The following is a 72,089-nucleotide window of genomic DNA, read 5'->3' on the forward strand; positions in this document are numbered from 1 at the left end:
TTCAGTGCTGGTAATACTCGCTATTCTTTGGAAAGTGGACTTTCATTGTTTATATTGCGGTGAACTCTGGGATAATGGCCGCAGGGGGCGGCGCCTGCGCAGATGGAGATCTTGGCGCCGAGATCTTGGGAGATGAGATCTCAGTGCAGAGATCTCCATTTGCGCATGAACTGCCCCCGGCGACCGTTATCCTGGAGTCCACCATAATATAAACCATGGAAGTGTGGGGGCTCCCACAAAATATCGGTGGAGCCCCCACACCATCGAACACCCGCAGCATCGCACCACTGAACACCCTCAGCATCGCACCTCCACTCTGAACACCCTTTCCTACCAACCTGGGATCCGCAGCATCGCCCCACTCCTGCCACTGCCAGCAGTGGCCCTTGGATCCCACTCCACTGCAGCTGCCACCCCCTGTAAGCAATAAAACGTGCGAATTATAAGAAGCATCGCCATTTTACTAAAAAAAAGTTTTTTTCCTATTTTTCCCCCTAAAATTTGGGGTGCGTCTATAATATGATGCATCTTATAAACCACAAAATACAGTACTTTATTTAAAAAAAAGCAATTGACAAGAGCTTTTCCATGTAGTGGATAACCTCTTTAATACTTAAGAATTTTGGAAAAAAATATGAAATGACAACAATCATCCGATTCTTAGTAAGGTAGACATGTCTATTATGATCTTCTCAACTTGGGTAAATATCAAAAAAGTGCAACAGTGCAGGTGCAGGAGTTTCAACAAAGGTGACAAACAGACATCGTGGACAATGACCGTTTCGCACCTCACATGTACTTCTACAGGACCATGGTCTTCGATAATGCACCACCCTGAAGCCATCCAAAATAGAGGATGATAAAAAAAGTAAAAAGACAAATGGGATCTATCGACACTTTTAAGGCTAGAGAATTGGTGCCCCTACATCTTACCATCTGTGTTATATATTTAATACTTAAGGTACTTGTCAGAAATTAACACATTGTGTAAACATTAATTTTAATTTTCCACTAATGTGTGTATTTAACCCAAATTTTTCATTTTTTCCATAGAAGAATTAGGAAAATAAACAGTTCAGAAGACAAAGTGCGGCTATGCTCAATATATGCTAATGCGGTTTTAGTACACGGCAGGGTTCAGAAGGGAAGGAGCGCTATACAGAGCACAGATTTTGATGAAATAGCTAGCAGGTGTTATGTTCTATTTGCAGGGCCCCTGGGCTGTAAGAAAAGCACAAAGCCCAATAGTGATCACAGTTTGTAAATTACCCTTAAAATAATTGGTGTGCAGTGAGCACTTCATGGAGTTTTCTAATTTTGGACTGTGAAAATAAAAATTATTCTTTGAAACATATTTTGTTTGCTTTTTTTGTAATAGATAATAAAGGTGCTTCTCACAAAATTAGAATATCATCAAAAAGATCATTTCAGTTCTTCAATACAAAAAGTGAAACTCATATTATATAGAGTCATTACAAACAAAGTGATCTATTTCAAGTGTTTATTTCTGTTAATGATGATGATTATGGGTTACAGCCAATGAAAACACAAAAGTCATTATCTCAATAAAATAGAATAATTAACAAAAAACACCTGTAAAGGCTTCCTAAACGTTTATAAAGGTCCCTTAGTCTATTTCAATAGGCTCCACAAGCATGGTGAAGATTGCTGACTTGACAGATGTCCAGAAGGCAGTCATTGACACACTCCACAAGGAGGGTAAGCCACAAAAGGTCATTGCTAAAGAAGCTGGCTGTTCACAGAGTGCTGTATCCAAGCATATTAATGGAAAGTTGAGTGGAAGGAAAAAGTGTGGTAGGAAAAGGTGCACAAGCAATCGGGATAACTGCATCATTGAAATGATTGTTAAGAAAACGTAATTCAAAAATTTGGGGGAGATTCACAGGGAGTGGACTGCTGCTGGAGTCATTGCTTAAAGAGCCACCACACACAGATGTATCCAGGACATGGGCTACATGTGTCACATTCCTTGTGTCAAGCCACACATGACCAATAGACAACACCAGAAGCGTCTGAACTGGGCCAAGGAGAAAAAGAACTGGACATTTACACAGTGGTCCAAGGTGTTGTTTTAAGATGAAAGTAAATTTTGCATTTCGCTTGGGAATCAACATCCCAGAGTCTTGAGGAAGAGTGGAGAGGCACGCAATTCAAGATGCTAGAGGTGTTGTGTGAAGTTTCCACAATCAGTGATGGTTTGGGGAGCCATGTCATCTGCTGGTGTAGGTCCACTGTGTTTTATCAAGACCACAGTCAGCGCAGCTGTCTTTCAGGAAATTTTAGAAAAATATTTAGAATTGAGAGTCCTCAGTGGTTGATACCTTTTAATGGCTAACTGAAAAGATGGTAACAAATTGCAAGATTTCGAGACTACACAGGTCTCTTCATCAGGCAAAGACTAAAACAAATTCTGAAGAATCACATATTTATGCACAACATAGTATAGGAAAAAAAAAAAAAAAAGGGAAAAAAAAAACCATGGATAAGCCAGGTGACATGAAGCAGAATTACCATGGGTGATAAACAGTTACGTCCATAAATATTGGGCCAATTCTTAGATAAGGATTGTTTTATTGTTTTGTTGTTAGGAGAGTCTGGGAATATAAACTGATGATGACCTTTGACACTCTTAATGCAGGAATGAATGTGTCACATGGATTTATGTCTTTTTACATCAACTAAGGAACTTGCCCCTCAGACCATGAAGGGTCATTACAACAGAGACCCCAATCACTATGTTGTGCATAAATATGTGATTCTTCAGAATTTGTTTTAGTCTTTGCCTGATGAAGAGACCTGTGTAGTCTCGAAAGCTTGCAATTTGTTACCTTCTTTTCAGTTAGCCATTAAAAGGTATCAACCACTGAGGACTCTCAATTCTAAATATTTTTCTATCCACTGGCTAACACGGTACCAAAATATATTTCTTTCCTGTAGGAAATTTTAGAGCACTTCATGCTTCCCTCTGCCATTCAGATTTTTGGAGATGGAAATTTCATTCTCCAGCAGGACTTGGCACCTGTTCACACTGCCAAAAGTATCAATACCTGGTTTAAAAATAACTATCACTGTGCTTGATTGGCCAGCAAACTCGCTTGACCTTAACCCCATAGAGAATCTATGGGGTATTGTCAAAAGGAAGATGAGAGACACCAGACCCAACAATGCAGATGAGCTGAAGGCTGCTATCAAAGCAACCTGGGCTTCCATAACACCTCAGAACTGCCACAGGCTGATCGCCTCCATGCCATGCTGCACTGATGCAGTAATTGATGCAAAAGGAGCCCCGACCAAGTATTGAGTGCATTTACTTAATGTACAGTGGGTGCAGAAAGTATTCATACCCCTTTAAATTTTTCACTCATTTCAGCCATTTGGTAAATTCAAAAAAGTTAATTTTTTTTTCTCATTAATGTACACTCTGCACCCCATCTTGACTGAAAAAAACAGAAATGTAGAAATTTTTGCAAATTTATTAAAAATGAAAAAACGAAATATCACATGGTCATAAGTATTCAGGCCCTTTGCTCAGTATTGTGTAGAAGCACCATTTTGAGCTGGCACAGCTATGAGTCTTCTTGGGAATGAGGCAACAAGTTTTTCACACTTGGATTTGGGGATCCTCTGCCATTCTTCCTGCAGATCCTCTCCAGTCCCGTCAGGTTGGATGGTGAACATTGGTGGACAGCCATTTTCAGGTCTCTCCAGAGATGCTCAATTGGGTTTAGATCAGGGCTCTGGCTGGGCCAGTCAAGAATGATCACAGAGTTGTTCTATGTCGTCTCTTGGCTTACCCACGTCTGTCTGGTCTCTCCCAGAGCTTCTCTAGCCTGTGCTCCGGTCCCTGGAGTCCGGAGCTTGTCTCCGCCACTTACACTCCCCTTGCAGTTACGTGCTTCAGGTCTTCTTTACCTGAAGCATGCTTCTCCACCGCGGCCATCCCATTCCTCTGGACTCTCTGAGCACCGTCCGCTCTACCGTCCTGTGTCTCCTACATGGATTGGCTGAGGAGGGGAATGAGGAGGAAGAGATGGGAGAGGAGAAAGAGAGTAGTCATCATGGTGGTGACAGGGAAGTGTTGGCTGTGGGGACCTTGGCACATATGGCAGACCTTATGTACCACTGCCTTTCCTGTGACCCTTGCATTACATTTATCTTGGCCCAAAAATATAATGGCTGTTCACCCTGCTAGACTCACACTACAAGGAGAACCTTGCATCTCTCCTTCCTGAGGTGGAGAGTTCTATTAAAATGGTGCTATAGCAGAAGGCCATTGTGGAAAGTATTTTGGAAAAATTTGCATCAGACAACGGCAGATGCAACGAGCAAGCTTCCTTGCCCAACCAAGAAGGAGAGGTGAGGGAGACACAAAGCAGACGAAGGGGTACACTGTTAAAGACTTGTACCAATTTCATGACACCCTTACAGCATCCAGGCCCTAATAATAGGGTATTTTTGACAAGTAGTTGAAAGATTTTCAAAGATGGCCAAGCAATATCTGGCCGACAAAACGAATGTACTCCCTAATTCCTCTGCTACCCTAAACTATTAGATTTCAAAGCTGGACATCTGGCATTCGCTGTCCCTTTATGTTGCACTGCCCTGCTGCGAGTGTCTTGTCTTAGCGGGTTTTTAGTGGCGCCGGGGAGGTCAAAATGAAAGCGCATAAATGAAAGCACATCATGAGGCCTAGTTTGGTGATTTTGAGTAACAATTGCACGAGATGAAAGAATTAATGAAACCCCTGAGATTTGACCCTGTTTTTGCAAATTATAGCCCACATTGTATTAATTTATGGGTGCTCATTTCATCTAAAGGGTGAGCTGAATTTATCTTTTTTTTCTGCATTCATTTATGGATACAGTGACCATTTTGACTCAACTGATGTCTTCTAGAAATTATCGAGCAGTGAATGTGAAAATTACAAATATGACGTTTTAGTGCCAAATACACTGTGCTGAGCTTCTGCTTCCCGAGACATTAATCCTAAAAATTAAGTTGGTTTATCCCTGCTACAGCAATGCCATACATGTAGATGTTAACCGCTGTTAGGGCAGTTGCGGGCTTATTCCTGAATTGGTCTTCTAATTAACTGCCTTTTATGAGCGTTTTATGAGGCTTACATTATTTAAACACCTAGGTTACTAGGTGCCTCTAGTGGCCAGTTATAAGTTCCCTTACTTGGGTTCGCACGTTTCTATGTCACTGCCCTGCTTATTGATTTCTATTTCTGACTTCGGCCTGTGTTTAGACTAATTTTCTGCATGATGCTTCTGCTTTTGACTTCCTGGTATTGACGTGGCTTTTTGACCATCCTCTACCAGCTTTCTCCATCATTGAGAAGCAACTCCGTGAAATCAACCAATGGGCCTCTGCTTAAGTCCAGTGAAAATCTCAGGTTGTGGGTTGTAATAATCACCTAAGCAGATTAACGATACAACTATTTATTATTCCTTACGTTCTTGGTATTACAAGAACACCGGGTAGATGGCCAAAATACATTGCCCCCAGTCCACAAGATCCTCTCCCCAGGGCCGTTCATCCCACTGGCCCGTACTAAGTGATACTCACTGTCTCCCAACTTTTGGTTGGTCCACAGTTTTCTTATCTCCGCCAGTATAGTCTGTAGGCACAGTTCCTCCAGATGACAGATAACACAACTGAAGCCCATGTATCCAGCAGCAACAGTGCTTAAGAAAGTTCCACAAATCAAGAAGACAGATTCCTTAACAGTAGCAAGTGGATTCAGCCCAGCTGGCAACCGATCTCCAAACTCCATAGGCCTTCCATACATGGCACCAGGGCCTTAGACATACAGTAGATCCTGTCCTCTCGACGTCACTCCACCAACCCTCACTAAGCACTTGGCTTATTGTCCTCCCTCCCTGGGATCAGCCTCTGAAGTGTTTACACCCTACCCACCAAAGCTAACTGTGCATTAGAGCAGGGGTCCCCAACTCCAGTCCTCAAGGCCCACCAACAGGTCATGTTTTCAGGATTTCCTTTGCATTGCACAGGTGATGCAATTATTACCTGGGCAAGACTAAGGAAATCCTGAAAACATGACATGTTGGTGGGCCTTGAGGACTGGAGTTGGGGACCCCTGCATTAGAGGATGTATTTTCCTCAAGACAAATCCAACCCTGGGACTGCATGTTAGACCCCCTGTGGCGACGGCTTCACTGGGTCTACTATCCCCATCCACACAATGGGACTAGTGATTGGGAGAACAATGGAATAATTGCTTTGCTTGATTACCAATCTTGGGTCTGGCCTTATGTATGCATAAGGGTACCGTCACACAGTGAAATTTTGATCGCTACGACGGCACGATTCGTGACGTTCGCGCGATATATCTGTGACGTTCGAGCGATATCGCAATGTCTGACACGCTCCTGCGATCAGGGACCCCGCTGAGAATCGTACGTCGTAGCAGATCGTTTGAAACTTTCTTTCGTCGTCTAGTGTCCCGCTGTGGCGGCATGATCGCATGGTGTAACATATATCGTATACGATGTGCGCATAGTAACCAACGGCTTCTACGTCGCACATACGTCATGAAATTATCGCTCCAGCGTCGTACATTGCAAAGTGTGACAGCAGTCTACGACGCTGGAGCGATATTGTTACGACGCTGGAGCGTCACGGATCGTACCGTTGTAGCGATCAAAATTTCACTGTGTGACGGTACCCTAAGTCTACGTTCACATTAGCGTCGCGTCGCCGTTGCGTCGGCGACGCACGGAAAAACGCGCGCAAAAACGCGCGCGTTTTGCGACGCGTGCGTCGTTTTTGACGAAAATCGGACGCACAGAAAATGCTACATGTAGCGTTTTCTTGCGTCCGACGCTAGCGTCGGAAACGACGCACGTGGCGAAAAACGCCACCAAAACAACGCACGCGTCCCCTATGTTAAACATAGGGGCGCGTCGCCGCTGCGTCGCCGACGCAACAGCGACGCACATTAGCGTAACGCTAATGTGAACGTAGCCTTAGATCCAGCTTGGATGTCTTCCTCTGCTTACTGTTATTGAATGCAAACATTGATACCTGAGGCTGAACTGACAAGCGAGCAAATCTCTAATAAAACACAGCAAGCAAATCTCTAGTAAAACACAACAATAAAGGTACCGTCACACTAAGCGACGCTGCAGCGATACCGACAACGATCCGGATCGCTGCAGCGTCGCTGTTTGGTCGCTGGAGAGCTGTCACACAGACAGCTCTCCAGCGACCAACTATGCCGGTAACCAGGGTAAACATCGGGTTACTAAGTGCAGGGCCGCGCTTAGTAACCCGATGTTTACCCTGGTTACCAGCGTAAAAGTAAAAAAACAAACAAACACTACATACTTACCTTCCGCTGTCTGTCCCTCGGCGCTCTGCTTCTCTGCCCTGTGTAAGCACAGCGGCCGGAAAGCACAACGATGCTGAAGTCCCCTGGTAACCAGGGTAAACATCGGGTTACTAAGCACAGGGCCACGCTTAGTAACCCGATGTTTACCCTGGTTACCATTGTAAATGTAAAAAAACCAAACACAACATACTTACATTCCGGTGTCTGTCCCCGGCCTCAGCTTCCCTGCACTGTGAAAGCGCCGGCCGGCCGTAAAGCAGAGCGGTGACGTCACCGCTGTGCTTTACGGCCGGCCGGCGCTCACAGTCAGTGCGGGAAGCTGAGGCCGGGGACAGACACCGGAATGTAAGTATGTAGGGTTTTTTTTCTTTTACATTTACACTGGTCACCAGGGTAAATATCGGGTTACTAAGCGCGGCCCTGCGCTTAGTAACCAGATATTTACCCTGGTTACCAGTGAAGACATCGCTGAATCGGCGTCACACACGCCGATTCAGCGATGTCTGCGGGAGGTCCAGCGATGAAATAAAGTTCTGGCCTTCTAGCTCCGACCAGCGATGTCACAGCAGGATCCAGATCGCTGCTGCGTGTCAAACACAACGATATCGCTATCCAGGACGCTGCAACGTCACGGATCGCTAGCGATATCGTTGTTAAGTCGCTCAGTGTGAAGGTACCTTTAGAGCAGTGGACTCCACTCTACCTGCATTCATCCCATAGTCTTTAGAACAACGTCGGCTCATCACAAAAGGTTAAATGGTGAAGGCCAGGAAACCCCCTTTAGTTTTCTAGATGGAGAGGCTAGCACAAAATCTGTTTGTTGAAGCCCTTTCAAGAGCTGCCAGGCTACAAAATGCAACAGACTTTGATTGGACCATGCTAGAGGTCAATAGGCTAAAAGAGGGTCATACACACGGCTCTGCTCTGTACACATTGTACTCACACACCTCCACACTGTACACGTCGTACTCAAGTGACCCTGCTCTGTACAAATGACTCCGCTCTGAACATGTTGTACACACAGAGCTCTGGTCGGTACACCTCGTACACGTACGGCTCCGCTCCGTACACCTCGTACACGCACGGCTCCGCTCTGTACACCTCGTACACGCACGGCTCCGCTCCGTACACCTCGTACACGCACGGCTCCGCTCCGTACACCTCGTACACGCACGGCTCCGCTCCGTACACCTCGTACACGCACGGCTCCGCTCCGTACACCTCGTACACGCACGGCTCCGCTCCGTACACCTCGTACACGCACGGCTCCGCTCCGTACACCTCATACACGCACAGCTCCGCTCAGTACACCTCGTACACGCACGGCTCCGCTCCGTACACCTCGTACACGCACGGCTCCGCTCCGTACACCTCATACACGCACGGCTCCGCTCCGTACACCTCGTACACACACGGCTCCGCTCCGTACACCTCGTACACACACGGCTCTGCTACATCCACCCTGTAAACCCCTCCTGACCCCACACAGAAACGTCCCCTCATCCAGCACCATGACAACCAGCACAGCACAGTCCTGCATACACTGAGGCCCCTGATCATGTGACCCCTGACTCCTCCCCTCCTGTGACCTCATCACAGGTCCTGTGCGCACAGAACAGCCATATATGTGGTGTGCGGCTCTGCAGGTGGAGGTAGGTGCTGGAGATTCTCCATTACTGGGCGGGGGCAGGGGGCAGTAACCCCTCCATTCCCGGAGATAGTGCCCCCAGCTCTGCCATGTGTATATGTACAGTAATAGAACGCTGGCTGTGCTCATGTATACAGGGAGGGCGCTCTGGTTTGGGGACAGATGGTGGAGATTACAGGGAATGGAAATGTCGGGTTTTTCTCTCCATAGAAATCTGGAGAAATGGAGAAACTGTAATTTCCCTAATTTCGGGTGTAATAGTTTAGAATAAAGGGATTTCCCATGAAATGTCTGTGGCGTCGGTCCTGTACTGAGGACACTGATCCTGGAGGAGGAGACTGTGGGGCAGAATACGGAGGAAACACAGAGATGTCACATTATAGGAGGATTGTGGGTTTATACCGGGATAGAAATTAATGGGAAAAAGTTGGGGCCTCATAAATCATAATCTCTAAAATAAACACTTCTTCTAAAGCAACCAATCAGTGCTCAGCTTTCATTTCCTGAACAACTCCCTTAAATGAAAGCTGGAATATTATTAGTTGATATTAGCAACGAAGAAACTGTAAAATAATAGCAGTGTATTCGAAACACTTTAGAAAATGCCCAATCCTGATGATAGCATGAAGATAAAGGAATAATGGCTGCTCAAAAAATAGCATTGTCTACATTTTCATTTCCAAAGTCGAATATTTACAACATAAAGTGAGTGAAATGTATTTTCAGACTTCCACTTTTCTGTATGATCTAATAATTATATAACTATCCTTCCTGATAACTGCTTTACATCTGCGTGGCATGGAGTCGGCCAACATCTGACACCTGCGGACAGATATTCCAGCCCCGGCTGACTGCACTACATTCCACAGTTCTTCTGCATTCTTAGGTTTTGTATTAAATGCAGCATTTTTGATGTCGCTCCACAAATTCTCCATCTGATTGAGGTCTGGGGATTGGGCGGCCACTTCATAACATCAGTCTACCGGTCTGGAGCCAGGATATTGCCCACTTGCTGGTGTTTTTGGATCGTTGTCCTGCTGAAACTCCCATGTTAAGGGCATTTCTTCTTCAGCATAAGGCAAGGCAACCTCTTCCAGTATTTTGATATATTCAAACTGGTCCACGGTGCCTGGTATGTGATAACTGGGCCCAACTCCATAGTAGGAGAAACATCCCCAAACCGTTATGCTTTCACCTCCATGTTTTACTGTCTTCACAGTTTACTGTGACCTGAATTCAGCGTTTATGGGTCGTCTCATAAACTGTGTGGGGCCTTTAGACCCAATAGCACAGTGTAGAGGGATCAGCCTTTTTCTCATCTGCACATGGAAACACGAGACATAATGAGATGAAACTGAAAGGGAGGAGATACAGATTAGATATTAGAAAACACTTTTTGACAGTGAGGGTGATCAGTGAGTGGAACAGGCTGCCGCGAGAGGTGGTGAGTTCTCCTTCAATGGAAGTCTTCAAACAGAGGCTGGACAGACATCTGTCTGAGATGGTTTAGTGAGTCCTTTATGTAGTAGTGAGTTTTACACAATGATATTGGTCCCTTCCAACACTGACATTTTATGATTCTAATAACAATCTCGCTCTCATCTGTCCATAGAATGTTTTGCCACTTCTCTTTTGGCCAGTCAATGTGTTCTTTGGCTAACCATAACCTTTTCAACATGACTTTTTTTTTTAGCAATGGTACCTTAGGAGGGTTTCTTGCAAATATTTAGGCTTCACGTAGGCGTCTTCTGATGGATACAGGACTCACAGGTAACTGAAGATCTTGGATCTCCCTACAGCTGATCATTTGATGCTTCTTTGCCGTTCTTGTGATTCTATGATCTATGCAGATGGTAGTGTTTCTTTTCCTATCACGTGTTTCGGGTTTTGTTTGCCATTTTAAAGCATTGGAAATCTTTTTAGCTGAGCAGCCAACTATTTTATTCACTTCTTTATATGTTTTCCCCTCTCCAATCAACTTATTGATCAAAGTTGTTTCTCCTACCGTTGAATGTCTGGAGCAACCCATTTTACTCACTGAGCAGGGGCTAAAACCAGCAGGTACCACATGTGCTGCCCTCCTTCTTTAAATAAGGGCCTTAATTGAAACATTATTCTTCACAGAATGAATGACCTAACAAATTCAACTCCGCACTGCTATTAATTAGAACACCTCCTGTCATTAAATAAGTCGGTTACATCGAATTAGCAGCGTACATCTCATGACTGTTAATTCTGTTGGTTGCCCATTACTCGCCTACACCTTGTCATTAATTGTTTCCCATGTTGTATGAGCTTTGCTGCCAAGAACAGTAATTACACACAGTAGAGATGTTAGACTGCTATTGTTTTGCACATAACTGTATCTGTGGGTTGGATCTGAGAGCTGAGGGGGAGTAGGGTAAGCACAGACTATTGGGTTTTGTGTTTGATCTGGTTGTTAGCCAGTGGGTGTGGACTATAACGCTGTACAGCAGTCTTGGTTAACAGTGAACTGGAGGAAAACTAGGTACATGCTGCATTTGTGGCCTTTGTCAGGTGCACATGCCCAAGAGATCTGTGTCTGACAGTGGCACTGTCACGATAGATGCCCAGACATCTATCCACTATAGGGATCCATTGTAAAGAATCCTCATGGTATACGTTCTTCACAGTGACCCTCTGTTTAGGGAAATGTAAATCGCTCAATTTTCCAGCTCATGCAAATATTGAATGGAGGAGGTGAAGATAGAATAAAAATCTTGTCCTTTATTAGTGCATCATAAAAACAAACTGACGCATTTCAGGCGATACTGCCCTTAGCCATAGCATAATAAAAACACATTACAACACAATATATAAAGGCACATAACAAAAGGCTACAACCAATCACAATACATGTCAATTAATCATATATCAAACACCTGAGTACCCATTGGACGAAGTCACACACCCTGCCCAACATGTGTTATACAAATGTTATAGTCACTAAGTCTATGTACAACTTGTAAAAATACAACAATACCCTTCGCCAACATATTTAAATACCCCCCACGTATATACATAAACCACATATCTTTATTACATTTATGCATGAAAGCATCACTTAATAAAAACACATCAGATCTGTTGCTCCGCTGCTGAGCAGAGATGGAAAAGATCCCACTCCAACGAGCACTTCATTGCATTCAAACAGTCCCTTACTAATTTTAAGACCACATTCGCCACGACAAAATAAACCTACTTCTCATCTCTCATATCCTCCCTGTCTCACAGCCCTAAGCAGTTATTCAACACCTTCAATTCTCTCCTCCGTCCCCCAGCACCTCCTCCCTCCCCACTCATCTCAGCTGAAGACTTTGCCTCATTTTTCAGGCAGAAGATTGAGAACATCAGAGACAGTTTTAGTCGACAACCCCCAGAGCCCTTCCTCCTAACTACCCAGCCCTCCACCTCCAAAACCAACTTCTCCACCATTACAGAAGATCGACTCTCCACTCTACTCTCAAGATCACATCTCACCACCGGTGTACTTGATTTGATCCCTTCCCACTTCATCCCAAACCTCGCCACAGTCTTCATCCCAACCCTAACCCATCTCTTCAACCTATCACTAACAACTGGTGTTTTCCCCTCAAGCTTTAAACATGCCTCAATCACATCTATCCTCAAAAAGCCCTCTCTTGACCCATCCTCTGTATGTAGCTATCGCTCTATATCACTTCTCCCCTATGGCTCAAAACTACGGGAACAACACATCCATCTTGAACTGTCCTCCCATCTATCTTCCTGCTCCCTCTTTAACCGCTTATAATCAGGCTTCCGGTCACACCACTCCACTGAAACTGCCCTAACTAAGGTCACCAATGACCTATTAACCGCCAAGAGCAAGCAACACTATTCTATCCTCCTCCTCCTGGACCTGTCCTCTGCCTTTGACACAGTGGACCATTCCCTGTTGCTGCGGACCCTCTCATCCCTTGGCATCACAGACTTGGCCCTATCCTGGATCTCGTCATACCTAACTGACCGGATATTCAACGTCTCCCACTCACCCACCACCTCCTTACCTCGCCCCCTATCTGAAGGAGTCCCGCAAGGTTCGGTTCTAGGGCCCCTGCTCTTCTCCATTTACACCTTTGGCCTGGGACAGCTCATAGAATCTCACGGTTTTCAGTATTATCTCTATGCTGATGACACACACAGATCTACATCTCTGGACCAGATATCACCACCCTACTAACCAGAATCCCTCAATGTCTATCCGCTATTTCATCCTCCTTCTCTGCTAGATTTCTAAAACTTAGCATGGACAAAACAGAATTCATTGTTGTCTTTCCCCCATCTCACTCAACCCCCCCCCCCCAACGAACCTATCCATTACAGCAAATGGCTGCCCACTCTCCCCAGTCCCACAAGCTCGCTGTCTCGGGGTAATCCTTGACACTGATCTCTCCTTCAAACCACATATCCAAGCCCTTTCCACTTCCTGCTGCCTTCAACTCAAAAATATTTAATGGATCCGTACATTCCTAAACCCAAGAATCTGCAAAAACCCTAGTCCATGCCCTCATCATCTCCCGCCTCGACTACTGTAACTGTAACCTCCTGCTCTGTGGCCTCCCCTCTAACACTCTCGCACCCCTCCAATCTATTCTAAACTGAGCTGCCCGACTAATCCACCTGTCCCCCCGCTATTCCCCGGCTTCTCCCCACTGTCAATCCCTTCACTGGCTCCCCATTACCCAGAGACTCCAGAACAAAAGCCTAACCATGACATACAAAGCCATCCACAACCTGTCTCCTCCATACATCTGTGACCTCGTCTCCCGCTACTTTCCTGCACGGAATCTCCGATCATCACAAGATCTCCTTCTCTACTCTCCTCTTATCTCCTCTTTCCACAATCGCATACAAGATTTCTCTCGTGCATCTGGAACTCTCTAACCCAACATATCAGACTCTCACCTACCATCGAAACCTTCAAAAAGAACCTGAAGACCCACCTCTTCCGACAAGCCTACAACTTGAAGTAACCACCGACCAAACCTATGCACGACCAGCTCTATCCTCCCCTACTGTATCCTAACCCATCGCTTGTAGATTGTGAGCCCTCGCGAGCATGGTCCTCTCTCCTCCTGTACCAGTTGTGACTTGTATTGTTCAAGATTATTGTACCGTATATACTCGAGTATAAGCCGACCCGAGTATAAGCCGACCCCCCTAATTTTGCCACAAAAAACTGGGAAAACTTAATAACTCGAGTATAAGCCTAGAGTGGGAAATGCAGCAGCTACCGGTAAATGTCAAAAGTAAAAATAGATACCAATAAAAGTAAAATTAACTGAGACATCAGTAGGTTAAGTGTTTTTGAATATCCATATTGAATCAGGAGCCCCATATAATGCTCCATAAAATTTATGATGGCACCATAAGATGCTCCATATTAAAATATGCCCCATATAATCCTGCATAAAGGTTAATAATGGCCCCATAAGATGCTCCATAAAGATATTTGCCCCATATAGGGCTGCACAAACCTTGATTATGGCCCCATAAGATGCTCTATACAGACACTTGCCCGATACAATGCTTCACAAACCTTTATTATAGCCCCATAAGATGCTCCATACAGACACTTGCCCGATACAGTGCTGCACAAACCTTGATTATGGCCCCATAAGATGCTCCATACAGACACTTGCCCGATACAATGCTGCACAAACCTTGATTATGGCCCCATAAGATGCTCCAGACACTTGCCCGATACAATGCTGCACAAACGTTGATTATGGCCCCATAAGATGCTCCATACAGACACTTGCCCCATATAGTGCTGCACAAACGTTATGGCCCCATACAGACACTTGCCCCATATAGTGCTGCACAAATGTTGATTATGGCCCCATACAGACACTTGCCCCATATAATGCTGCACAAGCATTATGGCCCCAGAAGATGCTCCATACAGACACTTGCCCCATTTGCTGTTGCGATTAAAAAAAAAAAATCACATACTCACTTCTCCGTCGCTCAGGCCCCCGGCACTTTCAATATTCACCTGCTCCTCGTTTCGGCGCCGCTCCATCTTGAGTGTCTTCTGCACTGACGTTCAGGCAGAGGGCGCGCACTATCCACGTCACCGCGCCCTCTGACCTGAGCGGCACTGCAGAAGACGCTGAAAATGGAGCGGCGCCAGAACGAGGAGCAGGTGAATATCGCGCAGCGCTCCCCTCCCCGATATACTCACCTGCTCCTGGTGCTGTGCAGTCCCTGCTTCCCTGGCGCCTCTGCTTCTTCCTGTACTAAGCGGTCACCGTTACCGCTCATTACAGTAATGAATATGCGGCTCCACCCCTATGGGAGGTGGAGAAGCATATTCATTACTGTAATGAGCGGTACCATGTGACCGCTCAGTACAGGAAGGAGCCAGGGACCTGCAGGGACCGCACCAGGAGCAGGTGAGTATAATTAGACAGCTGCCGCTCCTCCCCCGACCCCTGGGTATGACTCGAGTATAAGCCGAGAGGGGTACTTTCAGCCCAAAAAATGGGCTGAAAATCTCGGCTTATACTCGAGTATATACGGTACTTGTTTTTATTATGTATATCCCTTCTCACATGTAAAGCGCCATGGATTAACCCCTTCCCGACCTTTGACGCAGCGTATGCATCATGAAAACCTGTGCCAATCCTACCTATGACGCAGCATATGCGTCATGGTCGGATCGCGCTCCTGCAGGCCGGGTGAAAGGGTTAACTGTAATTTCAACCGACCTGCAGGCACAGGGGGAGTTGTACTTGAGCCCGGGGGGGAGGCTTCGCCCCCCCGTGGCTACGATCGCTCTGATTGACTGTTGAAAGTGACGTTTCACTTTCAATCAGAGCGATAGTAATATTTCGCCAATTAAAATTGGTGAAATGTTACAATCCAGCCATGGCCGATGCTGCAATAGCATCAGCCATGGCTGGAGATCGCGATCTGCCCCCCCACTGCCACCGATCTCCTCCCCTCCGTCCTCCGTCCGGTTATTAGCTGTCCTCCGCTCCCCTCCGTCCTCCTGTCCGCTCCCCCCGCAGTCCGATCCCCCCATCATACTTACCGACCTCCCGTGTCCCTCCCGGTGTCCGTCCGTCTGCTCCATGGGTGCCGCCATCTTGCAAAATGGCGGGCACATTCGCAGTGCGCCCGCCGAATCTGCCGGCTGGCAGATTCGTTACAAGTACATTTTGATCGCTGTGATAGCTTCTATCACAGCGATCAAAATAAAAAAAAATAATAAATAAACCCCCCCTTTATCACCCCCATAGGTAGGGACAAAAATAAAATAAAGAAAATATTTTTTTTCCCCACTAGGGCTAGGGTTAGGGCTAGGGTTAGGCTGGGTTCACACTGCGTTAGTGTGACCTGTTTAACGGACTACGTTACACCGCGGCATAACGCGGTGTAACGTAGTCCGTTAACGCCATTACTTTTAATGGCGAACGCATTGCTAGCGCACGCCCACAATGGGCGTGCGCTAGCGATGTGCCATCATTGAGTGACGGACCAGAGACGCAGGCTGCAGCGTTTCCAGGTCCGTCACTGCTAGCGCACTGCTAGCGCAGATGGAGCTAGCAGATGCCAAAGTCGACACTTGCGTTAGTGCACGGATTTGTTGAACGGACTGCACAACGCAAGTGTGAACCTAGCCTTAGGGTTAGGGCTAGAATTAGAACTAGGGTTAGGGTTAGAATTAGGCTATGCGCACATGGTGCGGATTTGGCTGCGCATTAGCCGCTGCGGATTCGTAGCAGTTTTCCATCAGGTTTACAGTACCACGTAAACCTATGGAAAACCAAATCCGCTGTGTCCATGGTGCGGAAAATACAGCGCGGAAACACTGTGTTGTATTTTCCGCAGCATGTCAATTCTTTGTGCGAATTCCACAGCGTTTTACACCTGTTCCTCAATAGGAATCCGCAAGTGAAATCAGCACAAAAAAACACTGGAAATCCGCAGTAAATCCGCAGGTAAAACTCAGTGCCTTTTACCTGCGGATTTTTAAAAAATGGTACGGAAAAATCTCACACGAATCCGCAACGTGGGCACATAGACTTAGGGTTAGGGTTGGAATTAGAGTTAGGGTTGGAATTAGGGCTAGGGTTGGAAATAGGGTTAAGATTAGACTGTGGTTAGGGTTATTGTTAGGGGTGTGTTAGGGTTAGGGTTGTGGTTAGGGTTGGGATTAGGGTTACGATTAGGTTTGGGATTAGGGTTAGGGGTGTGTTGGAGTTCGGGTTGTGATTAGGGTTATGGCTACAGTTGGGATTAGGGTTAGGGGTGTGTTGGGGTTAGTGTTGAAGTTAGAATTGAGGGGTTTCCACTGTTTAGGCACATTAGGGGTCTCCAAACGCGCCACCATTGATTCCAGCCAATCTTGCATTCAGAAAGTCAAATGATGCTCCCTCCCTTCCGAGCCCTGACGTGCGCCCAAACAGTGGTTTACCCCCACATATGGGGTACCAGCATACTCAGGACAAACTGGGCAACAATTATTGAGGTCCAATTTCTCCTGTTACCCTTGTGAAAATAAAAAATTGCTTGCTAAAACATATTTTTTGAGGAAAGCAAAATGATTTTTTATTTTCACGGCTCTGCGTTGTAAACTTCTGTGAAGCACTTGGGGGTTCAAAGTGTTCACCACATAACTAGATAAGTTCCTTGGGGGGTTTAGTTTCCAAAATGGGGTCACTTGTGGGAGGTTTATGTTTAGGCACAGCAAGGGCTCTGCAAACGCAACGTGACGCCCGCAGACCATTCCATCAAAGTCTGCATTTCAAAAGTCACTACTTCCCTTCCGAGCCCCGACGTGTGCCCAAACAGTGGTTTACCCCCACATATGGGGTATCAGCGTACTCAGGACAAACTGGACAACAACTTTTGGGGTCCAATTTCTCCTGTTACTCTTGTGAAAATAAAAAATTGCGGGCTAAAAAATAATTTTTGAGGAAAGAAAAATTATTTTTTATTTTCACGGCTCTGCGTTATAAACTTCTGTGAAGCACTTGAGGGTTTGAAGTGGTCACCGCACATCTAGATTAGTTCCATGGGAGGTCTAGTTTCCAAAATGGGGTCACATGTGGGGGAGCTCCAATGTTTAGGCACACAGGGGCTTTCCAAACGCGACATGGTGTCCGCTAACGATTGGAGCTAATTTTTCATTCAAAAGGCAAATGGCCCTCCTTCCCTTCCGAGCCTTGCCGTGTGCACAAACAGTGGTTTGTGACCACATATGAGGTATATGTGTACTCAGGAGAAATTGTTCAACACATTTTAGGATCCATTTTATCCTGTTGCCCATGTGAAAATGAAAAAATTGAGGCTAAAAGAAATTTTTTGTGAAAAAAAAAAGTACTTTTTAATTTTTACGGGTCAATTTGTCAAGCACCTGGGGGTTCAAAGTGCTCACTATGCATCTAGATAAGCTTCTTGGGGGGTCTAGTTTCCAAAATGGGGTCATTTGTGGGGGAGCTCCAATATTTAGGCACACAGGGGCTCTCCAAACGCAACATGGTGTCCGCTAAAGATTGGAGCCAATTTTTCATTGAAAAAGTCAAATGGCGCTCCTTCCCTTCCGAGCCCTGTCGTGCGCCCAAACAGTGGTTCCCCCCCACATATGGGGTATCGGCGTACTCGGGACAAATTGTACAATAACGTTTGGGGTCCAGTTTCCCTTTTTACCTTTGGGAAAATAAAAAAATTGTTGCTAAAAGATAATTTTTGTGGCTAAAAAGTTAAATGTTCATTTTTTCCTTCCATGTTGCTTCTGCTGCTGTGAAGCACCTGAAGGGTTAATAAACTTCTTGAATGTGGTTTTGAGTACTTTGAGGGGTGCAGTTTTTAGAATGCTGTCACTTTTGGGTATTTTCAGCCATATAGACCCCTCAAACTGACTTCAAATGTGAGGTGGTCCCTAAAAAAATGGTTTTGTAAATTACGTTGTAAAAATGAGAAATCGCTGGTCAAATTTTAACCCTTATAACTTCCTAGCAAAAACAAAATTGGTTTCCAAAATTGTGCTGATGTAAAGTAGACATGTGGGTAATGTTATTTGTTAACTATGTTGTGTCACATAACTCTCTCGTTTAACAGAATAAAAATTTGAAAATTTTAGCCAAATTTCATTTTTTTTCACAAATAAACGCAAAAATTATCGACCTAAATTTACCACTAACATGAAGCCCAATATGTCACGAAAAAACAGTCTCAGAACTGCTAGGATTCGTTGAAGCGTTCCTGAGTTATTACCTCATAAAGGGACACTGGTCAGAATTGCAAAAAATGGCCAGGTCTTTAAGGTCAAAATAGGCTGGGTCATGAAGGGGTTAAATGGCGCTATAATAATAAATAATAATACTGCCCTCTTTACTAGTAAAAAGGGCAGTCAGAGGAGGGGATACAGTATCTACTCTACGAGCCAGAGAGGCAGCTTGGAGTTTAACATTAGATACCGTACTTGTTTCCCCAAAGGAATGAATTATAGAACAGATCTGATGTATTTTTATTAAGTGATGCTTTCGTGCATAAATGTAATAAAGATATTTAGGGTATTGTTGTATTCTTACAATTTGTATTTGCAATACTGTGTATAGACTTAGTGGCTATAAAATTTGTATAACACTCAGATTGGGCAGGGTGTGTGACTTCGTCCAATGGGTACTCAGGTGTTTGATATATGGTTAATTGACATGTATTGTGATTGGTTGTAGCCTTTTGTGCCTTTATATATTGTTTTGCAATATGTTTTTATTATGCTATGACTAAGGGCAGCATTGACTGAAACGCGTCAGCTTGTTTTTTTGATGCACTAATAGAATAAAAATCTTGTCCTTTATTTTCATCTCCTCCATTCAATATTTGCATGAGCTGGATAAGTGAGTGATTTGCATTTTCACCTGGGAGTCGGCCGGCAGGAACTTGGTGGTGATCCGTGCTCTGCACATGTCTACTGAGAATTGGATTTTAATATGTCTGTTTGGGTGAGGTGATGAAATCCCAGTATTTGCAAGTTAGGGAAATGTATTCTGCTGAATTTCCTATATAAACTTGAAAACACGAAATTTGAACTGCATTACTGCAGGTCAGGTTTTTGAAATGTATTCTCTAGCCTTCTGATCGTGCACTCCGCCTCCTAGCTTCAGGTGTTTTAATTACAGCAGGTCCAATACCCCTCCACAGAGAGAGAGATAATTTTAGTTTAAGAAGAGGTTTCACATGTACCCATTCAGATGGAGACGTTTATTCTCAGCGAGGTAAGGCAAGCGTAGGACCTGGTATAAGAGAGATGCCGTAAAGGGGCTACCAGGTACACATAAAATTGGCCATTTTTATGCGCTAAAAGCTCTCATTTTTCATATTTCTAGTGCAGTAATGCAGTTCAAATTTCGTGTTTTCAAGTTTGCATGTTTTAGCACTGCAGTGTGCTGCCTTATTTACTTAACTATATACGAGTTGGCGACTCTAGGTTCAGCACCTGTTCACACTGAGTCTATGTTTGGATGTGCAGGTCAGGTTTTTGAAATGTATTCTCTAGCCTTCTGATTGTGCACTCCGCCTCCTAGCTTCAGGTGTTTTAATTACAGCAGGTCTAATACCCCTCCACAGAGAGAGAGAGAGAGAGAGAGAGAATTTTAGTCTAAGAAGAGGTTTCACATGTACCCATTCAGATGGAGACGTTTATTCTCAGCGAGGTAAGGCAAGCGTAGGACCTGGTATAAGAGAGATGCCGTAAAGGGGCTACCAGGTACACATAAAATTGGCCATTTTTATGCGTTAAAAGCTCTCATTTTTCATATTTCTAGTGCAGTAATGCAGTTCAAATTTTGTGTTTTCAAGTTTGCATGTTTTAGCGCTGCAGTGTGCTGCCTTATTTACTTAACTATATACGAGTTGGCGACTCTAGGTTCAGCACCTGTTCACACTGAGTCTATGTTTGGATGTGCAGGTCAGGTTTTTGAAATGAATTTCCTATATAGTTAAACAAATTATGTGCACATCGGCCCAATGGAGGAGAACAAACATCATTTTGGCCTCTGTCACCTATGGCAGCATTGCAGTGTACGTCGTGAAAAGCTCTGGACTTACTGTAAGCTGTAGGCTAAATATACAAATGCCCTGTGCACTCAGTCTAAGATGTTCCAAATTTGAATGCTGATTTTGTTGTTAGCACTCAGTCACGACCTCTCCTTGATGAGCTCTGTGTAAAAATGCCAAAAGGTTCAAACACTCTTATGCCAGAATTAGATGGAATCTGTTTGATGAATCGAGGCAAATATGTCTTTGTGATTGGATAATCTAGATGTCAGAATAATCTTTCAGCTAAATGCTTGTTAAACCTTGCACTGTCAGGCTTTGTGCACATGTTGCAGATTTTGATTCATTTCCGCAACCTTTTTGGACGCGCGGAATTGCATCAAATCCGCAGTGTAGTGCACAGCCAATGTTAGTCAATCTGAAATTGACATTTGTTGTGCACATGCTGTGGAAAAAATGTGCGGAATCGCAGATTTTTTTCCGCAGCATGTCAGTTCTTTTAGCAGATCTGCAGCGTTTCTGCACCCAATGACTTCCATTGAGTCAGGCACTTCCGCAGCAAAACCGCAGATGTAAAAAAAGATCTACAGTTATTCTGCGGATGAAACGCTGCAGATCAGGAGGAGGTAAGTGTGTGGGCGGAGTATGGGCCTCAGAGCTATGTGCGTGTATGTGTGTGCGGCGGTGTCTCTGTGTGTGTGCGTGTCTGTGTAGGCATCCATTGTCTGATAGGACTACTGCTCCCATCCGGCAATGAATGCTCACAATGACAGCATTGCCGATGATGGGAAAGTAGTCCAATCAGACAATGGCTGTGTTCAGTAGTAAAAAGAAAAAACATACAGAACATACAACATATAACATACAGTACATACACATAACATACAACAAGTAACATAGAGTACATACTCACCAAACACCTAGTCCCCGAAGCCCTTGATTCTCCTGTAATAAAAATAACATAATACACCAACCTATACTTACGCTTCTGCCATAGTCCAGTGAATAACGACTGTCCCACGATGAGCTCTCCTGTAGAACAGTGACATCGGGCGATGCCAGCGCTCTACAGGGGCCCTGCGATGAATTGACAGCGGGGGTAATCCTCCGCTATGTATCCCTCTGCCGCTGCCGGGAGACAGGTCTCTTAAGTTCATTCTCTCACCGTCAACGCTGTGTGAGAAAATTCCCACGCAGCATTGCCGTAAAGTGAGAGAATGAACTAAGGTAACTTCTTCAGTGATGCACTGCAGGAGCCATTGTCTCCTGTCAGTGTGTCACTGGAGGCCCTATAGAGCAGTGACATCACCTGATGTCACTGTTCTATAGGGGAGATCGTCATGGGACACTCGTTATTAATTGGACTACGTCGGACAGGGAGTATACAGTTGGTTTATTATTTTGCATTTTTGCAGGAGATTGATGGCTTCGGGGAATTAGGCATGATTGTAAGTATGGTGAAATTAAGAATATTAAAATACTTTTTTTCTGGCTGTGTCTTTTTTTTTTAACTCTTTCTCTACAATAGGATTAGTAATGGATAGGTTCTTATTGACACCTCTCTATTACTAACCGGGCTTGATGTCACCTTACAATGCAAAGGTGACATTAACCCCTTATTACCCCATATGCCACCGCTACAGGGCAGTGGGAAGAAAGAGGCTAAGTGCCGGAAAGGCGCATCTTAGAGATGCGACATTTCTGTGGCGGCTGTGTGCTGGTGTTTGTAGCCGGGGAGGGGGAATATCAATGTTCCTTTCCTAGGCTATGAATATCAGCCCGCAGCTGTCTGCGAAGCCTTTCTGGCTATTAATTATAGGGGGACCCCACGTCATTTTTTTTGGGGGGGGCCCTCTATTATAATAGCCAGTAAAGGCTATGCAGACAGCTGCAGGCTGATATTCATAGCCTGGGAAGATCCATGGGTTATTAACCCCTTCCTGGCTGTAAACATTGGCCCCCAGTGGCTGACTTTCCCTCTTTGGACTTGACAAATTGCGTGGGAGCAAGCAAATTTTTTTCCATTTTTTTTTTAAATTAAACAGATATTGCCTTTAAGGCCAGGGTCACACTTGCGAGAAACTCGCACGAGTCTTGCACCTCAATACCAGCCACTGCCGCCGGCACTTGGGACCGGGGTGTGCGGCTGCATGTATTTCTATGCATCTCAACGCTCCGGTCCGAGTGCTGGCGGCAGTGCCGGGTATTGAGGTGCAATTGATAGATATAGATCTACAGATAGATAGATAGATAGATCTATCTATAGATCTACAGTGCCTTGCATAAGTATTTGGCTCCCTAGAACTTTTCAACCTTTTCCCACATATTATGTTTCAAACATGTGAGGTGAAGAATTAACAACAAGTGGAACACAATTGTGAAGTTGAACAAAATGTATTGGTTATTTTAAATTTTTGTGGAAATTCAAAAACTGAAAAGTGGGGCGTGCAATATTATTCGGCCCCTTTACTTTCAGTGCAGCAAACTCACTCCAGAAGTTCATTGTGGATCTCTGAATGATCCAATATTGTCCTAAATGCCTAATGATGATAAATATAATCCACCTGTGTGTAATCAAGACTCCGTATAAATGCACCTGCTCTGTGATAGTCTCAGGGTTCTGTTTGAAGCACAGAGAGCATCATGAAGACCCAGGAACACAACAGGCAGGTCTGTGATACTGTTGTGGAGAAGTTTAAAGCCGGATTTGTATACAAAATGATTTCCAAAACTTTAAACATCCCAAGGAGCATTGTGCAAGCGATCATATTGAAATGGAAGAAGTATCATACCACTGCAAATCTACCAAGACCCTGCCGTCCCTCTAAACTTTCATCTCAAACAAGGAGAAGACTGATCAGAGATGCAGCCAAGAGGCCCATGATCACTCAGGATGAACTGCAGAGATCTACAGCTAAGGTGGGACAGTCTGTCCATAGGACAACAATCAGTCGTACACTCCACAAATCTGGCCTTTATGGCAGAGTGGCAAGAAGAAAGCCATTTCTCAAAGATATCCATAAAAAGTGTCGTTTAAAGTTTGCAACAAGCCACTTGGGAGACACACCAAACATGTGGAAGAAGGTGCTCTGGTCAGATGAAACCAAAATCGAACTTTTTGGCAACAATGCCAAACGATATGTTTGGCATAAAGGCAATACAGCTCATCACCCTGAACACACCATCCCCACTGTCAAACATGGTGGTGGCAGCATCATGGTTTGGGCCTGCTTTTCTTCAGCAGGGACAGAGAAGATGGTTAAAATTAATGGTTAGATGGATGGAGCCAAATAAAGGACCATTCTTGAAGAAAACCCGTTGGAGTCTGCAAAAGACCTGAGACTGGGACAGAGATTTGTCTTCCAACAAGACAATGATCCCAAACATAAAGCAAAATCTACAATGGAATGGTTCACAAATGTATCCAGGTGTTAGAATGACCAAGTCAAAGTCCAGACCTCAATCCAATCGAGAATCTGTGGAAAGAGCTGAAAACTGCTGTTCACAAACGATCTCCATCAAACCTCACTGAGCTCGAGCTGTTTGCCAAGGAAAAATGGGCAAGAATTTCAGTCTCTCGATGTAAAAAACTGTTAGAGACATACCCCAAGCGACTTGCAGCTGTAATCGCAGCAAAAGGTGGCGCAACAAAGTATTAAGTTAAAGGGGCCGAATAATATTGCACGCCCCACTTTTCAGTTTTTGAATTTCCACAAAAATGTAAAATAACTAATACATTTTGTTCAACTTCACAATTGTGTTCCACTTGTTGATTTGTCACCAAAAATTTAGATTTGGTATCTTTATGTTTGAAGCATGATATGTGGGAAAAGGTTGAAAAGTTCCAGGGAGCCGAATACTTTCGCAAGGCACTGTATCTATCTATCTATCTATCTATCTATCTATCTATCTATCTATCTATCTCTGTGTGTGTAAACATTCTTCGATGGAGTATGTAAATGAAGAGGTTGGACAAGAAATGACATCACAATTTTTTTTTGTTAAATAATAGATCTTTATTTAGCTTTCAAATACGCAAACAAATCTGCATGAAAATCCGCATCAAAAAACATAAAAAAGCGCAGATTTTTACCTGTGTTTTCTGCCAGGAGATGCAGAATCTGCACACAAAATTCCACAGGCAAATACGCAACGTGTGCACATACCCTTAGGGCCCCTTCACACCTCAGTGATTTTCTTGTACGAATTTCATTAGTGATTTATTTTTTTCTCACTGTAAGGGCTCATCTCCACTTGTGAGGAAAACGGACGAGTGCAATCCGATAAAAAATCGGATTGCACTCGGACCAATGTTTTTCAATAGGTGACATTCCATTTGCGATTTTTTTCCCAGCCGAAATCGGACTGAGAAAAATCTGTGTCGGCTGAGAAAAAAATCGCAGCATGCTGCGTATTGCTGAGATTCTCGGACGAGACTCGCCAATGCAAGTCAATGGGTGCGAGAAAAAAAACGCATGGAATACGGACCATCCGTATTCCATCCGTTTTTTACGGATACCTTACCATTCTGTGGCACAGAACACTGTAAATAGTCCTGTAAATGACTGTATAAAAATAGTTGCACAGAAAAAAAACGGATTGCATACGGATGTAAAAACGGATGATGCGATTAAAAAATCGCATTACACTCGCATGACACTCGCATGACAATCACACACGTTACATCAGTTTTTTCGGTCCGTAAATCGGACCGTTTTTTTCTCACACAAGTGGAGATGAGCCCTAAGGGCCCCTTTCCACTTGTGAGAAAAACGGACGAGTGCAATCCGATAAAAAATCGGATTGCACTCGGACCAATGTTTTTCAATAGGTGACATTCCATTTGCGATTTTTTTTCCCAGCCGAAATCGGACTGAGAAAAATCTGTGTCGGCTGAGAAAAAAATCGCAGCATGCTGCGTATTGCTGAGATTCTCGGACGAGACTCACCAATGCAAGTCAATGGGTGCGAGAAAAAAAACGCACAGCACTCGCACCATGCGAGTGCTGTCCGATTTTTATGCACCCGTGTCCTTAGAAAAGCCGGCAATTCAGCACAGAGTACAGTAAAATCACACTGACAGGTTAGATTAGAGTAGATATATACACATAGAATAGGTATATATACATATATATATGTCAGGGAGACACCTATATATATATATATATATATATATATATATATATATATATATATATATATATATTTAATGCAGCGTGAGATAGCTTTAAAGCTGGTAATTCAATTACCGGCTTTTGCTTTCTCCTTCACAAACCCGACATGATATGAGACCTGGTTTACATACAGTAAACCATCTCATATCACAATTTTTTTTGCATATTCCACACTACTAATGTTAGTAGTGTGTATATGCAAAATTTGGGCGTTCTAGCTATTATATTTAAGGGTTAAATGGCGGAAAAAATTGGCGTGGGCTCCCGCGCAATTTTCTCCGCCAGAGTAGTAAAGCCAGTGACTGAGGGCAGATATTAATAGCCTGGAGAGGGTCCATGGTTATTGGCCCCCCCCTGGCTAAAAACACCTGCCCCCAGCCACCCCAGAAAAGGCACATCTGGAAGATGCGCCTATTCTGGCACTTGGCCACTCTCTTCCCATTCCCGTGTAGCGGTGGGATATGGGGTAATGAAGGGTTAATGCCACCTTGCTATTGTAAGGTGACATTAAGCCTAATTAATAATGGAGAGGCGTCAATTATGACACCTATCCATTATTAATCCAATTGAATGAAAGGGTTAAAAAAAACACACATTATTAAAAATTATTTTAATGAAATAAAAACAAAGGTTGTTGTAATATTTTATTTAACGCCCAATCCAATCACTGAAGACCCTCGTCCTGTAAGCTCCCAGGCTTTCTAGGAAATTTCCCACGATCTATGAACAGCCAGCAGAGGGCGCCTCACCGCAAATGCAGGTAAATATAGGTCATTGACCTACTTTACCTTCATTCCCTGGGGTTTTGCAGCGAGGAGTAGCGCTGCATTAGCAGAACTCCTGGTTGCAAAATATTTTAACCCCTTCAGAAGGATTTACATCGTTGGACTTTACAGATCTGCGGAAGGTATGTATATTGTTGGTTTATTATGTTTTTTTTGTTACAGAACGAGGGTCTTCAGTGATTGGATTGGGCGTTAAATAAAATATTACAACAACCTTTGTTTTTATTTCATTAAAATAATTTTTAATAATGTGTGTGTTTTTTTTAACCCTTTCATTCAATTGGATTAATAATGGATAGGTGTCATAATTGACGCCTCTCCATTATTAATTAGGCTTAATGTCACCTTACAATAGCAAGGTGGCATTAACCCTTCATTACCCCATATCCCACCGCTACACGGGAATGGGAAGAGAGTGGCCAAGTGCCAGAATAGGCGCATCTTCCAGATGTGCCTTTTCTGGGGTGGCTGGGGGCAGATGTTTTTAGCCAGGGGGGGTCCAATAACCATGGACCCTCTCCAGGCTATTAATATCTGCCCTCAGTCACTGGCTTTACTACTCTGGCGGAGAAAATTGCGCGGGAGCCCACGCCAATTTTTTCCGCCATTTAACCCTTAAATATAATAGCTAGAACGCCCAAATTTTGCATATACACACTACTAACATTAGTAGTGTGGAATATGCAAAAAAAATGGTGATATGAGATGGTTTACTGTATGTAAACCAGGTCTCATATCATGTCGGGTTTAGGAAGGAGAAAGCAAAAGCCGGTAATTGAATTACCAGCTTTAAAGCTGTCTCGCGCTGCATTAAATATAAATATATATAGGTGTCTCCCTGACATAATATATGTATATATACCTATTCTATGTGTATATATCTACTCTAATCTAACCTGTCAGTGTGATTTTACTGTACTCTGCGCTGAATTACCGGCTTTTCAAAGGAGACCCGTGCGTAAAAATCGGACAGCAATACGGATGTCATACGGATGTTGTGATAAAAAAATCGCATGACACTCGCATGGCACTCGCATGGCACTCGCAGACGTTACATCAGTTTTTTCGGTCCGTAAATCGTACCGTTTTTTTCTCACAAAAGTGGAAATGAGCCCTAATTGTCAGTTTTTACCATCCAAGTTTCCTTAATTTTCCTCGGATGGAATAGAAAGCTTCTCTATCTTTTCCTATCTAGTAGTCTTTGAAAAACAAAAGGTGCTGGGATGGCCTCTGAGTGTTGTCCAATTTTTTTTTTTTCATGGCCTCAAACTTGCATTGCCGACTTTGATTCTATCCGCAGATCTAAAATCAGACATGTCTCTGTGATTTTTTTTTTTTTTGGGCTCTTCCTTTCCGCAAAAAGTCAGACATGTAAATGGCCCAATTCACTATAGGTATGAGTGCTATCCATGAAAAGACAAGGAGAACACTCGTATGCCAAAACAATGGACATCTGAATGAACGTTTAGGGTATGTGCTTACATTAAGCACCCCATCATAGTAACATAGTTAGTAAGGCCGAAAAAAGACATTTGTCCATCCAGTTCAGCCTATATTCCATCATAATAAATCCCCAGATCTACGTCCTTCTACAGAACCTAATTGTATGATACAATATTGTTCTGCTCCAGGAAGACATCCAGGCCTCTCTTGAACCCCTCGACTGAGTTCGCCATCACCACCTCCTCAGGCAAGCAATTCCAGATTCTCACTGCCCTAACAGTAAAGAATCCTCTTCTATGTTGGTGGAAAAACCTTCTCTCCTCCAGACGCAAAGAATGCCCCCTTGTGCCCGTCACCTTCCTTGGTATAAACAGATCCTCAGCGAGATATTTGTATTGTCCCCTTATATACTTATACATGGTTATTAGATCGCCCCTCAGTCGTCTTTTTTCTAGACTAAATAATCCTAATTTCGCTAATCTATCTGGGTATTGTAGTTCTCCCATTCCCTTTATTAATTTTGTTGCCCTCCTTTGTACTCTCTCTAGTTCCATTATATCCTTCCTGAGCACCGGTGCCCAAAACTGGACACAGTACTCCATGTGCGGTCTAACTAGGGATTTGTACAGAGGCAGTATAATGCTCTCATCATGTGTATCCAGACCTCTTTTAATGCACCCCATGATCCTGTTTGCCTTGGCAGCTGCTGCCTGGCACTGGCTGCTCCAGGTAAGTTTATCATTAACTAGGATCCCCAAGTCCTTCTCCCTGTCAGATTTACCCAGTGGTTTCCCATTCAGTGTGTAATGGTGACATTGATTCCTTCTTCCCATGTGTATAACCTTACATTTATCATTGTTAAACCTCATCTGCCACCTTTCAGCCCAAGTTTCCAACTTATCCAGATCCATCTGTAGCAGAATACTATCTTCTCTTGTATTAACTGCTTTACATAGTTTTGTATCATCTGCAAATATCGATATTTTACTGTGTAAACCTTCTACCAGATCATTAATGAATATGTTGAAGAGAACAGGTCCCAATACTGACCCCTGCGGTACCCCACTGGTCACAGCGACCCAGTTAGAGACTATACCATTTATAACCACCCTCTGCTTTCTATCACTAAGCCAGTTACTAACCCATTTACACACAATTTCCCCCAGATCTCATTTTGTGTACCAACCTCTTGTGCGGCACGGTATCAAACGCTTTGGAAAAATCGAGATATACCACGTCCAATGACTCACCGTGGTCCAGCCTATAGCTTACCTCTTCATAAAAACTGATTAGATTGGTTTGACAGGAGCGATTTCTCATAAACCCATGCTGATATGGAGTTAAACAGTTATTCTCATTGAGATAATCCAGAATAACATCCCTCAGAAACCCTTCAAATATTTTACCAACAATAGAGGTTAGACTTACTGGCCTATAATTTCCAGGTTCACTTTTAGAGCCCTTTTTGAATATTGGCACCACATTTGCTATACGCCAATCCTGCGGAACAGACCCTGTCTCTATAGAGTCCCTAAAAATAAGAAATAATGGTTTATCTATTACATTACTTAGTTCTCTTAGTACTCGTGGGTGTATGCCATCCGGACCCGGAGATTTATCTATTTTAATCTTATTTAGCCGGTTTCGCACCTCTTCTTGGGTTAGATTGGTGACCCTTAATATAGGGTTTTCATTGTTTCTTGGGATTTCACCTAGCATTTCATTTTCCACCGTGAATACCGTGGAGAAGAAGGTGTTTAATATGTTAGCTTTTTCCTCGTCATCTACAACCATTCTTTCCTCACTATTTTTTAAGGGGCCTACATTTTCAGTTTTTATTCTTTTACTATTGATATAGTTGAAGAACAGTTTGGGATTAGTTTTACTCTCCTTAGCAATGTGCTTCTCTGTTTCCTTTTTGGCAGCTTTAATTAGTTTTTTAGATAAAGTATTTTTCTCCCTATAGTTTTTTAGAGCTTCAATGGTGCAATCCTGCTTTAGTAGTGCAAATGCTTTCTTTTTACTGTTAATTGCCTGTCTTACTTCTTTGTTTAGCCACATTGGGTTTTTCCTATTTCTAGTCCTTTTATTCCCACAAGGTATAAACCGCTTACACTGCCTATTTAGGATGTTCTTAAACATTTCCCATTTATTATCTGTATTATTAGTTCTGAGGATATTGTCCCAGTCTACCAGATTAAGGGCATCTCTAAGCTGGTCAAACTTTGCCTTCCTAAAGTTCAGTGTTTTTGTGACTCCCTGACAAGTCCCCCTAGTGAAAGACAGGTGAAACTGTACAATATTGTGGTCGCTATTTCCTAGATGCCCGACCACCTGCAGATTTGTTATTCTGTCAGGTCTATTAGATAGTATTAGGTCTAAAAGTGCTGCTCCTCTGGTTGGATTCTGCACCAATTGTGAAAGATAATTTTTCTTGGTTATTAGCAGAAACCTGTTGCCTTTATGGGTTTCACAGGTTTCTGTTTCCCAGTTAATATCCGGGTAGTTAAAGTCCCCCATAACCAGGACCTCATTATGGGTTGCAGCTTGATCTATCTGCTTTAGAAGTAGACTTTCCATGGTTTCTGTTATATTTGGGGGTTTGTAACAGACCCCAATGAGAATTTTGTTACCATTTTTCCCTCCATGAATTTCGACCCATATGGACTCGACATCCTCATTTCCTTCGCTAATATCCTCCCTTAAAGTGGACTTTAGACAAGACTTTACATAGAGACAAACCCCTCCTCCTCTCCGATTTTTACGATCCTTTCTAAACAGACTGTAACCCTGTAAGTTAACTGCCCAGTCATAGCTTTCATCTAACCATGTCTCGGTTATTCCCACTATGTCAAAGTTATCTGTAGATATTTCTGCTTCTAGTTCTTCCATCTTGTTTGTCAGGCTTCTGGCGTTTGCAAGCATGCAGTTTAGAGGATTTTGTTTTGTTCCAATCTCCTCGCTGTGGATTGTTTTAGAAATGTTCTTACCTCCCTTCTGAGTATGTTTTCCTGGATCTTCTTTGTTCAAGTCTAATGTTTTTCTTCCCGTCCCCTCTTCTTCTAGTTTAACGCCCTCCTGATGAGTGTAGCGAGTCTTCTGGCGAATGTGTGTTTCCCAGGTTTGTTGAGGTGTAGTCCGTCTCTGGCGAGGAGTCCATCGTACAAGTAATTCACACCGTGGTCCAGGAATCCGAATCCTTGTTGTCTGCACCATCGTCTTAGCCAGTTGTTTGCATCAAGGATCCTGTTCCATCTCCTGGTGCCATGCCCGTCTACTGGAAGGATAGAAGAAAAAACTACCTGTGCATCCAGTTCCTTTACTTTCTTCCCCAACTCTTCAAAGTCTTTGCAGATTGTCGGTAGGTCCTTCCTTGCCGTGTCATTGGTGCCAACATGTATCAGAAGAAATGGGTGGACGTCCTTGGAGTTGAAGAGCTTTGGTATCCTATCGGTCACATCCTTGATCATCGCACCTGGAAGGCAGCATACTTCTCTTGCAGTTATGTCCGGTCTGCAGATGGCTGCTTCTGTGCCTCTCAGTAGTGAGTCTCCCACCACCACCACTCTTCGTTGCTTCTTGGCTGTACTTTTTGCTGTCACTTGTTGCTGTGTGCCCTTTTCTTTTTTGCTTGCTGGTATTGCTTCATCCTTAGGTGTGCCATCTTCATCCTCTACAAAGATTTGATATCGGTTCTTCAGTTGTGTGGTTGGTGATTTCTCCATGGTCTTCTTGCTTCTTTTGGTCACATGCTTCCACTCATCTGCTTTTGGAGGTTCTCTGACACTTTTTTCACCTTCTGTGACCAGTAGAGATGCTTCTGTTCTGTCTAGAAAGTCTTCATTCTCTTTGATGAGTTTCAAGGTTGCTATTCTTTTTTCCAGACCCCGCACCTTTTCTTCTAAAAGGGCCACTAGTCTACACTTATGACAGGTGAAATTTAATTCTTCTTCTGGTCGATCTGTGAACATGTAGCACATGCTGCAGCTCACCATGTAGGTTGTCACATCTGCCATGTTGCTCCTAGATCCTGCTGACTTGCTGTGTGTTTTCCTTCTTGTGTAATCTACTCAGCCAAGCTCTCTTGCAATAATGTCCTACAGGCAAAAATTCGCGCGCGGTTTGGTGATTCTTTCCAAGCAGCTGGTCCCGGCTGTACCCAACGATCTTCTAGCTTAGGGAGACTCTTCGCTTTCCCAGAAGGCACCTGGAATATGCAAATTAGCCTCCTCAAGCTTGAATCCCTGGTTTATCATTTCAATGCATTCCGCAATTTTTGTGCACATGCTGCGTTTTTTTCCGCAAAAAAAACAACAAATTGCGGTAAAAAACGCAGCATGTTCATTAATTTTGTGGATTTTTTGCTGCTATATTATTGCATTGGGAAGCTCCGGGAAAAAAAGCTAACAATCCGCAAAAAAACACGAGCAGACAAAGTTCAGTTTTGTTCAGGAAAATTCTGCAGACATGCCTGAACGTGTGCACATAGCCTAAAGGTATTGTCCTGCCTGATGATTTTCTCTTGGGAAAGGTCATCGATATCATATTGGTGGTGGTCCAACACCCCAAAATGAATAACACAGGGGTGTTATCTGTATGACATCCGTATTTTCCTTTTTAATATGAAGGAGAAGCTAGGAATTCTTTTCATAATTATAATTAAAAAAAAAATAAAAAAAACAGATTCCACAATGATAATAAAACCTGACCAAGTCCAAAAATGGGTCCAGCACACTGAAAAAAACCTGTATTTTTTGTATCACTAAAAAAAACAGGTTGTGTGAATCTGGCCTAAAAATGACAGAATTTGCAGTGGAGCCTTCTCCTAGCTTAAATCCTGTTCAGATTTTTGCAGGTAGGAAAAGAAGAAGGAAAGTTTAAGCCCTATAGTGTACAGAGCAATAACGTTACTTTAGTATTACGTGCTTATCATACATACTAGATGGTGGCCCGATTCTAACGCATCGGGTATTCTAGAATATGCATGTCCACGTAGTATATTGCCCAGCCACGTAGTATATTGCCCAGCCACGTAGTATATTGCCCAGCCACGTAGTATATTGCCCAGCCACGTAGTATACTGCCCAGTCACGAAGTATATTGCCCAGCCACGTAGTATACTGCCCAGTCACAAAGTATATTGCCCAGCCACGTAGTATATTGCCCAGCCACGTAGTATATTGCCCAGCCACGTAGTATATTGCCCAGTCACGTAGTATATTGCCCAGTCAGGTAGTATACTGCCCAGCCACGTAGTATATTGCCCAGCAACGCAGTATATTGCCCAGCCACGTAGTATATTCCCCAGCCACGTAGTATATTGCCCAGCCACGTAGTATATTGCCCAGCCATGTAGTATATTGCCCAGCCACGTAGTATATTGCCCAGCCACGTAGTATATTGCCCAGTCACGTAGTATATTGCCCAGCCACGTAGTATATTGCCCAGCCATGTAGTATATTGCCCAGTCATGTGGTATATTGCCCAGTCACGTAGTATATTGCCCAGTCACGTAGTATACTGCCCAGCCACGTAGTATATTGCCCAGCAACGCAGTATATTGCCCAGCCACGTAGTATATTCCCCAGCCACGTAGTATATTGCCCAGCCACGTAGTATATTGCCCAGCCACGTAGTATATTGCCCAGCCACGTAGTATATTGCCCAGTCACGTGGTATATTGCCCAGTCACGCGAAACACGCGTCGGGGGCCCACGCTGCCTGACTAGGTCATATACCCTTTCATACTTATGTTAATTTAAGCTGATCTCCTACTTATCTGTGGTTATTGTAGTGAATACTATATTTGAGGCGCTTGCCCCATCTACTTGAATATATGCTCAATATATTTTGCAAAGCACTGTGCTCTTTATCCGATTGATAGAATCTTCTTGATTACATTTAACGGCACCTTTTGAGAATAGATGTTTTACATGGCAACAACCAGTGATAAAGTGTGTATATAGTCATCTATGTGCACTACAAGGATTACATATAGCTGTTGTCTTTGAATGTCAATAATATCAGGGTAATATATTTTAGTGACCCCTTGGAAATATGTTTACAGGAAGGTTGTAGGCTGGGACAGGCCACCTTAAGCAAAAGGACTTGCATATTCCCATGCAATAGGGCTACTATGTGTACCAATATGAGCAATAAGTCTATATGTGATATTTAAGCCATATGGTTTGTAATTTATGGAGACCTTGATACAATACATAGGGGTATATTACCCAGTTGGGCGGTTGTATTGTGCATTTGTACCTTCATTTTTAAAAATTTTTTTTAAAAATTGTTGTTAATAAAGTGATTGAAATTTTACTACCGGCACTTGCTTCCTTCTTCTGTTTGGATTGTGTAATATCAAATAAATTTTACCACTTTCATGAAGTACAATATGTCATGAGAAAACAATGTCAGAATCACCGGGATCCGTTGAAGCGTTCCAGAGTTATAACCTCATAAAGGGACAGTGGTCAGAATTGTAAAAATTAGCCTTGTCATTAACATGCAAACCACCCTTGGGGGTAAAGGGGTTAAAGAGAGATACGTTTTGGGTGCTATTCATATTATTTTCATATTGCTGTTATGTTGTAGAGACAGAAATACAAAAATAGCCAGGTCCAGAACCCGTTGCATACCAGAAACCTGTACCGCCAAACAGACCTTATTGACTATAACAAGGGTTAATAGATTTCCATCATATACTTTAAAGGGAATATGGTGCCACCCCTGAGAGAAGCATGATGTAGGGGTAGAGATCCTGATTATAGCGGTGTGTCGCTTACTGGGCTGTATGTTGTATTTTATATAAAGTCACTGTTTTATCTACTTCAGATGTACCAATTCTCTGAACGCTGAGCTCTGTTTAACCCCGCTCACACCACTAATTGGCAACTTTCTGCCTATGCACAGTGTACACAGAAATCTGCCAATTAGTGGTGGTGTTATACATGGCCCTATGAATATGTAGGACTACGAGGCAGCAGGTTTACTAGTACTCATGGTAATCTCCTGATAATAAAATTGTCATTTTATCAAAACTAATGATTTCATATTGGATCATCATCTTCTCATTCAGATCCCTACAATATTGTATTTCTCAGTGGAGATCTTGTAAATAAGAGAATTTTCCTGATTGACCCATTGAGGATGGATAAAGACAGGGAGAAGATGGCTGAAAGGATATTACACCTCACCATAGAGATCCTCTTCCGGCTTACTGGAGAGGTGAGAGATTCTGATGGCGTCACATTACATTATTCTTATCTATGGGAATAACAGATGGACAGAACTGGAGAGGTGAGGACTCTGGAAATGTCTGTAGTGAGATTTATTAATGTGTCTCTCCATAACCAGGATTACACAGTAGTGAAGAAGACCTCTAGTGAGCGCTGTCAGGGATGGGGAAGACCCCTAAGCCCAATCACTGGGCCTCCATCTCACCCCCTGATATATGAGAACATCAATGACCAGAAGATCCTAGAACTCGCCTACAAGATGATTGAGCTGCTGACTGGAGAGGTTACACTGCTGGGAATGCTGGGACATTGTACAGTAACTCTGAAGGGATTGGGGGATGACGGTCTCATTTTGTGTATCAGGTTCCTATAAGGTGTCAGGATGTTGCCGTCTATTTCTCCATGGTGGAATGGGAGTATTTAGAGGAACACAAAGATCTGTACAAGGACGTCATGATGGAGGTTCCCCAGCTCCTCACATCACCAGGTAATAAACAGGACTAAATACACACGACCTATAATTATCTGTATGTAAAAAATTAATTTAGTACCTGTATGTGTTTCCTCCAGTTCTATCCAGTAAGAGGACAACACCAGAGAGATGTCCCCGTCCTCTTCTTCCACAGGACTGTAAACAAGAAAATCCCAATGATCCTCAGGATCATCAGGTAGATGGAGAGAAGGTGTCATGAGATCTCCCCTGTGATGTGTAGACGGCTGTGAAGGTCTTGTGCTCAGTCTTGTTTTATCCTCCAGTATTATATGTTTTATACCTGTGTAATAAGAATGGTGGCGACGGCAGAATTAGAGATGATCATGGATGTGATATCACGGGTGTGTCAGAGGCTGCAGAGAGTCGCATAGCATCTGGCTGCAGAAGGTCTATGCGGTTGGCTTTGCAGACGCCTTCCTAGTCCTTCTGACTCTTGGAGCCAGTGGCAACCTCCCCCCCGGCTGTAATTGACACACCTAGACTTGCGTGTTTATAGACTTCCTGTCTGCTTTTGGGAATTGCCGGTAATAATTCCATTTCTCCCTGTTGAGACTTGGAGTTATAGCAGTCGGTTATCTTCCTCTTTAGTGCTGTTGGAGGAGGACTGAGTCTACTCAAGATAAGTGTTCCCCTCGTTTGTTTATTCCATCTGTTTTTAGTAGTAGTGGGGATTGACTAATGCCTACTCCATCCTTCCTTAAGCAAGGCTTATTGCCAGGGTCAGGCAGAGATTAGGTTTCTGCTTGGCGATAGGTGCAGAACATATATAGGGACGTTTAGGGCAGACAGGGTGACTTTAGATCTGCCTAGGGGTCTCCACTCCCCTCTACCCTAGTGTTGGGCTCCCTTTGTGTTGCATTTAGTCTTTCCCACACTGTGCGTGACATGTGACTTCTCCATCTGTTTGTGACTTACAGTTTTTGTTTCAGTTTCAGGGTAAAGATCTCACCTATATTAATACAACAGACATATATATGAAAGGTGATGAGCGGTGTAAAGAAGAGATTCCTATAGATAACCACACAGGTGAGTAATAACCAATAAATGCAGTAAATAGTCTCAGATTTAAAAAAAAAAAGAAAACTATTACTGCATAACCGACGTCACTTACATTAATGATAGATAAGTGAACCTGTTAGCTGATACATGCTGCCTAACGACGCAGCGTTTCAGAGTCAAACCTTGTCAAATAACCTGCTTCAATTACCTGTTCACACCAGGAGGTTAAGGCAGTGATCTAATACCTGCCGCCTTGGATCTGTATAACCCATAACTCCACTTATCACACATTCTTTAGACCAGGGGTCTCAAACTCGGCTGCGTATATGGGCCGCATATAGGAAAAATTTTAATTTGGGGGGCCACATTATTTGCAGGACAAAGTGCCATTTTTAGTGATATCATTTTTTCTACACACCTTTTGATCATTTTTTAAAAAACATTTTTGTCATGTATATTTAAATTTTTTTTAAATGTAATTCATCGTTTGGGCTATGGTAGTTTTATAGCTTGGGTCGTTATGGACGCGACTATTACAAACTTGCACTTTTTTTGTTTAGTTTATATATAAAACAGCATTTTTAGTGGCAAAATAGTTTTTCATGCTATATTTTGTTGAATTTTTTTTAACATTTTAACAATTTTGGTTTCTCCTAATTGACCATATACAGTAATATTGTTTTACAATTGGCACCATATAGTAATTCTGGCAAACATCTTGTAATAATTTGCCCTACCCAGGTCCTCATTTTGTAGTAATGTCTCATTCTGGTCCCCATATAGTAGTAATGTCCCCTATTGTGCTGTTCTTCACATACACATAAAAGAAAAAAAAGATCCTTCTTACCTGTCATCCGTTCCCTCAGCATCTTTTCTGCACATGCAGCCTGTAAGCACTGTAGACCCTTTGATGATAGTGGTCCGATCCAGGTTTCTGACAGCAGATTTCTCTTCACAGCCATCCCAATGCCAGCCATCGGTGCATTACAGTGATGTCATTAGCCACTTTTCCAGCACACCATTGTCGGCTGCTGGCCTCTTATTGGCACGGGGCTGGCATTGGTATTGCTGCGCAGAGAGCTGGTCTTTGCATGGTAATACATTTTGATTGAATGTCTTTCCAGGGATGCATATACAACTGAAATAAAGCGCTGACGTCGGCGGCCCCTGGACCAGACAGCGATTGTCAAGGGGTCTACAGTGCTTGCGGGCCGCATGATTTAATGATTTGTTTTGTGTCTAGTGCTCACACTAAAGGTACCGTCTCACAGTGGCACTTTGGTCGCTACGACGGCACGATCCGTGACGCTCCAGCATCGCTCCAATATCGCTCCAGCGTCGTAGACTGCGGTCACACTTCGCAATGCACGACGCTGGAGCGATAATTTCACGACGTATTTGCGATGTAGAAGCTGTTGGTTACTATGCGGACATCGTATACAATATCATGCACACCTTTGTTACACCATGCGATCATGCCGCCACAGCGGGACACTAGACGACGAAACAAAATTTCAAACGATCTGCTACGACGTACGATTCTCAGCGGGGTCCCTGATCGCAGGAGCGTGTCAGACACAGCGAGATCGTAAGTATATCGCTGGAACATCACGAATCGTGCCGTCGTAGCGATCAAAATGCCGCTGTGTGACGGTACCCTTAGATAGCTGTTGGACAAATGATTGGCCACCAGTTACCTCCCTCAACTTCACCATACACGTAGTTTCAGTTCTTAATCAAGTCTCTGCCAAACATCTCTGGTGGCTTATCTTCCTTGATTACAATATAATTGGAAATCCAATATATTCTTTTCATACACGTTATATGGATAGTTTGTTCTTCCCAAATTGCAGAGTTTTTTTCCTCCAATGCAGTTGGGGGCACTTGACTCAAAAGTCCCCCATCCATCTTTCTCTGTACTAAAGTAGGGTAAAGAATAAGACGGACAGCACTTGACTCAAATGTTCCCTTATGTTTCTCTGCTGGGAACACTGAGTTATCACAGGTACACTGAAACATAAAACAATGATAATTCTGGCTTCAGGAAAGAGGTGGAAATCAGAGCTGAAAAACAACGTGGCCTAACATAATGACATACCTAAAGGTACCGTCACACTTAGCGACGCTGCAGCGATACCGACAATGATCCGGATCGCTGCAGCGTCGCTGTTTGGTCGCTGGAGAGCTGTCACACAGACAGCTCTCCAGCGACCAACGATCCCGAGGTCCCCGGTAACCAGGGTAAACATCGGGTAACTAAGCGCAGGGCCGCGCTTAGTAACCCGCTGTTTACCCTGGTTACCAGCGTAAAAAAACAAACAGTACATACTTACATTCAGCTGTCTGTCCCTTGCCGTCTGGTTCCTGCACTGACTGCTGGCCGTAAAGTGAAAGTGAAAGCACAGCACAGCGGTGAGTCACACAGCGGTGACTCACCGCTGTGGCTGTGCTCTGCTTTCACTTTACGGCCAGCAGTCAGTGCAGGAACCAGACGGCAAGGGACAGACAGCTGAATGTAAGTATGTACTGTTTGTTTTTTTACGCTGGTAACCAGGGTAAACAGCGGGTTACTAAGCGCGGCCCTGCGCTTAGTTACCCGATGTTTACCCTGGTTACCAGTGAAGACATCGCTGAATCGGTGTCACACACGCCGATTCAGCGATGTCTACGGGGAGTCCAGCGACGAAATAAAGTTCTGGACTTTCTTCCCTGACCAGCGATCTCCCAGCAGGGGCCTGATCGCTGCTGCCTGTCACACTGGACGATATCGCTAGCGAGGACGCTGCAACGTCACGGATCGCTAGCGATATCGTCTAGTGTGACAGTACCTTTAGTCCTTGCGCTGAGATCTACTGTTGGATAGTGATTTGTGTTCACACTTTGTTTGGCCAACAGTTACCTCGCTTAACTTCACCATGCAAATACAAGGATTTCATCAGCTCACCCAACCAGACGTATTTGAATCCAATTCTCAGTAGACATGTGCAGAACACCGATCACCACCAAGTTCCTGCCGGCCGACTCCCAGGTGAAAATGCAAATCACTCACTTATCCAGCTCATGCAAATATTGAATGGAGGAGATGAAAATAGAATAAAAATCTTGTCCTTTATTAGTGCATCATAAAAACAAGCTGATGCATTTCAGGCGATACTGCCCTTAGTCATAGCATAATGAAAAATTGTGTTGCAATATGCTTTTATTATGCTATGACTAAGGGCAGTATTGCCTGAACGCGTCAGCTTGTTTTTATGATGCACTAATAAAGGACAAGATTTTTATTCTATTGTCATCTCCTCCATTCAATAGTTGCATGAGCTGGATAAGTGGGTGATTAATTTCACCATACAAATAATTTCAGTTCTGAATCAAGTCTCTACCAGGGATCTCTGGTGGCTTATCTTCCAGGAGAACAAAATAATTGGAAATTCAATATATTCTATTCATACACGTTAGATTTTTATCCTTCCCAAACTTCAGCATTTATGGGATCTTCCAATGTAGTTGGAGTCATTAGGTCAGGTATTAATAGGAAATGTGCTACTTTTTTGCAATTTAAATTGTAATTTAAAGTAGAAATGTTATTTAACAAATTATATTTTTTTGGTCCTAGAATTTAAAAAACTAATACCAGATTTTTTTTCTTGGCAGAAGACTATGCGAGAAGCTCAGAAGGACATCTGATATCTTCAGATTTTATAAAAGATGTTTGTGGTATGATAGAAGATGTGCGTGAAATTAATTTATTCATTCCAGCTATACCTTCAACCCATCAAAGCGAAGATTCATCATGTGATCATTTTCAGCAAGTCCTATCTACTAATTCATTACATGCTGTTAAACAAAATAATCATCACCAAAGGAGTGTTGAACATCAAAAAATGTACAAAGAAGAAAGACCATTTTCTTGTTCAGAATGTGGCAGACGTTTTACAATTAAATCAAATCTTGCAAAACATGAGAGAATTCACACAGGGGAGAGGCCATTTCCATGTTCAGAATGTAGTAAATGTTTTAACCAGCATTCAGATCTTGTTCGGCATCAGAGAATTCACACAGGAGAGAAGCCATTTACATGTTTGGAATGTGGAAAATGTTTTACAGATAAATCAAATCTTGGTAAACATGAGAAAGGTCACACAGGGGAGAAGCCATTTTTATGTTCAGAATGTGGGAAATGTTTTTACCAGAATGTAGATCTTGTCCGACATCAGAGAAGACATACAGGGGTGAAGCCTTTTCCATGTTCAGAGTGTGGAAAATGTTTTACTGATACATCGAGTCTCGGTAAACATAAGAGAAATCATATAGAGGAGAAGCTATTTTCATGTTCAGAATGTGGGAAATGTTTTGGCCACAAATCAGATCTTGTTGCGCATAAGAGAATTCACTCAGGGGAGAAGCCATTTTCATGTTCAGAATGTGGAAAATCTTTCAATTGGAAATCATATCTTGTAAATCATCAAAAAACTCACACAAAGGAGAAGCAATTTTCCTGTTCAGATTGTGGGAAATTTTTTAAACGAAAATCTTCCTTTGTTTCTCATCAGAGAATTCACATAATGGCAAAGACAATTTAATCTTCTGAACATGGGAAACATTTTAGTGTAAATCCACTTTTCTTTTCTTACACATCAAACAAGTCACCGATTGAAGAAGCCATTTTCATGCTCAGATTGTGGTGAAAAAAAGTTGTATTCAGAAATCAAATTTTATCGGCAATTAAAAACCTTACCCAGGGGAGAACCCATATTCCTGCTTTAAGTATGGGAAATATTCACAGAAGAAAAACCAAAAAAACAAAGGCAATGCACAGGAAATAAACTATTTTACTGTACTGTATGCGGTAAATGGTTTAACCAAAAATCATTTTATTTAACTCATTTTCTTGATAAATAGCATTAAATGCATTAAAGTAATAGGCCAGCAAACAATGTACTAATTGTCGAGGACACCTGTTTCGGGAAAGCTTGGTTTATCTGACTTTATCCATTGACTTCAAAAACTGTCCATTTCTAACTTAAAATGCCTCTTATTGTGGAGAACAGGCACACCATGGTCAAAGTGTTGGACTGGCATCGGTGGCACAAAAACTTAACCTAATTGTAGGGAGGCAGACTCAAAATGAGACCAACAGCTCTATATCCGTGGTGAAGCCTTGGAAACTTAGGAAGATGATTAGCAAAACCACTGTGCAGCAACTCTCTTGGCAGTGTCTCATAGCCATCACTACCTGCCAGACTGCATTGTCATCAAGCTGAGCTGATACAGCTCTTTTTTTATTAGGGAAAAGTATAGCATTTCTTGCACTGTGATAGTTATTTTCATAATTATGTATCTTATCAGAAACACTTACATTTTGGACAGTTCTTATTCCGTTGCTAAAAAATATCTGTACTCTTTACACGCATACAATAACTCTTGATCGCAATGCAAGCTATAGAAATGTGGTTTGAATATTTGTGAAATGTTTTCTTTAGGCAGCTGTCACGGGGTTACCGCGACAGTGTGGAACCAGAAGACCGCAGCGTCGGAGAAGAAGCACTTCTCCATTTTAAATGTGTTTATTTCTTCTGAGTTCTGGCAGAACGGGTTAATCAGCCATGATGGAAATCCCTGTGCTCAAAGCAGAGCTCGGTTAGCCACTCCTTTTCCCTTTATAATCTGGGCTCTGTTACTATGCCTCATCAGAGCAAGCATTTGCTGTATGGCTAACGGTGGGAGAGGAGTATATATGAGAAGGAGAGTTGAAGGAGTGATTAGTGACTGTTCCTTGGTTTGTATGCATGGTAATTCCCTATCCTTCTCTATTCTGGTTTATTCCCCTACCATCACACCCTGGTGCATTCCTCTGTTATATGTGAGTGAATATTTTATATGCCTGGAGTTTTCTGTTAACCCTTGTTTGTGTTGCCTTGTTTGTTGCCTTGGTTGTCGGGTTGGTGTACTACGGTGCACAGTATCGCCCCTGTTCCCTGGGGGGGGGGGAAGGATGTAGGGCCCAGCTTCTTCACCTTCAGAAATATCCTGGGGAGTAGGGCAAGCTGGGGCTCCCCTTAGTGTTAGTGATAGGGAAGGAGCCCCTGGTTCCGGGTCACCCGAAAGCTGTCTTCATATCTTTTATTAGAATGGCACCAGATAAAAGTTCCAGAATCATCTCCTTTACCCACTGTACCCCTGTTTTCCTTTTTTTTTCTTTTAGCCAGGCTGGCTAATCAAAAGAGGAGATTCTGGCAAGTAAAAGGCAGTTTTTAGGGCTTTGATCCAGGGACCATGGAATATTGACCTGGCCACTGAACCAGTGCCCAGACAATTTATTAGCTCATCGCAACTCTTAGTCACAAAAGGCATACATTGTTGTGCTGTATAGTCATGGCCAAACGTGTTTAGACTGACACAATTTAGATTTGCCCCAAATTTATGCTTCAGGGTTTTTATAGTTACTGAAGTACAATTATAACAATTTCATTTTTTTACCTTTTGTTAAAAAATAAATCAAGTTTATGCAAAGACTCAATATTTACACCATTGACTCTTATTTTTCCACACTCCTGCAACTTTCCCTCACAGATTCTGGATCAAATCCTGTTCTTGTCTAATCACTGCTTGAAGTAGGTGTTGGTAGTAGGGGACTCCTATAATTAGGCAGACAGACAGGGTCATCTGCCACCGAGACCATGAATGCCGAACAGTGTGTTGTCTGCTGGGTGCACAGGTTCGACATATTGCAGATTGGATAGACAGATTGCTGGGTGGGGCTGGGAAAAACCCAGCGGTCATGATCCCCATTGGTACCAATGACAAAGTTGGAGGTGGAAGGTCCTGAAAAATGATTACAGGGAACTAGGAGAAGCTGAATGCCAGGACCTCCAAGGTGGAGTTTTCAGAACGACAGCGGGAGCTTAGGGAGATAAATAAGTGGCTTAGAAATTGATGCAGGAAGGAAGGGTTTGAGTTCATGGAGAACTAGGCCGACTGCTACAGGCTCTACAGTAGCGGGCTCCACCTCAATGGGGAGGTTGCAGCAGTGATTGGGGAAATCACTAGAATCTTGGGGGAGGGAGGGTAGTTGTGCTAATAAGGGGACAGATAGAATAGCCAAGGAGTGAGACAATAGAGGTCAATGAGAATTTAGGGGGGCTGGGATGTGCAAGGAAAGTAGGGAGTAGGTGTAACAAATGTGGTAATAGTATTAAATTTATGATGGCAAATGCAAGAAGTCTCGCAAACAAAACGAATGAACTGGAGACTCTTATGTCTGTCAGAGAATACGATGTGTGAGCATTACGGAAACATGGCTGGATGAAAACCATCACTGGGTAACAAACGTAGAGGGTTACACTACATTTAGAAAGAATAGGAAAGACAAAACAGGTGGAGGATGTGTGTTTTCATAAAATCCAACTTTAAACCTGTGCTCAATGACGACAACTGCCGGGAGCTTCAACAATATAGAGTCAGTATGGGTAAATGTACATGGGGATGGCAATAATGGAACGCTGCTAATTGGAGTTTGCAACAAGCCTCCTAACAAAGCTGAACAGGTAGAGGATGAAATTCTGCAATAAATTAAAAAGGCGGAAAATAATAATAGAGTCCTTTTAGTATGAGGGATTATAACTATCCAGACATTCAATGGGACATAGTCTTCCGGTTGTGCTAAAAGCTTCAAGTTCTCATCCACAGTTCAGGAAAAATACTTGTTAGGTGGTAGATGAACAAACCAGGGGAGGTAATCTGCTGAACTTGGTTCTGTCAAATAGACCAGATACAATTTCAGATCCACAGGTCAGGGAGCATTTGGGAAGCAGTGACCATAATATGGTAGGTTTCAATGTAATTTTCAATCAAACATTGAAAATGCAAAAACCTGGAGCTTTAGGAAAGCAGATTTCAACAAATAAAGTGAAGAGCTTAGTCAAGTATACTGGGACCATGTCATGGTAACTGGTGATACCGAACATAAATGGGGCATGTTATACTAGAAATACTACTAGAATCCTGTAGAACACGTATACCCTCTGGTAATAACATGTCAAGGAATAAAAATAAACCATTATAGATAAATAAGGCAGTACAAAGTTAGACAAAAACAAAGGCCATTCTAAATCCCAAAGGCTGAGAAAAGAGAAATAGCATTACAGGAGTATCAAGGTCTAAATATGAAATGCAAAAAAGAAATCAAGCTAGCAAAGTTATCTAGAGAAACAAATAGCCAGCTACATTAAAATGAATCCCCAAAATTTTTATAAATACATCGATGTCAAAAAGAAAGAAACAGATGGTATCCGCCTCTTAAAAGACAATAATAACAGGATAATTATAGAGGACAAAGAATAGGGTGATATATATTAAACAGGCACTTTTCATCCATGTTCACTAATGACCTGTCTGATCCAGTGATCTTTTAACAAGGCAAAAATCAAAGTTCACCACCTGAAATACCAAGCTTAACATAAAAAGAAGTATACTTTCATCTGAACAAATTAAACATTGAGAAATACCCTGGCTCAGATGGCATTCATCCACGGATACTGAGCGAATTGAGCTCAGTAATTGACAGATCGCTGTATCTCATATTCTTAGATGCTCTTGTAATGGGTGGTGCCACAGGATTGGAGGATGGATGTTGTCGTATCTTTATGTAAGAAAGGAAAGAAGGTGAATCCAGGTAACTACCATCCGGTAAGTCTGACATCAGTAGTGTGCAATGTTTTTGAGGGCGACACAAGAAATGATCCAACACAAGAATAATATAATGTGAAAACCAGCAAGGATTCATGAAAGTTAGGTCGTGTCTAAACAACATGTTGGGTTTCTATGAGGAGGTAAGTGCAAATCTGAATGTAGGTAATGCGGCTGATGTGATTTATCTGGACTTTGCAAAGGCATTTGATACTGTACCACATAACAGCCTTATACTGAAGGTACAGAAGCAAGGACTAGGGAAAACTACATAGATGGGAAAGGAATTGGTTAAATGACGGGAAACAGTCGTCATAAATGGTTCTTTCTCTAAATGGGAAATAGTCAGGAGTGGGATACCGCAGGGGTCTGAACGATTCTTTTTAACCTATTTATTAATGACCTTGTGGATGGGATTGAGAGTAAAGTGTCAAGGTACCTTCACACTAAACGATGCTGCAGCGATCCAGACAACGATCCGGATCGCTGCAGCGTCGCTGTTTGGTCGCTGGAGAGCTGTCACACAGACCGCTCTCCAGCGACCAACGATGCCGGTAACCAGGGTAAACATTGGGTTACTAAGCGCAGGGCCGCGCTTAGTAACCCGATGTTTACCCTGGTTACCATCCTAAAAGTAAAAAAAACAAACGCTTCATACTTACCTTCCGCTGTCTGTCCCCGGCGCTGTGCTTCTCTGTACTGGCTGTGAGCACAGCGGCCGGAAAGCAGAGCGGTGACGTCACCGCTCTGCTTTCCGGCCGCTGTGCTCGCAGTGAGTGCAGGAAAGCACAGCGCCGGGACAGACAGCGGAAGGTAAGTATGAAGTGTTTGTTTTTTTTACTTTTAGGATGGTAACCAGGGTAAACATCGGGTTACTAAGCGCGGCCCTGCGCTTAGTAACCCGATGTTTACCCTGGTTACCAGCGAAGACATCGCTGAATCGGCGTCACACACGCCGATTCAGCGATGTCAGCGGGAGAGCCAGCGACCAAAGAAAGTTCTGGCCGTCTAGCTCCGACCAACGACATCACAGCAGGATTCTGATCGCTGCTGCGTGTCACACTGAACGATATCGCTAGCCAGGACGCTGCAACGTCACGGATCGCTAGCGATATCGTTTAGTGTGAAGGTACCTTCAGTCTTTGCTGCCAACACCAAACTTTGTAGGATACTAATGTCTGACCTTGACATTGCAATATTGAAAAATGCTCTGGATAAGATGACTGAATGGGAAAACCATGGACAAATAAAGATTAATGTAGATAAATGTAGGGTAATGCACTTGGGACAGAGTAATCCTATTGCTGCATATACATTAAATGTGTGTATACTTGGAACTACAGAACAGGAGAAGGACTTGGGTATTCTGGTTACAAGTAAGTTGAGCAACAGTACTCAATGTCAAGCAGCAGGGGCGGATTATCAGAGGGTCAATATGGGCGGTAGCCCAGGGCCCAGTGGTCTGGGGGGGCCCTGGGCTACCGCACTGTTGACCCTCTGATCATCTGTTATTCGAATGCCGCTGCCGGCGGCCGCCGCCGGCATTTATGTGCCCGCCCCCGGCCCCCTGCCGTAGCCGGTGGGCAGAGAGAGGGGGCCCGCATCGGGCCCCTTCTCATCTGCTCACCGGGCCCCTTCCGGCGCTGCCTGCGGCGGTTTCCTATTGACGTGCGGGCACGCGACCGCACGTCAATAGTTAACACCAGCCGCCAGCCAATTGGAGGCTGGCGGCTGATGTCGGCCGCAGGCGCACACGTCGCCGGCGTCTGTCGTCATTGTCAGTCGCCGGCGAGTGTGCTCTGTTGGAGGGAGCTCACCGCGGCGCTGGAGCGAGGACAGGTGAGGAGACTTTTTTTTTTTTTTTTTTTACAACGGTGGACTGGACACACTGAGGGCAATGCTGGAGGACACTGGGGCAGATGGCTGGAGGACACTGGGGCAGATGGCTGGAGGACACTGGGGCAGATGGCTGGAGGACACTGGGGCAGATGGCAGGAGGACACTGGGGCAATGCTGGAGGACACTGGGGCAATGCTGGAGGACACTGGGGCAGATGGCTGGAGGACACTGGGGCAATGCTGGAGGACACTGGGGCAATGCTGGAGGACACTGGGGCAGATGGCTGGAGGCAGGGGTGGATTAAGGGTAGCCAGGGCCCCGGGCTGTTCAGACACTGTGGGCCCCCCCGGTCATGTGACGGGGGTCATGTGACGGGGGTCATGTGACGGGGGTCATGTGACGGGGGTCATGTTATACCCGAACCAGATTATTCCAGAAAAATGGCCGGGCCCTACTCTACTGTAACCTATTAAATATTTGTTAGAATCTGCAATACAATTTAGGTATATTTTGACCAATAATATCACATACAAGGAACAAATACCACCGCACCGTGACCAGACCACAAATTACAACCACAGTGATCGAATAATATCACATACAAGGATCAAATACCACCGCGCCATGACCAGACCACAAATTACAACCACAGTGATCGAATAATATCACATACAAGGATCAAATACCACCGCGCCATGACCAGACCACAAATTACAACCACAGTGATCGAATAATATTACATACAAGGATCAAATACCACCGCGCCATGACCAGACCACAAATTACAACCACAGTGATCGAATAATATCACATACAAGGGACAAATACCACAACACCATTTCCAGACCACATATTACCACCACATAGTGACTGAATACTACAATACTGATCAGTAAAAAACAACAACACAATACTATCACCATAAGTGCCAGTATTCACAGGAGATCTGTACTTAGTATGCAGTGTCTGTGTAGAGGTAATACAGAGATCACTGGTGGTATTATACACAGGAGCTCAATATAGTATACATTGTATAGTGTCAGTGTATAGGTAACACTGACTCACCAGTGACGTCTCTAGGTGAAGTCCTTCATCTTTCAGCCAGCACAGACCGCCATCATTTCTTCCAGCCAGGACTCGTTTCTGCAGGAAATAACACAGTTATCTCGAGCTCCGCTTGCAGAACACATTACTTAATTTTCACAACTTCTACATTACACCACATGAAGAAAAAAAGGTGATATAGTGTCACTCTGCACAGTAACAGGACCGCCCCCCATTTAAAACAGTATACTCAAAAAATAAAATAAATACATCACTGCAGTAATAATATCCCTAAATTAGCCCCTATGGTAATAATATTCCACATCCTGGCCCCGTGTGTCTCATTCCTGGCTCCAGCCATATGTTCTCGCATCCTGCCCTCATGAGTATCCATTCTACCCCATATGATCTCCACATCCTGCCCCATATGTCTCCATCGTATCCATCCTGCCACATGATCCAATCCTGCCCCATGTCTTTAATTCTGCCCCGTGTCTCCAATCATGCCCCGTGTCTACATTCTGCCCATGCCTCCAGTCCTGCCCCCATTGTGTCCAGCAATCTGCCCCAGTATGTCCAGCATATTGCCCCAGTGTCCAGCAATCTGCCCCAGTGTCTCCAGCATATTGCCCCCAGTGTGTCCAGCATTGCCCCCAGACAGTGTGTCCAGCAATCTGCCCCAGTGCGTCCAGCATTGCCCCCAGACAGTGTGTCCAGAATATTACCACCAGTGTGTCCAGAAATCTGCCCCAGTAAGTCCAGCATTTCCCCCAGTGTCTCCAGCATTGCCCCAGTGTCCTCCAGCTCCAGCAATCTGCCCCAATGTCCTCCAGCATTGCCCCAGTGTCCTCCAGCATTGCCCCAGTGTCCTCCAGCATTGCCCCAGTGTCCTCCAGCAATCTGCCCCAGTGTCATCCAGCAATCTGTCCCAGTGTCATCCAGCAATCTGCCCCAGTGTCATCCAGCCATCTGCCCGTGTCCTCCAGCATTGCCCCAGTGTCTTCCAGCATTGCCCCAGTGTCCTCCAACAATCTGCCCCAGTGTCTTCCAGCCATCTGCCCCAGTGTCCTCCAGCCATCTGCCCCAGTGTCCTCCAGCCATCTGCCCCAGTGTCCTCCAGCATTGCCCCAGTGTCCTCCAGCATTGCCCCAGTGTCCTCCAGCATTGCCCCAGTGACTGTCCTCCAGCAATCTGCCCCAGTGTCTTCCAGCCATCTGCCCCAGTGTCCTCCAGCATTGCCCCAGTGTCCTCCAGCATTGCCCCAGTGTCCTCCAGCCATCTGCCCCAGTGTCCTCCAGCCATCTGCCCCAGTGTCCTCCAGCCATCTGCCCCAGTGTCCTCCAGCATTGCCCCAGTGTCCTCCAGCATTGCCCCAGTGTCCTCCAGCCATCTGCCCCAGTGTCCTCCAGCCATCTGCCCCAGTGTCCTCCAGCCATCTGCCCCAGTGTCCTCCAGCATTGCCCCAGTGTCCTCCAGCATTGCCCCAGTGTCCTCCAGCCATCTGCCCCAGTGTCCTCCAGCATTGCCCCAGTGTCCTCCAGCCATCTGCCCCAGTGTCCTCCAGCCATCTGCCCCAGTGTCCTCCAGCATTGCCCCAGTGTCCTCCTGCCATCTGCCCCAGTGTCCTCCAGCCATCTGCCCCAGTGTCCTCCAGCCGTCTGCCCCAGTGTCCTCCAGCATTGCCCCAGTGTCCTCCAGCATTGCCCCAGTGACTGTCCTCCAGCAATCTGCCCCAGTGTCTTCCAGCCATCTGCCCCAGTGTCCTCCAGCATTGCCCCAGTGTCCTCCAGCATTGCCCCAGTGTCCTCCAGCCATCTGCCCCAGTGTCCTCCAGCCATCTGCCCCAGTGTCCTCCAGCCATCTGCCCCAGTGTCCTCCAGCATTGCCCCAGTGTCCTCCAGCATTGCCCCAGTGTCCTCCAGCATTGCCCCAGTGTCCTCCAGCATTGCCCCAGTGTCCTCCAGCATTGCCCCAGTGTCCTCCAGCCATCTGCCCCAGTGTCCTCCAGCATTGCCCCAGTGTCCTCCTGCCATCTGCCCCAGTGTCCTCCAGCCATCTGCCCCAGTGTCCTCCAGCCGTCTGCCCCAGTGTCCTCCAGCATTGCCCCAGTGTCCTCCAGCATTGCCCCAGTGTCCTCCAGCATTGCCCCAGTGACTGTCCTCCAGCAATCTGCCCCAGTGTCTTCCAGCCATCTGCCCCAGTGTCCTCCAGCATTGCCCCAGTGTCCTCCAGCATTGCCCCAGTGTCCTCCAGCCATCTGCCCCAGTGTCCTCCAGCCATCTGCCCCAGTGTCCTCCAGCCATCTGCCCCAGTGTCCTCCAGCATTGCCCCAGTGTCCTCCAGCATTGCCCCAGTGTCCTCCAGCCATCTGCCCCAGTGTCCTCCAGCCATCTGCCCCAGTGTCCTCCAGCCATCTGCCCCAGTGTCCTCCAGCATTGCCCCAGTGTCCTCCAGCATTGCCCCAGTGTCCTCCAGCATTGCCCCAGTGTCCTCCAGCCATCTGCCCCAGTGTCCTCCAGCATTGCCCCAGTGTCCTCCAGCATTGCCCCAGTGTCCTCCAGCCATCTGCCCCAGTGTCCTCCAGCATTGCCCCAGTGTCCTCCAGCATTGCCCCAGTGTCCTCCTGCCATCTGCCCCAGTGTCCTCCAGCCATCTGCCCCAGTGTCCTCCAGCCATCTGCCCCAGTGTCTTCCAGCCATCTGCCCCAGTGTCCTCCAGCATTGCCCTCAGTGTGTCCAGTCCACCGTTGTAAAAAAAAAAAAAAAAAAAAAGTCTCCTCACCTGTCCTCGCTCCAGCGCCGCGGTGAGCTCCCTCCAACAGAGCACACTCGCCGGCGACTGACAATGACGTCAGACGCCGGCGACGTGTGCGCCTGCGGCCGACATCAGCCGCCAGCCTCCAATTGGCTGGCGGCTGGTGTTAACTATTGACGTGCGGGCGCGTGCCCGCACGTCAATAGGAAACCGCCGCAGGCAGCGCCGGAAGGGGCCCGGTGAGCAGATGAGAAGGGGCCCGATGCGGGCCCCCTCTCTCTGCCCACCGGCTACGGCAGGGGGCCGGGGGCGGGCACATAAATGCCGGCGGCGGCCGCCGGCAGCGGCATTCGAATAACAGATGATCAGAGGGTCAACAGTGCGGTAGCCCAGGGCCCCCCCAGACCACTGGGCCCTGGGCTACCGCCCATATTGACCCTCTGATAATCCGCCCCTGGCTGGAGGACACTGGGGCAATGCTGGAGGACACTGGGGCAATGCTGGAGGACACTGGGGCAATGCTGGAGGACACTGGGGCAGATGGCTGGAGGACACTGGGGCAGATGGCTGGAGGACACTGGGGCAATGCTGGAGGACACTGGGGCAATGCTGGAGGACACTGGGGCAGATGGCTGGAGGACACTGGGGCAGATGGCTGGAGGACACTGGGGCAATGCTGGAGGACACTGGGGCAATGCTGGAGGACACTGGGGCAGATGGCTGGAAGACACTGGGGCAGATTGCTGGAGGACAGTCACTGGGGCAATGCTGGAGGACACTGGGGCAATGCTGGAGGACACTGGGGCAATGCTGGAGGACACTGGGGCAGACGGCTGGAGGACACTGGGGCAGATGGCTGGAGGACACTGGGGCAGATGGCAGGAGGACACTGGGGCAATGCTGGAGGACACTGGGGCAGATGGCTGGAGGACACTGGGGCAATGCTGGAGGACACTGGGGCAATGCTGGAGGACACTGGGGCAGATGGCTGGAGGACACTGGGGCAATGCTGGAGGACACTGGGGCAATGCTGGAGGACACTGGGGCAATGCTGGAGGACACTGGGGCAGATGGCTGGAGGACACTGGGGCAGATGGCTGGAGGACACTGGGGCAGATGGCTGGAGGACACTGGGGCAATGCTGGAGGACACTGGGGCAATGCTGGAGGACACTGGGGCAGATGGCTGGAAGACACTGGGGCAGATTGCTGGAGGACAGTCACTGGGGCAATGCTGGAGGACACTGGGGCAATGCTGGAGGACACTGGGGCAGACGGCTGGAGGACACTGGGGCAGATGGCTGGAGGACACTGGGGCAGATGGCAGGAGGACACTGGGGCAATGCTGGAGGACACTGGGGCAGATGGCTGGAGGACACTGGGGCAATGCTGGAGGACACTGGGGCAATGCTGGAGGACACTGGGGCAGATGGCTGGAGGACACTGGGGCAATGCTGGAGGACACTGGGGCAATGCTGGAGGACACTGGGGCAATGCTGGAGGACACTGGGGCAGATGGCTGGAGGACACTGGGGCAGATGGCTGGAGGACACTGGGGCAGATGGCTGGAGGACACTGGGGCAATGCTGGAGGACACTGGGGCAATGCTGGAGGACACTGGGGCAGATGGCTGGAGGACACTGGGGCAGATGGCTGGAGGACACTGGGGCAGATGGCTGGAGGACACTGGGGCAATGCTGGAGGACACTGGGGCAATGCTGGAGGACACTGGGGCAGATGGCTGGAAGACACTGGGGCAGATTGCTGGAGGACAGTCACTGGGGCAATGCTGGAGGACACTGGGGCAATGCTGGAGGACACTGGGGCAATGCTGGAGGACACTGGGGCAGATGGCTGGAGGACACTGGGGCAGATGGCTGGAGGACACTGGGGCAGATGGCTGGAAGACACTGGGGCAGATTGTTGGAGGACACTGGGGCAATGCTGGAAGACACTGGGGCAATGCTGGAGGACACGGGCAGATGGCTGGATGACACTGGGGCAGATTGCTGGATGACACTGGGACAGATTGCTGGATGACACTGGGGCAGATTGCTGGAGGACACTGGGGCAATGCTGGAGGACACTGGGGCAATGCTGGAGGACACTGGGGCAATGCTGGAGGACATTGGAGCAGATTGCTGGAGCTGGAGGACACTGGGGCAATGCTGGAGACACTGGGGGAAATGCTGGACTTACTGGGGCAGATTTCTGGACACACTGGTGGTAATATTCTGGACACACTGTCTGGGGGCAATGCTGGACGCACTGGGGCAGATTGCTGGACACACTGTCTGGGGGCAATGCTGGACACACTGGGGGCAATATGCTGGAGACACTGGGGCAGATTGCTGGACACTGGGGCAATATGCTGGACATACTGGGGCAGATTGCTGGACACAATGGGGGCAGGACTGGAGGCATGGGCAGAATGTAGACACGGGGCATGATTGGAGACACGGGGCAGAATTAAAGACATGGGGCAGGATTGGATCATGTGGCAGGATGGATACGATGGAGACATATGGGGCAGGATGTGGAGATCATATGGGGTAGAATGGATACTCATGAGGGCAGGATGCGAGAACATATGGCTGGAGCCAGGAATGAGACACACGGGGCCAGGATGTGGAATATTATTACCATAGGGGCTAATTTAGGGATATTATTACTGCAGTGATGTATTTATTTTATTTTTTGAGTATACTGTTTTAAATGGGGGGCGGTCCTGTTACTGTGCAGAGTGACACTATATCACCTTTTTTTCTTCATGTGGTGTAATGTAGAAGTTGTGAAAATTAAGTAATGTGTTCTGCAAGCGGAGCTCGAGATAACTGTGTTATTTCCTGCAGAAACGAGTCCTGGCTGGAAGAAATGATGGCGGTCTGTGCTGGCTGAAAGATGAAGGACTTCACCTAGAGACGTCACTGGTGAGTCAGTGTTACCTATACACTGACACTATACAATGTATACTATATTGAGCTCCTGTGTATAATACCACCAGTGATCTCTGTATTACCTCTACACAGACACTGCATACTAAGTACAGATCTCCTGTGAATACTGGCACTTATGGTGATAGTATTGTGTTGTTGTTTTTTACTGATCAGTATTGTAGTATTCAGTCACTATGTGGTGGTAATATGTGGTCTGGAAATGGTGTTGTGGTATTTGTCCCTTGTATGTGATATTATTCGATCACTGTGGTTGTAATTTGTGGTCTGGTCATGGCGCGGTGGTATTTGATCCTTGTATGTAATATTATTCGATCACTGTGGTTGTAATTTGTGGTCTGGTCATGGCGCGGTGGTATTTGATCCTTGTATGTGATATTATTCGATCACTGTGGTTGTAATTTGTGGTCTGGTCATGGCGCGGTGGTATTTGATCCTTGTATGTGATATTATTCGATCACTGTGGTTGTAATTTGTGGTCTGGTCACGGTGCGGTGGTATTTGTTCCTTGTATGTGATATTATTGGTCAAAATATACCTAAATTGTATTGCAGATTCTAACAAATATTTAATAGGTTACAGTAGAGTAGGGCCCGGCCATTTTTCTGGAATAATCTGGTTCGGGTATAACATGACCCCCGTCACATGACCCCCGTCACATGACCCCCGTCACATGACCCCCGTCACATGACCCCCGTCACATGACCCCCGTCACATGACCCCCGTCACATGACCCCCGTCACATGACCGGGGGGGGCCCACAGTGTCTGAACAGCCCGGGGCCCTGGCTACCCTTAATCCACCCCTGTCAAGCAGCAACCACAACAGCAAACCAGATTTTAGGATGTATATAAAGAGAGATAAAATCCAATGATTCCAACTTATTATTCTTTATAAATCACTGGTGAGGCCACAACTAGAATATGGAATACAGTTTTGGTCTCCACATTTTAAAAGGGATATTCAGAAGTTAGTTAGAAGGCAGGCAACTAGATTATTACAAGGGTTGGAAAGCTTCTTATGATGAGAAGTTGGAAAAGTTGGGCGTATTTAGCTTAGAAAAAAAAAAAGACGCCTCAGAGGAGATCTTATTTACGTTTATGTATAAACATATACAGTATGTGGTCAGTACAGAGGACTGGTACATGACTTATACTTTCCAAAGACCATATTACCCCCTTTCTGACCTCGGACGGGATAGTACGTCTGAGGTCAGATACCCCGCTTTGATGCAGGGCTCTGGCATGAGCCCGCATCAAAGCAGGGACATGTCAGCTGTTTTGAACAGCTGATATGTGCCTGCAATAGCGGTGGGTGAAGTTGCGATTCACCTGCCGCTATTACCTAGTTAAATGCCGCTGTCAAACGCTGACAGCGGCATTTAACCGGCGCATCCGGCCGGAAATGAGCGCATCGCCAACCCCCATCACATGATCGGGGGTCAGCGATGCTTCTGCATAGTAACCATAGAGGTCCTTGAGACCTCTATGGTTACTGATCCCGGCTAGCTATGAGCACCACCCTGTGGTCGGTGCTCATAGAACACCTGCAATTCAGCTACATAGCAGTGATCTGATGATCGCTGCTATGTAGCAGAGGCGATTGAGTTGTGCCAGCTTTTAGCTTCCTAAGGAGGCTATTGAAGCATGGCAAAATTAAAAAACAAAATGTGATAAAAATATAAAAGTTTAAATCACCCCCCTTTCGCCCCATTCAAAAAAAAAAAAAAATCAAACCTACACATATTTAATACCGCCACGTTCAGAATCGCCCGATTTATCAATAAAAAAAAAGAGGATTAACCTAATTGCTAAACAGCGTAGAGAGAAAAAAAATTTGAAACGCCAGAATTATGTTTTTTTGGTCGCCGTGACATTGCATTAAAATGAAATAACGGGTGATCAAAAGAACGTATCTGCACCAAAATGGTATCATTAAAAACGCCAGCTCGGCATGCAAAAAATAATCCATCAACCGACCCCAGATCATGAAAAATGGAGACGCTACGGGTATCGGAAAATGGCGCAATTTTTTTTTTTTTTTTTAGCAAAGTTTGGAATTTTTTTTCACCACTTAGATAAAAAATAATCTAGACATGTTAGGTGTCTATGAACTCGTAATGACCTGGAGAATCATAATGGCACATCAGTTTTAGCATTTAGTGAACCTAGCAAAAAAGCCAAACAGAAAACAAGTTTGGGATTGCACTTTTTTTGCAATTTCACCGCACTTGGAATTTTTTTCCCGTTTTCTAGTTCCCGACATGCTAAAACCAATGATGTTGTTCAAAAGTACAACTTGTTTCGCAAAAAATAAGCCCTCATATGGCCATATTGATGGAAAAATAAAAAAGTTATGGCTCTGGGAAGGAGGGGAGCGAAAAACGAACTCGGAAAAACGGAAAATCCCAAGGTCATGAAGGGGTTAAGGACCAGGGGCCACTCATTACGGGTGGAAGAAAGGCGATTCTGACAGCTAAAAAGGAAAGGGCTCTTTACAGTTAGAACACTCAGACAAGAGGTAGCACTTGCACACAGTATGACATCTTTTTAACCCCTTAACGACCGCCAATACGCCTTTTAACGGTGGCAGTTAAGGGACCTAAACCACAGCGCCGTCAATTAACGGCGCTGTGGAAAAAGTGAATAGCGCCCCCCCCCAGAGTCAGATTTTCTCTGGGGTCTCGGTTGCCAAGGGTAGCCGAGACCCCAGAGAACATGATTCGAGTTTTTTTTTACCGACTCCCGGGTTGCGACCGCCGGTAATTGACAGTTTACCGGCGGCCGCAAAAAAAACGCGATTTCCCATTTAATTTCTCACACATCAGAGGACAGAGAAATGGGGTCCCCGATAGCCCCCCCGATACTCACCCGTCTCCCCTGATGCTCCTCGTGGCTCCCGATGGTCGCCGCAATCTTTTTCTGGGGGAAAAATGGCGGGCGCATGCGCAGTGCGCCTGCCGGCCGGCACCTGACAGATCTTTGGGGTCTCGGCTGCCGGTGGTAGCCGAGACCCTAAAGAACATGATCGGGGTCGGTTTTTACCGATCCCTGTTTTGCGATTGCCGGTAATTAACCGTTTACCGGCGAACGCAAAAAAAAGCTGCGTGTCATTCTCTGTCCTCTGATGTGATCGCACATCAGAGGACAGAAATAGGGGGATTTGGGGACCCTATCATACTTACTGGTGTCTGTTACCTCGGCTCCTGTTCCTGGTGCTCCTCCTGCTGCCGCCGAGTCCAGGTCAGCTGATGTCCTTGCTGCGTCCTCCTCACTCCGGGGCTCGGTGCTTGCATCCCGGCGCGCGTCCTCCCTGCACTCAGCTGCGCGCTCCTGTGGGTTGCGCAGGCGCAGTAGGCTCTGACCGCGCGCGCTCCTTCTGCTCTTCTATCCCTCCATGACCTGACCCGGAAGTACTTCCTGCCAATCAAAGTCTGGCCTCAGGTATTTCTGGCCCTCCTCCCTTTTGTGGAGGCGCCTGATTATTGTGTTTTCCTGCTTTAGTTAGGCCGCATAGTTTTCTGTGCTTTACCAGTCCTGTGCATTCCCAGTCTTGTGCCTTTCCAGCCCTGTGTTGTTTAACCTCTTGTTCTCCAGTTTTCTCTTTCTGTTTCCTTTTCCTGGAGCCGATCCCTGGTCCTGGCCTCCGTGGTACTAGTTTTCCCTGTGCTTGCCTTCTAACAGTCCCTGTATAGGGGTTGGTTCCACTCTGGAGTGCTCGCTCAGGGGAGGTTCGGTGCCATGGTCCAGTGGGTCCACTTTTTGTTCTCGTCGCCTTCGGCGTAACAGACTGCACTCGGACGACATCTGAGTGCAGCCTGATTCTAACAGTCCACTCTTTGTTCCCGTCGCCTTCGGCGTTACAGACTGCACTCGGACGACATCTGAGTGCAGCCTGATTCTAACAGTGTCCCTAGGTCCTCCTGCGTCCCCTCCTGGTCGCCGGCTTCTTCCTCCGGGAAGAAAATGGCGGGCGCATGCACAGTGCGCCCACCATGATGTGCTGGTGTTAAAGTTAGGGTTGGTGCTAAAGTTAGGGTTAGGGTTGGTGCTAAAGTTAGGGTTAGAGTTGGGATTAGGGTTAAGATTATGATTAGGGGTGTGTTGGGCTTAGGGATTTGATTAGGGTTGGGATTAGGGTTAGGGGTGTTTTGGCATTAAGGTTGTGATTAGGGTTGTGCCATAACCCTAATCACAACCCTAACACCAAAACACTCCTAACCCTAATCCCAACCATAACCATTAGGCTTGGGATTAGGGTTAGGGGTGTTTTGGGGTTAGGGTTTTGATTAGGGTTATGGATTGGGTTGGGATTAGTGTTAGGGGTGTGTTGGGGTTATCGTTGGAGTTAGAATTGGGGGGGTCTCCAAACGCGACAGCCAATTTTGCGTTCAAAAAGTCAATTGGTTCTTCCTCCCTTCTGAGCTCTGCCGTGCGCCCAAACTGGTTTACCCCCACATATGGGGTATCACCGTATTCAGGACTGACTGGACAACAACTTCTGGGGTCCAGTTTCTCTTGATACCCTTGCAAAAATAAAAAAAATTGGGGGCTAAAAAATCTTTATTTATAAATTCTTTATTTGTAAATAACCGAGGTCAAAAATACAGGAATAAAATAGTTAAACAGTTGGTTATTAAAGTTTTTGAACTTTTTTTAACATATAGGAAGGGTGAGGGAGAGAAAGGGAGGGGAGGTAGGTAGGTATGGGGAGGGGGTGAAATAAGGGGGAAAAAAGTAGGGAACATCATAAACATTCTGGATACATGAATGCCTCACAAGAGCCAGAAGAAACAGTACATGCAGTTAGCGTTAAGAGGTCAAAAAGGGATCGTGACAAAATCAAAAACAGCATATCAATATAAGATACATCAAACATTTGAGAGGGAACTTTGGAATTCTTTCCAGGGTAACCATCTCTTAACATACAAATCATGGTTGTCCATCTCCCAACTCGTAAGCTCCTCAAGCCGGGAGATTTGGTTAACCTTGTTGGACCACTCCTCCCAAGTGGGTGGAGAGTCATCTCTCCAGTGCAGAGTAATTAAGTGTTTTGCAGCACTAATCATCAGAGGGAGAAGGTCATGTTTTTTAGACCTGTAGTTTTTGGGTGGTCAAGAGAGCAAGACTTCAGTAGCTTTAAGGTTAGCTTTGAATATTCGCAGTTTTTGAAGAGTATTGTTGACATCGGTCCAAAATTTTTTTAATTTTAGGCAGTCCCAAAAAATATGTGTGTGGTGACCTAAAGAATTATGGCAGCGCCAGCATACACTGGACTGTGAGAGTCTTAGCTGGTGAAGTTTAGCTGGGGTAAGATGCCATCTCGTTAATATTTTGTAGGAATTCTCCTGGAGTAAAATGCATGTGGAGAAGCCACGTGCATATTTCAGGATTTTAGCTATTTGGTCATCCGTAAAGTTAACGTTAAGTTCCATTTCCCAAGAATGAATAAAAGAAGGTTTAGGTTTCCCCAATGGAGTATTAAGGTGCGAGTATAGGCGTGAAATATTCTTCATTCTTGGGTAAGGAGACCTGGACATAATATCAAGCCAGGACCAGATAGATTTAGTTGGGAACCTCTTTCGAAATTGTTTAAGGGTTCTTTTAATGTGCTGAGCCTGAAGGAAATTTTTGGGGTGATTTAGTGAAGTTATAGGCCAGGTCCCATCGGCAAGGATTTTATTGTTATAAAAACTGCTTAAAGGTTCTTTAGGTAGTGAGGACCAAAGACCATATGGATCTCGAAAACCAGGGTCAAGCAAGAAAGGGATGGGTGCAAATAGGGGCCAGCAAAGAAGGGAAGGAATCGGGGAAGGTCATTATTCACCAAGCGTTTAATTCGAAGAGTAGTTAAGGTCACCTTGTCCAATCTAAGGGTACCGTCACATTTAGCGATGCTGCAACGATATAGACAACGATGCCGATTGCTGCAGCGTCGCTGTTTAGGTCGTTGTGTGGTCGCTGGAGAGCTGTCATACAGACAGCTCTCCAGCGACCAACGATGCCGAAGTCCCCGGGTAACCAGGGTAAACATCAGGTTACTAAGCGCAGGGCCGCGCTTAGTAACCCGATATTTACCCTTGTTACCATTGTAAATGTAAAAAAAAAAAACACTACATACTTACATTCCGGTGTCTGTCGCGTCCCCCGGCGTCAGCTTCCCTGCACTGTGTCAGCGTCGGCCGGCCGGCCGTAAAGCAGAGCACAGCAGTGACGTCACCACTGTGCTCTGCTTTACGGCCGGCCGGCGCTGACACAGTGCAGGGAAGCTGACGCCGGGGGACAGACACCGGAATGTAAGTATGTTTTTTTTTTTTTTAACTTTTACAATGGTAACCAGGGTAAACATCGGGTTACTAAGCGCGGCCCTGCGCTTAGTAACCCGATGGTTACCAGTGAACACATCGCTGGATCGGCGTCACACACGCCGATTCAGCGATGTCAGCGGGTGATCAGCGACCAAATAAAGGTCCTGATCATTCCCAGCGACCAACGATCTCCCAGCAGGGGCCTGATCGTTGGTCGCTGTCACGCATAACGATTTTGTTAACGATATCATTGCTACGTTACAAAAAGCAACGATATCGTTAACGAAATCGTTATGTGTGAAGGTACCTTAAGATGAGAAGGGGGTCTTGCTAAAGACCAGAGGCAAGGTATTCCCTCAGAGCCTAACAAAGCTAAATCAATGTTATTTCGATCATCGCTGTCGAAACCAGCCACAATTTTTAGCCATCTACATAGGTGGACTGCCTTGTAATACAGCTGCGGGTCCGGGACTCCCAATCCACCTGGTGAGTTTGAGTGGGAAAGGAACCTATAGGGCAATCTAGCTGGCTTCTTATTCCAAATGAACCTTGAAATTATCGATATTAGATTACTGAAAAAGGTTTGTGGGACATGGATCGGGATCATGTTGAAGGTGTATAGTATTATCGGCATAATATAAGCTTTAAAAACATACGCCCTATCCTTAAAAGTGTAGGCAAGTTATATAATTTCATCAGGCTTTCAATTTTTTTGAGAAGTGAGCTATAATTAGTTTGAAATAGATTATTGGGGTCCCTTGTTATCGTTGTCCCTAAATATTTAATGGAATTCGTAGACCAGGAGAATGGGGTTTGGTACGTAGGGTATTTAGTTGGGGTATGGTAAGGAGATGTTCAAAGCTTCGGATTTTGAGGCGTTAATTTTAAATTTTGATAGTTGTCCGAAATGTTGGAAGATGTCAAGTATGGTTGGGAGCGCGTGGGAGGGATTGGAGATTAGAAAAAGTAGATCATCAGCGAATGCCAACGTTTTTAATTCTACAGGGCTTATTTTCAATCCTGTTATGGATGGGTCCTGTCTGACCTCCTGTATTAATGTTTCAATGACTAAGATGAATAAGGAAGGAGACAGTGGGCACCCCTGTCTAGTACCATTATTTATATCAAAGCTATTTGACAGGGTGCCATTTATTCTCACCTTAGCTGTAGGTTGTGAATAAAGGCAAAAAACAGCATGAATAAACCGTGGCTGGAAGCCGAGCTTAACGATAACCTGTTCCATGTATCTCCAACTCACCCTATCAAATGCCTTCTCAGCATCGGTAGATAGGCGTATGAGAGGTATCCCTTTGTCCCTAGCGAACATAATAGATTGAATTATTTTTGCTGAATTGTCCTTACCCTCCCTTCCACTAACAAACCCGGCCTGGTCAGAGTAAATGAGCTTAGGTAAAATGGTGCTTAATCTGTTTGCCAAAATTTTGGCCCATAACTTTGTGTCTGCATTAAGTAGGGATATTGGTCTGTAACTGGCGCAGGAGGTAGGATATTTTCCTTCTTTCGGGATAACCAATATAAAGGCCTCTAAAGATTGCGTAAGAGTTGACCCTCAAGGTATGCATTAAATAGTAATGTCAAATGGGGCAGCAAGTGTTTAACCCCTTCCCGACCCATGACGCCACGTAGGCGTCATGAAAGTCGGTGCCAATCCGACCCATGACGCCTATGCGGCGTCATGGAAAGATCGCGTCCCTGCAGATCGGGTGAAAGGGTTAACTCCCATTTCACCCGATCTGCAGGGACAGGGGGAGTGGTAGTTTAGCCCAGGGGGGGTGGCTTCACCCCCCCCCCCCCCCCGTGGCTACGATCGCTCTGATTGGCTGTTGAAAGTGAAACTGCCAATCAGAGCGATTTGTAATATTTCACCTATTATAACGGGTGAAATATTACAATCCAGCCATGGCCGATGCTGCAATATCATCGGCCATGGCTGGAAATACTAATGTTTTTTCTGCGCATTTCACTGCGGTTTTACAACTGCGGTTTTCTATTGGAGCAGTTGTAAAACCGCTGCGGAATCCGCAGAAAGAAGAGACATGCTGCGGAATGTAAACCGCTGCGTTTCCGTGCAGTTTTTCTGCAGCATGTGTACAGCGATTTTTGTTTCCCATAGGTTTACATTGAACTGTAAACTCATGGGAAACTGCTGCGGATCCACAGCGTTTTCCGCAGCGTGTGCACATACCTTTAGAATTAGGCCATGTGCACACGGTGCGGATTTGGCTGCGGATCAGCAGCGGATTGGCCGCTGCGGATTCTCAGCAGTGTTCCATCAGGTTTACAGTACCAAGTAAACCTATGGAAAACCAAATCCGCTGTGCCCATGGTGCGGAAAATACCGTGCGGAATCCGCAGATGAAATCCGCACAAAAAACACTGGAAATCCGCGGAAAATCCGCAGGTAAAACGCAGTGCCTTTTACCCGCGGATTTTTCAAAAATGATGCTGAAAAATCTCACACGAATCCGCAACGTGGGCACATAGCCTTAGGGTTAGGGATGGAATTAGGGCTAGGGATGGAAATAGGGTTAAGATTAGGCTGTGGTTAGGGTTATGGTTAGGGGTGTGTTGGGGATAGGGTTGTGATTAGGGTTATGGCTACAGTTGGGATTAGGGTTAGGGGTGTGTTGGGGTTAGTGTTGGAGGTAGAATTGAGGGGTTTCCACTGTTTAGGCACATCAGGGGTCTCCAAACGCAACATGGCGCCACCATTGATTCCAGCCAATCTTGTATTCAAAAAGTCAAATGGTGCTCCCTCAATTCCGAGCCCCGACGTGTGTCCAAACAGTGGTTTACCCCCACATATGGGGTACCAGCATACTCAGGATAAACTGCGCAACAATTACTGGGGTCCAATTTCTTCTGTTACCCTTGTGAAAATAAAAAAATGCTTGCTAAAACATCATTTTTGAGGAAAGAAAAATGATTTTTTATTTTCACGGCTCTGCGTTGTAAACGTCTGTGAAGCACTTGGGGGTTCAAAGTGCTCACCACATATCTAGATAAGTTCCTTGGGGGGTCTAGTTTCTAAAATGGGGTCACTTGTGGGGGGTTTCTACTGTTTAGGCACACCAGGGGCTCTGCAAACGCAACGTGACGCCCGCAGACCATTCCATCAAAGTCTGCATTTCAAAAGTCACTACTTCCCTTCTGAGCCCCGACGTGTGCCGAAACAGTGGTTTACCCCCACACATGGGGTATCAGTGTACTCAGGAGAAACTGGACAACAACTTTTGGGGTCAAATTTCTCCTGTTACCCTTGGGAAAATAAAAAAATTGCAGGCTAAAAGATCATTTTTGAGAAAATAATTTTTTTTTTTCATGGCTCTGCGTTATAAACTTCTGTGAAGCACTTGGGGGTTCAAAGTCCTTCACCACACATCTAGATTAGTTCCTTTGGGGGTCTAGTTTCCAAAATGGGGTCATTTGTGGGGGATCTCCAATGTTTAGGCATACAGGGGCTCTCCAAACGTGACATGGTGTCCGCTAATGATTGGAGCTAATTTTCCATTTAAAAAGCCAAATGGCGTGCCTTCCCTTCCGAGCCCTGCCGTGCGCCCAAACAGTGGTTTACCCCCACATATGGGGTATCAGCGTACTCAGGACAAACTGGACAACAACATTTGGGGTCCAATTTCTCCTATTACCCTTGGCAAAATAGGAAATTCCAGGCTAAAAAATCATTTTTGAGGAAAGAAAAATTATTTTTTATTTTCATGGCTCTGCGTTATAAACTTCTGTGAAGCACCTGGGAGTTTAAAGTGCTCAATATGCATCTAGATAAGTTCCTTGGGGGGTCTAGTTTCCAAAATGGGGTCACTTGTGGGGGAGCTCCAATGTTTAGGCACACAGGGGCTCTCCAAACGTGACATGGTGTCCGCTAACAATTGGAGCTAATTTTCCATTCAAAAAGTCAAATGGCGCGCCTTCCCTTCCGAGCCCTGCCGTGTGCCCAAACAGTGGTTTACCCCCACATATGAGGTATCGGCGTACTCGGGAGAAATTGCCCAACAAATTTTATGATCCATTTTATCCTATTGCCCATGTGAAAATGAAAAAATTGAGGCGAAAAGAATTTTTTTGTGAAAAAAAAGTACTTTTTCATTTTTACAGATCAATTTGTGAAGCACCTGGGGGTTTAAAGTGCTCACTAGGCATCTAGATAAGTTCCTTGGGGGGTCTAGTTTCCAAAATGGGGTCACTTGTGGGGGAGCTCCAATGTTTTGGCACACAGGGGCTCTCCAAACGTGACATGGTGTCCGCTAACGATGGAGATAATTTTTCATTCAAAAAGTCAAATGGCGCTCCTTCCCTTCCGAGCCTTACCATGTGCCCAAACAGTGGTTTACCCCCACATGTGAGGTATTGGTGTACTCAGGAGAAATTGCCCAACAAATTTTAGGATCCATTTTATCCTGTTGCCCATGTGAAAATGAAAAAATTGAGGCTAAAAGAATTTTTTTGTGAAAAAAAAGTACTTTTTCATTATTACGGATCAATTTGTAAAGCACCTGGGGGTTCAAAGTGCTCACTATGCATCTAGATAAGTTCCTTGGGGCGTCTAGTTTCCAAAATGGGGTCACTTGTGGGGGAGCTCCAATTTTTAGGCACACGGGGGCTCTCCAAACGTGACATGGTGTCCGCTAAAGAGTGGAGCCAATTTTTCATTCAAAAAGTCAAATGGCGCTCCTTCCCTTCCAAGCCCTGCCGTGCGCCCAAACAATGGTTTACCCCCACATATGAGGTATCAGTGTACTCAGGACAAATTGGACAACAACTTTCGTGGTTTAGTTTCTCCTTTTACCATTGGGAAAATAAAAAAATTGTTGCTAAAAGATAATTTTTAAGACTAAAAAGTTAAATGTTCATTTTTTCCTTCCATGTTGCTTCTGCTGCTGTGAAGTACCTGAAGGGTTAATAAACTTCTTGAATGTGGTTTTGAGTACCTTGAGAGGTGCATTTTTTAGAATGGTGTCACTTTTGGGTATTTTCAGCCATATAGACCCCTCAAACTGACTTCAAATGTGAGGTGGTCCCTAAAAAAAATGGTTTTGTAAATTTCGTTGTAAAAATGAGAAATCGCTGGTCAAATTTTAACCCTTATAACTTCCTAGCAAAAAAAAATTTTGTTTCCAAAATTGTGCTGATGTAAAGTATACATGTGGGAAATGTTATTTATTAACTATTTTGTGTCACATAACTCTCTGGTTTAACAGAATAAAAATTCAAAATGTGAAAATTGCGAAATTTTCTAAATTTTCGCCAAATTTCCGTTTTTATCACAAATAAACGCAGATTTTATTGACCTAAATTTACCACTAACATGAAGCCCAATATGTCACGAAAAAACAATCTCAGAACCGCTAGGATCCGTTGAAGCGTTCCTGAGTTATTACCTCATAAAGGGACACTGGTCAGAATTGCAAAAAACGGCAAGGTCTTTAAGGTCAAAATAGGCTGGGTCATGAAGGGGTTAATAAGTTTTTATAGTAAATTATGGGCAGACCGTCTGGCCCTGGAGCTTTCCCATTGGGGATTGTTGTCAGCGTATCTAGTATTTCTTTAGGGGAGAAAGGCTCTATCAGTATCTGGCAATCTAGTAAGGGCACCTTGGGGAGTTTTACGGATGACATAAATTCACTTATTTTTCTTAAAGCCTCTGGGGGGTCACTAATGATTATAGGCGTGGGTAGATTATATAGGCCTTCATAGAAGGATCTGAACTCTTCAGCGATTTCTGCCGTTTCACGTTTAGAGGATTTGCTGGCAGAGATAATAAGGTTTATAAATCTCTTTTCGTTACGTTTCTTAAGTAGAGAAGTCATGAGTTTACTACCTCTATTACCATGGAGATAAAACTTCTGCTTACTTCTCATGTGAATTTTAGCTGATTGTATGTTCAAAAGGTTTTTTAAGGTTTGTCGAAGTTCTGTCAGCTCCGCTTGAATGTTACTACTTCGGGATTTTTTATGTAGCTTCTCAAAAGTATTGATTTGATGTATAATAGATAACATTTGCCTTGATCTTTCTTTTTTAACGAAGGATCCTAGAGCTATAAGTTCTCCTCTCATAACAGCTTTGTGAGCTTCCCAAATCATGGGAAGTGATGGGCCTGAGTGTAAATTTTCCCGGAAAAAGTTCCCAAGGGAGTCCGCTAGTTTAGATACATGCAAGCTAGAGTCTAACAAAGTCGTTTAAAGTCCAGGACTTTGAGGACTTAGGTAAAGACGAGATACTCATTTCCAGGAAAATAGGAGCATGATCTGATAGTGACATGAAGTCTATAGTTGCCGATTTTACGAGCCGGAGGCATGGTATTTGTGTTAAGAGATGGTCGATTCTGTGATAGGTATTATGTGGGGGTGAGTAAAAGGTATAGTCTCTGGTGGAGGGATACAAAGTCCTCCATGGATCTAATAGATTTAATGATTGCAGCGAAAGATGGAGTCTTTTGAGTGCCTTCTGGGAAATAGAGGACTTTCCCGACGAAGTATCTAGAAACGGGTTGAGAGGGAGATTGAAGTCTCCCCCCACTACTACAATGCCTTCTGCAAAAAGCTTCAGAATACCTAAAGTTTTACATAGCCAACTAACCTGATTTGTGCTGGGGGCGTATAGGTTGAGAGTTATTTTAGTATTGGCCAAATGGCCTTTTATCATAATAAATCTCCCATCCGAGTCTGCCATAGAATCTACTAGCTGAAAGGGAACATTTTTTTAATGATTATGCTCACTCCCCTAGAGGCTGAGGAACATGTACTATGGTACCAATACGGAAAGAGAGACCGGGACATATCAGGGACCCTTCATTTTTTGAAGTGAGTCTCCTGTAAGAAAGCAATGCTAGATTTCTTAGAGTGTAGGAGTCTCATTATTTGACCTCTTATTTGGGGATCGTATGCCTTTGACGTTGAATGAAGCCACCACTATGGTGGCAGATGGGCTGGCATTAGTCATGACTGTCAAGGTGGGAATAGAAAAATGTCTGCATGCATGAACCGTACCAATCAAATATCCAGATTAACCATGAAAACAACAAGAACAACAATAAAGGGGGGTGAATACTTATATACAAAAATGAAAAAAACACCCATCTGCCGCAGAGGCGGAGGCGAGGGTAGGGAGTTCCTCCCATAGCAGATGGGGTGGACACACACCGACGCGCGAGTGGTGATCTGTCTTATGAAAGTATGTTATTTCTAAACATCTACAATTACTATGTGGTTATTACTGTCAAAGTAGTAAGAAAAATGGTCGAGGACGACAAGGGCCCCTCGTTCAAAAGATTAGATTATGAGAATGGTGGCGTTCAAGGAGGGGGTTTCTTCTTGGCTCCACTTTTCCCTTGTCTGGGCGATACTGGAGTTCATTCTCCCTGATCTCTGGGAATAGCTCACAGCGGGAGAGGGGATCTCATGTCTATGTCCAAGGGGAGCCAAGAGGGGATCTCTATTTCAACCAGGTTGAATGTTTCCCAAACTTTAGGAAGGTCTTCCGGGCTCCTGACAACCACCTGCTTGCCCCCGCCATGAATAGCTAGACCAAAAGGGAAGAGCCACTTGTAGAGAATTTTGTTTGAACGTAAAGTGTCTAGTAGAGGTTTTAGGATTCTGCGTTTCGTTAGGGTCGATGGAGCAAGGTCTTGGTATAGTTGGATAGGGGAATTTTCATAGGTAAGTGATTTGTTATCTCTGGAATTTGGATGTTTCGCCCCCAGCAGTTCGCCCCCAGCAGTTTGCCCTGGGTACATTTCACCCGCACTCATTTCACCCCCAGCAGTTTGCCCCCAGCAGTTCGTCCCTGGGTACATTTCGCCCCCGAACATTTCGTCCCTAGCATTTGGCCCCCAGGGTGTTTCACCCCCGCACATTTTGCCCCCAGCAGTTCGCCCTTGGGTACACTTCGCCCTCGCACATTTTGTCCCCAGCATTTGGCCCCCAGGATGTTTCGCCCCTGGCAGTTCACCCCCTGCAGTATGTCCCTGGATGTTTGTACATTTCGCTCCCGAACATTTCATCCCCAGCATTTGGCCCACAGGATGTTTTTCCCCACACATTTCACGCCCGCACATTTCGCCCCCAGCAGTTCGCCCACTTCACCCCCGGCAGTTTGCCCCCGGATGTTTCGCACTCAGTAATTCACCCCCAGCAGTTCGCCCCCGAATATTTGTACCCTGGCGGTTCATGAATTCCTGTCCGTCATCAATGCTTCACCCCCAGCAGTTCGCCCCCAGCAGTTCTCCCCCAGATGTTTTGCCCCCGAATGTTTCTCCTAAAGCATTTTGTCCCTGGATGTGTCGCCATCTGATGTTTTGCCCCTAACATTTTGACCCCAGATGTTTCACCCTCAACTTTTGGGGTCAACATGCAGGGAACAAAACATCTAGGGCTGAACATACCTCGGGGTAAAATGTACAGGACCTCAATTGCTGGGGATTCCTGTGGCTGCCTTTTCAGCAGCTCACCCAGTGTCTCTTCTGGATGGCCTTAAAGAAGTATTATCACCCTAGAACAAAAAAAGACACACTTACCTGTCGCAGCTGCATCTCCTTGGGTCACGGAGTGCAGTCTAGAGGTTCCTCGTGATGTCTTCTCCTGCTTCTGGCTGTCTTTTCATCTTGCCTGGATCACTGATCCATGAAGCATGATGAATGCCAATCTCCAGGTCGCTCACTGACATGACGTCACTACTGCCCCATTCATCAGTCAATCCAGGGGGCAGGATGCCTCTCCAGTCACCAAGACACTGCTGCACATGCGCAGTGCCACGATGAGATCAGGCAGAAGAAGAGGAAGCAGGGAAGAAGGAGAGGACTTGTGGTGGCCTCCGGATCCAGCATGGCGATCGCCAGCCCACACAGCCAGGAGATCAGGCAAAGATGAGCAGAAGACCTCTAGGTAAGTACCAGGAGGGGAAGATCGGCAGCATGCTTACCGCAACATGATTGCTGAAAGCATGCTGCCTTATTTTGCACAAAAATTGCAGAATCTATAATATAAGGCTGGGAGCGTCACTCTGTCCGAAGCCTTTATAGACTGCGCAAGTGCCGGCGCAGTCTGGACCCCACAGAGTGACGCTCCCAGGAGATCGCAGTATGTGTTGTGAATTCTGTGGCTGAATTCACTCCTGTGGTCACAAGTGGTACTGCAGCTTCTGAGCTTCCTCCCTCAGGTGTTCTGGTGAGCTCGTTAGCTGCTTCATTACTTAACTCCGCCTGATGCTGCTATCCTTGCTCCTTGTCAATGTTTCAGTGTTGGATCTGAGCTTCTCCTGATTGTTCCTGTGACCTGCTGCTCTGTATAGCTAAGTGCCTTTTTTCTTTTTTGTTGCTTTTTTTCTGTCCAGCTTGTCTTTTGTTTTGCTGGAAGCTCTGTGACGCAAAGGGTGTACCGCCGTGCCGTTAGTTCGGCACGGTGGGTTTTTTTGCCCCCTTTGCGTGGTTTTGCTTTAGGGTTTTTTGTAGACTGCAAAGTTCGCTTTACTGTCCTCGCTCTGTCCTAGAATATCGGGCCCCACTTTGCTGAATCTATTTCATCCCTACGTTTTGTCTTTTCATCTTACTCACAGTCATTATATGTGGGGGGCTGCCTTTTCCTTTGGGGAATTTCTCTGGGGCAAGTCAGGCCTATTTTTCTATCTTCAGGCTAGCTAGTTTCTTAGGCTGTGCCGAGTTGCCTAGGTAGTTGTTAGGCGCAATCCACAGCCGCTTTTAGTTGTGTTTAGGATAGGATCAGGTGTGCAGTCTACAGAGTTTCCACGTCTCAGAGCTCGTTCTTGTATTTTTGGGTATTTGTCAGATCACTGTGTGCGCTCTGATCGCTAAGCACACTGTGTTTCTGGATTGCCTTCATAACACCTGTCATTAGCAAACATAACAGTACAAGGAGCCTAACTAATGATTCTCAATAGAGGGAAAGAAAAAGTTCTGACATCATTTTTTTTTTTTTTTTTTTTCTGCTCTGTGTTCACTTTTTTTTTTCCCCTAGACATTTGGGTGATTCTGGACACAGGTGTGGACATGGATATTCAGGGTCTGTGCTCTTCAATGGATAATCTCGTTATAAATGTACAAAAAATTCAAGATACTATTGATCAGAAATCTATGTTAGAACCAAGAATTCCTATTCCTGATTTGTTTTTTGGAGATAGAACTAAGTTTCTAAGTTTCAAAAATAATTGTAAGCTATTTCTGGCCTTGAAACCTCATTCTTCTGGTAATCCTATTCAACAGGTTTTGATTATTATTTCTTTTTTGCGCGGCGACCCTCAAGACTGGGCATTTTCTCTTGCGCCAGGAGACCCTGCATTGAGTAGTGTCGATGCGTTTTTCCTGGCGCTCGGATTGCTGTACGATGAGCCTAATTCAGTGGATCAGGCTGAGAAAAATTTGCTGGCTTTGTGCCAGGGTCAGGATGATATAGAAGTATATTGTCAGAAATTTAGGAAATGGTCAGTACTCACTCAGTGGAATGAATCTGCGCTGGCAGCTTTGTTCAGAAAGGGTCTCTCTGAGGCTCTTAAGGATGTCATGGTGGGATTTCCTATGCCTGCTGGTTTGAATGAGTCTTTGTCTTTGGCCATTCAGATCGGTCGACGCTTGCGCGAGCGTAAATCTGTGCACCATTTGGCGGTACTGCCTGAGGTAAAACCTGAGCCTATGCAGTGCGATAGGACTATGACTAGAGTTGAACGGCAGGAATACAGACGTCTGAATGGTCTGTGTTTCTACTGTGGTGATTCCACTCATGCTATTTCTGATTGTCCTAAGCGCACTAAGCGGTCCGCTAGGTCTGCCGTCATTGGTACTGTACAGTCCAAATTCCTTCTGTCCATTACCTTGATATGCTCTTTGTCGTCGTTTTCTGTCATGGCGTTTGTGGATTCGGGCGCTGCCCTGAATCTGATGGATTTGGATTATGCTAAACGTTGTGGGTTTTTCTTGGAGCCTTTGCGGTGTCCTATTCCATTGAGAGGAATTGATGCTACACCTTTGGCCAAGAATAAACCTCAATACTGGGCCCAGCTGACCATGTGCATGGCTCCTGCACATCAGGAAGTTATTCGCTTTCTGGTGTTGCATAATCTGCATGATGTGGTCGTGTTGGGGTTGCCATGGCTACAAACCCATAATCCAGTATTGGATTGGAATTCCATGTCGGTATCCAGCTGGGGTTGTCAGGGGGTACATGGTGATGTTCCATTTTTGTCGATTTCGTCATCCACCCCTTCTGAGGTCCCAGAGTTCTTGTCTGATTATCAGGATGTATTTGA

At 45.1% G+C, this 72,089-nt stretch overlaps 1 protein-coding gene across 1 annotated transcript; it reads left to right on the forward strand.

The window, feature by feature from the left end:
- The first annotated feature begins 8,985 nt into the window (after window positions 1-8,985).
- On the forward strand, window positions 8,986-43,732 carry LOC138664025 (zinc finger protein 547-like). Its single transcript, XM_069750431.1, has 7 exons — window positions 8,986-9,030; window positions 35,564-35,712; window positions 35,842-36,006; window positions 36,087-36,210; window positions 36,294-36,391; window positions 37,146-37,242; window positions 40,867-43,732. Exons 2-7 carry the CDS (start codon window positions 35,635-35,637, stop codon window positions 41,793-41,795), a joined length of 1,491 nt encoding a protein of 496 aa, XP_069606532.1. The 5' UTR covers window positions 8,986-9,030; window positions 35,564-35,634; the 3' UTR covers window positions 41,796-43,732.
- Window positions 43,733-72,089: the final 28,357 nt, after the last annotated feature.

This window comes from Ranitomeya imitator, chromosome 2, assembly GCF_032444005.1.
Source record: "Ranitomeya imitator isolate aRanImi1 chromosome 2, aRanImi1.pri, whole genome shotgun sequence".
Taxonomy (NCBI): Eukaryota; Metazoa; Chordata; class Amphibia; order Anura; family Dendrobatidae; genus Ranitomeya; species Ranitomeya imitator.

Coding starts and splice junctions, on each gene's coding strand:
- LOC138664025 (XM_069750431.1), top strand. CDS start 35,635: ATGGATAAAGACAGGGAGAAGATGGCTGAAAGGATATTACACCTCACC. Junction 36,211..36,293: donor CCAGCTCCTCACATCACCAG/GTAATAAACAGG, acceptor TGTTTCCTCCAG/TTCTATCCAGTAAGAGGACA. Junction 37,243..40,866: donor TCCTATAGATAACCACACAG/GTGAGTAATAAC, acceptor TTTTCTTGGCAG/AAGACTATGCGAGAAGCTCA.